Source organism: Rhipicephalus sanguineus, chromosome 9 (genome assembly GCF_013339695.2).
Source record: "Rhipicephalus sanguineus isolate Rsan-2018 chromosome 9, BIME_Rsan_1.4, whole genome shotgun sequence".
Classification (NCBI taxonomy): Eukaryota; Metazoa; Arthropoda; class Arachnida; order Ixodida; family Ixodidae; genus Rhipicephalus; species Rhipicephalus sanguineus.
The window spans coordinates 66,421,686-66,493,774 of record NC_051184.2 but is presented as its reverse complement, the minus strand read 5'-3'; the positions used below and the strand labels follow the sequence as shown (position 1 = coordinate 66,493,774).

Below are 72,089 nucleotides of genomic sequence, written 5' to 3'. Positions count from 1 at the left end.
TTGGACATGTACAGAAGTTTCTGACGGTGCCTTTACGGCTAACTTCACGGCGGTTCACCGCTCGAACCGAGCAAGAAGACTGCTCGAGATATAACTGAAAATACCGGACCAGTTGTTTCTGCTACCAACACCGCTAGTGTACTTCTCACAATATACATGGATCTGCTTTACTTGGCAGTTCTAACTAGCAGCGCCATTAACTCCGGCAGTGCGCGGTTGCCCTGCAACGGTGCAGTACCGGAGCTAATCGCCGATGCCATGGCCCGAAAGTTCAAGTTCATTCAAAAACAATGTAAGTTTACAGAAAACCGTGTAGAAGATTGGTAATACACAAGGAGCCCCAAAGTTAGAAACTGTCAGAGGGGCTCAACTCTAGCTAAAACGTTATTTACGCTAGGTTTAGGGGAAACATTCTGCCAAACGAACGAAGAGCGCCGTCATAAAAGCACTGACACACATTCTGTGAAAACTCACCCCGTCAGTGGCTGTGAACAACGATTCTCCGACCTTCGTAGGCGGCGTCTTCACCATGCCGGGGGACGCGGGTGGCTCAAATCCACGCTTCTGAGACGGGTACAGGACTGGCACGGCCATGTCGTAGTCCTTCTTGTTCTTATTCTTGCAGCCCGTGGCTCGTGCTCAGTCCATGCGCTGCGTGTTGGTGTTGATGGTGATGATACCTTACTCATGGCGAGCACCACTTATCGGGATGGGTCATTAAGAATCGGACTTATTAACGTGAAAGCTTTAGAGGAACACTTCTTACTTTGATATGCCCAGGAAATGATTGTTAAAATTAACGCAAACATATTACACCTGAGTTGCAGCTGCGATTCTAACTGTGCGATAGTGTTGAAGTGTGCCTTGTTCTCTCGATTTGAACCAAATTATCAAAATGTTCCATATCTAGTGACGTCATAGCCGCTGGCTTTCGAGTATGCGGCAACAAAACACGGTGGCCTAAGCGTCTTTCCAGCTCCCGAAATGGAATTGGGCCCTTGACTTACACAAAAGGAATTGTTTTTGAATAAGTGGGTAAGACTCGAGAACTGTTGCTTGGGACCTCACTTTTCAGAACAGTTATTGCGGAATGGAACTTTAAATCGTAATTGACAGTGAACAGGACAACCGAAAGCGCTCTGCGGCCAGGGCACTCTGCACTCATCGGCATTAGAAGTCGCATATCCCACTAAATGGTTTTGTCATTTCTTAGAGTGAAACTCGGACTGTGACTAAGGGATATTAACTGCTCGGACTTCATCATCACGCAAGAAATGATTGCGAAATTGACTGCAATCTAGTGCTTCAATCAAAGCAAATGTCATTTTGAGCCCATTCAGGCATACTCGTTTTTACTGTCCCCGCAAGGCCGTTTCTTCTAGCCCTTTTAAGTAGGAGCGTGTGAATATTCTGACATGTCGAGTAGCGAATCGAATAGTGTTCTATTCGATTCGGTATTTGAATCGAATAGGGTCTATTCGAAATATTAATTCTTTTTTGAACGATTATCATGGGCGGGAAAACCCCGAAGTAAGGAAACGTTGGAAAAGGCGAGGAGTCATTTTAACTTGCTTTAACAAATAAATTATCGAGGTGCATGCAGCCCCAAATATAAAGGACTGTCGACGCTATATAGATCACCGGATAAAGGCGTTTTTGCTTAAAACTGCAGTGTTGCCAATCTACTATCATCACCATGAGGTTGGTTATGGGACTGATGGGATTACGGCTGCATTCGGATACAGAAGCGCAATTTTCGTACACGTTTACATGACTAACAAGGTATGCAAGTGTTATGTTGACGTAAATTTCTTGAAGTCGAAGTTGAAGTATTCAACAATGATATTTATCCTCCTTTAGTACTAGGATCCATGATGTGATAACAAGTTTATCGGCTTCATTAAATGTTTAGCTGCATGTGAGGTGTTTGGTTCAACATTGCTTAATTGTTATATCTCAGTTTTATTTTAATGCTGGTGACAAAGAGCCACCTTGCACACTGTTGTCACAGCGGTATTTAAGTGTATAAGTTCGAAATATCTCGAATTCTCGAGTCGCTGCTGCATACGAGCTCATCTCAGTTTACATGATTGTAGTACTTTTTGTCTGTTTGATGTAATCGTAATGTTGCTTTGTCAAAGTTTGGTGAATATTTGTTGCAAATAAAATGTTCTGAAATTCTAGAGCTGCTTCGAAGATGTTTGCCTTAATATTCGAAAATTATTCGAATAGTATTCGATTTGTATTCGTATTCGTATTGGATTCATATTCGATTCGGTTATCAAATTCACTATTCGCACACCCGTACTTTAAAGAAAAGTTGCGCAAGACACCTTAAGAGAGTTTCATTTTACGGATAGTGCAAGAAACTTTGTTATCCTGCACGAAATGTTTGCAAAAGTCAACAATTTATCCTTGAATATCCGTACTTTCTGAGCTCAGTGTTTCCGTGTTATATTTATTAACGTTTTCGCCAAAAGGCTTTTGCATTTATTCATGTAAACAGGAATGTCTCAGTTCTTCTCAAGCGCGCGTGGGTACTTTTGCCTACTTTTATTGCCACTGTAATAGAGTGGCTACTTTATGCTACTCTTTCCGATTTTTTCGGATATTTCTTCTCTTTTTGACCTGGTGACCCCGAAGGCAACACAAGTGCTCCTAAATTCTTCCCTTTCTTAGTAGCCAAATGCTTTAGAAACACAACTGGACCGGGATACAAGGCCACAACGATGACTAAGGGAAACTTCCTTCTTCAACTGAAGGACAAAGCCCGATTTGAGAACATGAATTACTTGCAAAGCTTTGGAGACGTGCCCCTCCCCGTTTCCGCGCACCGAACAATGAACAAGATTTGCCTCATGATCACGGAAGACGGCTTCCTGGGCTTCAGTTAGGAACAACTTCTACACGGTTTACAGAATCAAAATGCTATAAACGTTGAAGGAATCCTAACTCGCAGAAACAATAAAAAATCCGCACAAAGCGCATTATAATAACCTTCGATACCAGCGTGCTGTCTATCATCACACTAAATGCAGTATACACCAATTTTCGTGTGAGGCCGTACGCCGCAAATCCTCCGTGCAGCTGTAACTGTCACAGGTACGGGCACGAATACCCGACATGCCGTGGAAAGCAACCCTGTGCTAACTGCAGCGGCAATGAACACACATCAGACGTTTGAAACTCATCTCCACATTGTGTGAACTGTGCTTGTCAGCCATCCAGCCTTGTCCAGGACATATCCTCAATGGAAGAAAGAGAAACATATGATTACCCAAAAGGTCGAAGAAAACGCAACACTCCATGAAACAAGCAAGCGTCTTTCACAACTTGATCACGCCAGCTTTGCTGGGGTGGCGCAATGAGGAGTGCAGTCTACCGTGGTAACTAGCATGGTTCTGCAGTCGCTACGCCCACCGTTTAGATGGCAGCGGCTACTGCCGTGCCGTCAACAACATCAAAGATGGGTCTGCAGACTATGGTTGCGCATGTCCCAAAGTTAAACGGAACTACATCCAGAGACGCAAGTCTCACGGCCTAGTCGTCGACCTTCCACCGCCTCAGAGATGGCTATGGTGGTCGATGGACGGACATCAGCGTCGTCAACATAAAAAGGGAATCGTGAGGAAATGCGACCGCATTTCTTGCGCCGAGAGTACATGGCGTAGTAATTTTAATGGCGTAAAGCTGGACACATCGACGCGCTCAAGTGTCTCCCTTTAGGGCGCCTCTTTCAACGAACGCTTCCTACGTGCGTTCGTAATCACCTAAGGGATGTTGCCACCGCCTTCAATGCAGCACAAACGCGTTTAGAACGCGCTGTTTTCAAGCTGTGCCAAGGCAGCACAAATGCTACAAACGCGTTTCAGACGCACTGCATTGAGACGGTGGCGCAGGGAGGAGAGAGAGCGAACGGCGAGAGAAGGAGCGGCGAAGCACTGCACCTACCCTCCCTACACTCTCTCGCACCACATGCTCCGGTTGCTAGGGGCGAGGATAAGCGCGCGCGCCCGCAGCTGTTGCTATGGGAGAGGCAGTGAGAGCGGAGAGATAACACCTGCCGGCGCGCGGACAACGCCGGATGCCTCACATAGCCCGACTAAGAAATGCATTCGCATTTAAAAAAGCCGCGCTCTTTGGGGCGCACATAGAAAGAAAAAGAACCTACAACTGCTCCCCAAAAGGCAATCTGAAGGACTCCCTCCCTTGTAGACCCGCTAAGTTTTTTAACCTGAACTCGCAAGCATCGACTACCGAGTCGATTCGTGTCGTACGACGGAGCTCAGCGGCGAAATGAGTGAGAATACGCACATTCGCGCAGTCCTGAGCAGCTTTCGTCTGCCAGGCTGTTATGCGAAACGGGCTCACCCCACCTGTTTTAAATGCGAAGCACTTCTTAGCGAACCTCAGGCACTTTGGCAGTTTCTATCTACGTATCTTTCTATCTAGCCGCCTACGTCTGGGCGCTGTCCTGGTCGTCTCCATAACTTGTAGTATACCAAAATTGGCACTGCAGGGGATCAGTGTATTGCGAACACGATTCATTGGTCATGACATGAGTCACGCAAAATACCTGTCGCGTACGTCATGAAACCCTTTCTCTGAGTCACGTGTGGCACGTACCCGCATGCCAGACTTCATGTTATGCGGGTATGTTCCACAGGTGATACAGAGTCTCAACCAACACAGTAACCGCGAACACACGTACATTGACACGCATGGAAAGTGGTAATAATAATAATTGTTGGGGTCTTAGGCCCCAAAACCACCAGAGGATTATGAGAGACTCCGTAGCGAAGGGCCACGGGAATTTTGATCATCTGGTATTTTTTAACGTGTACCGAGATCGCACAGTACACGGGCATCTATAGCATTTTGCCTACATCAAAATTCGACCGCCGTGGCCGGGATCGAACCCGCGACCTTCGGGTCAGCATCCGAGAACCGTAACCGATACACCACAGCGGCGGACGCAAGGAAGGTGAGCAAGCTGAAGACAGAACACCACTGGAAGACGCTCAACTACCATCCACTCGTCCGCGTGGTTCGCAACGTGGACCACGTGGATTACGCAAAAACAGGGGTAAATGCTTCCTACAATAAATCTGCCGAGGGAACAAGGCCTCTCATCACTACCAGTGACTTCAACATTGATTTATCAATACCCAACAACGCCTGGTCCTTATACTGCGTCAAAGACAGCTTGGATCTGGACAGAGCATCAAAAGACCTCGCTGCCACGTCCAGGACAAGAGACATCATAGACCATTTCATCGTAAGAGACATCCAGGATTTCCACCAGCTGTACTATACCTCGCACTTCACTATACTTAGACCCCTCGTAGCCGCGATCACGCACGGATCCGATTGACAAGTCCGGTCCAGCTGCTGGTGCTCACTGATCAAGGAGATGATGACCTTGTTTAAGAACTGTCAAGAACCCCTTCGGCACATGCACTCGGGTTCGTGAAACGTGCGTGCGTTCTCCGTCATAACAGACAAGTGTAAGCATAACAACTGTAACAACTGCAACTGTAACTGTAACGACTGTAACGTACGTGCAGTACGCCTCCGCGTGCCACTCGGCTGTGTATGTATCTAGGGAAACTTTCCTGAATGAAGTTTTTTTTTATTGAAATAGAAAACAAATGAAGGAGTTGTTGTCACCATTGTTTGGTGACGGCTACCCCTTTCCACATAGTTGTTAAGATAACAGAATAAATAAAAAAATATATCTATATATATATACATATCTACAGTCGTGCAAGTTCAAGAACTCAGTAGCTATCGCAAATATTAGTGTTTTCAAAAAAACGCTGGAGCACTTTAATTGCTTTACGGTTTATCCTAGTCGGCCATGGGCCTAGTATTTTCGCTAAGGAAAACGTTCGCTCAGAGTCCAGCGTGTGAAGTTCTTGTTCGAGTCGCTGTCTATGCGTGTCGTACTTCGGACAGTCGAGCAACAGATGATGCACATCCTCGTCGTCGTGGCCGCATGAGCATGTTGACGATGATGCACGATGAATCCGAAATAAGAAGTGCTTTGTGTAAGCGGTTCCGAGTCTTAGGCGATGAATGAGTGTGTCGATACGTCTTGGGAGCTGGGGGTCTAATTGGCACTCAAAGTTAGGGTCAACAGCGTACAGAATCGATTCCTTTGTGCTGTCTGGGAACCAGGTGGATAAACATAATTCACGTTTCGTTCTTCGTAAAATTCGGTTTATATCACATTGGGATGCAGGAATGAGGTGGGTTTGTGTGTAATTATGAGCGGCTTTTGCCAACTCATCTGCCAATTCATTTCCCTTGATTCCTCAGTGACTGGGAACCCACTGAAATGCCACGTGATGACCTGACTCCGTAGCTTCTGAAAGCTCTTTCAAGATCGCGTATACTATACGTATATCTATTTTTCCTGAAGTGGCATTTTCCACACACGCAAGAGCCGCCAGGGAATCCGTGATTACGACCCACCTTCTGGGCCTCGTTGACAATTTAATAAAGCTGACCGCTAGCAAAATAGCTACAAGCTCCGATGTTGTTGAAGAGGAAAGATGACTCAGTCGACATGCATGTTCCTCATGTAACTCCGGAATGATGAATGCTGATGTCGCAGTCTCTTTGTTGACGGAGCCATCAGTGTACACGTGAGTGTAGCCTTGGTATCTGTCAAACAAGTGATGTGAGGCCAACTGCAGAGCGGCAATGGCTGGTACGTCATGTTTACTACGCAGTCCTTCTATTGACGTTTCAATAGTTGGTAGCTCTAGCAACCAAGGCGGATAGGTCAAGTCCGGCGGCCAATGTGTCGACGCAGGAAGCCGTGAAATGTACTGTTGGTACACACGGTGTATTTGCGTGCCGGGACGGTTCTCAATTTGTGTTATGAGTGGATGTGAAGGGTGTTGCGTGACTAGGCGAAAGAGGTGCCGACAGGTCTCCACATTTCGAATCACTATAAAGTTGGGTTCCCGTGCCTCTGCTACTGTCAAAGAACTTGATGTTGCCTGTGGAACCCCCAGACATACGCGCAGGCTTCGTGCTTGTAGCAGTTGAAGTCGCTGTAGAGACGTCGGGGATATGTTGTGGAGAACTGGTGCGGAGTAGGCAATCTTCTGTCGGATAAGAGCGCAATGGACGTGTAGTAGTGACGCCGATGTTCCTCCCCATTTTGTCCCCGCAATGCGACGAAGAACATTTATGGTGCCGTTCACTTGGTTTTCGAGATCGGCTATATGTTGACTCCATCTGAGTTGGCTGTCTAAAGTAACACCAAGGAATTGATGCTTTCGTGCGATTTCGATTCTTTGGCCGTCCACAAAAAGTTTCAAGTTCTTCACTTTCTTTCTCGTGAACGGTAGAACTACTGATTTGGCGTGAGAAATCTGCATGCCTCGCTCCTTGAGGTAATCGCTTGTTAGATTTAGTGCTTGTTGAAGTCGATGCTGGATGATTTCCAGAGATTTGTGAGACGTCCATATGCATATGTCGTCTGCGTACATGGATATGTTCAAGGCTTCTGGCAGCACTTTTGGAAGACCTGCCATTGCAGCGTTGAAAAGAAGCGGACTGAGAACGCTTCCTTGGGGTACACCTCTGTTCACGTTGAACAGATCGCTTTCGCCATCATTGGTAGAAATGTATATCTGCCTGTCATGCAGGAAGTTGGCGATCCATTTAAGAATACGGCCATGTACCCCAAGTGAAGTAAGCCCGTACAGCACAGATAGGTGGCTGACAGAGTCAAATGCTTTTCTTATATCTATGAACACCGCAACAGCGACGTTCCCACAGTTCATTTCGTGTTCCACAAATGTGACTGTGGCGAGTACCGCCGGTCCTGTGCATCTGTGTTTCTTCTTTGTCCTGTTCGGATTTACGCTAGCATGTGTTGAAGAATGTAAGCTCTAAATATCAGCTTACCACGTCTGGTGCTGGTAACACCCATGTTACTGTTGGCATCGTTTTGCAACTGTCAACTGTTATATAATGCATATGCGACTCTTCAACATATTAGTGTGCGTATACCACTTTCATATTTCTCTAGCGTCATTCCGTAATGTTTCGCTCAATGTGAAAAAAGGTGGGGGACGCTCAAGCTTCGCCTTTAAAAGTTGAACGCGATAGCGATATCCTGCCCCTAGTGCGTACTGCGTGCCTTATGGAACGGGTAGCATGCTTTAAACCAGGAGCCATTATGCGCGAGAAACTTTTTCGAAGTTGCGATGCATCCACTACGTGGCCTTAAGGGAATACGCGCAGTAATGTGTGCGCCTTTTGTAATGGGGGGCTGGCTTTAAACCACCAAGTCGTATGATATTTACATGGTGTGACGCCCGATGGCAACGTGCGCTCGTACCACGCAGTATTACTGCGATATTACATCTCGTACTGCGACGCCTGTATACAGGACGCGTATGTTTGTGAAGCATGAAAGTTACTTTCAGTGCAGTTCCAAGCGGAGGCGTGGCTGTGTGGTAGAACACTTGTTTGCCACGCAAGACGGCCTGGGTTCGATTCTCACTCGGACCCAACATTTTCATTATTTATTTTATTTGCAGTTTTCTCCATTTATCGGTCACGGACAAGATGATGATTTTTCGCTCACAACCAACGACGCCGACGCCGACAGCGGAATTTCTGCGAAACGAGCTCTTTAACGCTATCGCGTTAAAATTACGCCACAGTCACCATCCCGCACATGCTTCGCATAACATCGATTCGCACGTTACGTGAGATCTGCCGGATATTTTTTTTGCCCTTACTTTTTTTGTCCCGTTTTTGGCTTGCAGTGCCAGACATCATTTTTGCCTCAGGAACGTGCAGTGTCAAGCACAGGTAATAAAAAAATGCTGATACGCCCATAGTGTAATCAGGAGGTGTATATCACATTCCATCCATTGTAAGCGCGACCACTTTTCTTTTTAACTTGATGGCAGCGTCCAGAAAAGAAAACATTGGCCGCGTATCTGCGTGCTTCGCTTCAAATGTCGTCTAAAGACGATAGAAGAGGCGCTGCGTGAGATATGGATGCCATCTGGCAATACGTTGGGAAACATGAGTGCTGTGTTGCGGGCTGGTAGTCACGGCGCAGCAGCAGGCGAAGACCGGCGGTGACCAACGCGACCGGCGGGGACACCAGCCAGCCCGAACATGCGGTTTGGCGCGAAGCGCTGTAGCAGAAGAAAAGTCCGCACTCAACGAGTACTCTCCACACGCTCTTTTATTTACACGTCGCCTGGGTAAAACAGGAATGCCAGAGCGGCGCCCCATGGCATTCGTACAGTGCAATACAGAAGCGAAACAGAAACACAACAATGAGCTCGTGCAGAGGGCACGGAGGAAGGCAAGTTTCAGCGCAGTCGCATTTTCTGCGCAGCTTAAGAAACTAGGGTCTTTAGAATTACGTATGTATATGCATTTTCTATTAAAAGAACACACCACCTAATACTTACCTAGTGATGTTGCGCCTCAGATATTCGTAAAGTTTGCTTTTTGATCGACAATGTACGCAAGTATGAACCTAGTCAGCCGTTCAAGATGCCTGGCCCTTGGGCAAGTGGTTCAACTTTGGCCGAGTGGCTGAATCGAGTGACGTGCCGACAAACAGAAAGACAGACAGACCAAAATTTCTCCGTTTAAGTATCCCAAGAAAGACTATCGTCTTTAAAAAAGGATGACCATAACGGTGCTCAAAAGAAGCGAGGTTGATATCCGGTTCCTGGAACAGCCTGGCAGAAGACAGCTGCGCACGACTGCTGATCGGACGATCGCGCGTATTCTCCTTCATTTCGCCGCTGCGCTCCTTCATGAGTGAGTATGATCTTTGCTCCATCATACGGCGCTTATCGACTCGGCGGTCGACGCTGGCGCGTTTAGGTTAAAATATTGGGCGGCTGTACACATATTAGGCTATGGAAAGATATAATTGGAGATAATGTCGGCTTTGTTCATGGATTGAAGTCGGAACAGGGGCCTCATGAGTTTTCCTGTTAGCTTTATGCTTTCATCCGGATCACAACAATATTTTCTTGAGTATGAATATGTATGCCTACAAGCAGTGACAAGTGTGCGTATGTTCAGCGTAAGTGGGGTTTGCGAAGCGTTTTGCTCTCCTCTTCGAGAAATAAATATTTCTGTTTTCTGTAACGTCAATGGTTCTTCTCCGAACTATTACATTTTTTTTAATAAAATTCTTTTAGCAGTCAGTATGAATAGTTCTTACAAAGTGGTGGCTTTACGTGCGGAGTGTGTGTTGTCATAGCACGAGCAGCAACACTTCATAATTTCTATACAACGTAAAGAGCTTGGTTAACACCACGATAATTACAAGTGTAGTCACCCCAAAAGTCATAATTTTGGATGCCACTTTACTTGGTAGAAATGAACAGCATGATACTGCTTTTATCGTGAGGATCAGTAAACGATCTATAAATGTTCCTTTCGATACGTTTCTTCCAAGAACTGAATGTTCCAGAATATAACTGATGCGGTATTAACCATTTCAACCGACATTAGAACAGGCGTCACTCGTTCACCTAATACAATGCCTACGCGTTCTACGCGTACGCAGTGCGTGAGCGCACTCGCTAAGGGCAGCATGATGAATGTCTCCGTAGTTGAAAACGTGAACCTCGGCTAACATCAAGTGTAACGCGTGTTACATGTTTTTGTTAAATATCTGCATCTTTTGTTGTTTCCTTCCGGCGCGAGATACCACGCGTTAAGAATCGATAACCGCCCCAAAAATGTAAACAAAAAAACGCCAGGCCTGCGCTGAAACCGCAGCACAGTCACAGCGAAAGCTGGAAGAGCGGCGTTTCTAGTGCCCGTTAAGCTCTCTTGGGGGTATACAATACAAGTACATTAGAAACGTACCCACTACGCCATAAATCACAATTTATGTGAAGTTGGGAAGCACCTACTAAGCCATTATTCGTCATTCTGCGGAGAAGCGAGGCACCAGCTACAGATCTGTAAGGCATTATGTTCACTTTGTTGACGCGACGACTGATGACGATGAAGAATTATGGCTCAGCCCTTTGTAATGGTTGGAATCTTTAAACGGCCCACCAGTTATGTAATTTCCATTGGGTGACGCCCGGGCACTATTTCCCTCTCCCGTCATGCTGTATAACATACGTTGACGGGGGAGAGAGACGGGCGGGGGGGCGAAGAACTTTACTGAGACCCCGAGGAAATGGATCATGCGCTTATGGGCTTCCTTGGCAACCAATACAAGTGCACTTGCGAGGAACCCACTACGCTATAAATCAGTGTAATTTTAGTGAGACCCCGAGGAAGTAGATCATGCGCTTATGGGCTTCCTTGGCAACCAATACAAGTGCACTTGCGAGGAACCCACTACGCTATAAATCAGTGTAATTTTAGTGAGACCCCGAGGAAGTAGATCATGCGCTTATGGGCTTCCTTGGCAACCAATACAAGTGCACTTGCGAGGAACCCACTACGCTATAAATCAGTGTAATTTTAGTGAGACCCCGAGGAAGTAGATCATGCGCTTATGGGCTTCCTTGGCAACCAATACAAGTGCACTTGCGAGGAACCCACTACGCTATAAATCAGTGTAATTTTAGTGAGACCCCGAGGAAGTAGATCATGCGCTTATGGGCTTCCTTGGCAACCAATACAAGTGCACTTGTGAGGAACCCACTACGCTATAAATCATTGTAATTTTTGAGAAGTAGGGCAGCAGGCACTGTGCCATTTTTCGTCATTCTACGGAGAGCGTTGGTATCTGCTAAACGCATGTAAGGCATTATGCGCACTTTGTTGATGCTGTGACTGATGACGATGAAGAATTACGGCAGAGTCCTTTGTAATGGGTTGGAAGCATTCAACAACCTACTCGTTGCGCAATTCGCATTGTGTGACGCCTGGTTACAGAGTTCGCGTTGTGCGACGCTTGGTGCTTATTTTACTCTTCTACCACGCTATATTGCTTATGCTAATGTGGTTCCTTCCCGACATGAAGCCTGTATAGGACCTATTTGCAAAGCAGTTTCAAGCACCGGCATGGCTCAGAGGTTGAATACTGGGCTCCCACGCAGAGGGCCCAGGTTCGAACCTCGTTCCATCCTGCAATTGTTTTCTTATTTCGTTTTATTTCTTATTTCGAGCGATACTGGTTACGGACACCGGCGGCGGCGGCGGCGGACAACTACGGCGCCAAAACGGCCGGTGAAATGATCTCATAACAGCTTTCGCTGTAAAAGGCTGTCAGACATGGTCCAGCGATCTCTTAGCTTGGTGCTATTCTTAGCTCGAAGCATTGTGAATGATGTATCTTAATTTTATAAAATCCTGCAGGTGTGCTTGGAGTTCGGTCCTCCAGCCATCTGCGGTGCTGACACTGGCCCCATCGCAAGCCCTCCCACGAAGTCCATCCAGGTAGATGTCATCCTTCTTCAACAGCAAAGTTGTAAAAGCTTTCGTTGCGCCAGGTAGTGCGAACAGAAATGTATATATAGCTCCTAACATCTCGGCTCACGCCCACCCCGTGTGATTGGCCAAGAATCAGGTAGCTTAGAAAAAAGATTTAAAAGCTAGAAGAGAGAATAATTTCTCATTTAGAAAAAGTTTTTTTTTTCAGATTTATTATTTTTAATGTAAAAAAAGGGGGTCGAATCTATTCATGAACGAGCATTTCTGAAATTGGCGCTGCGTCTGCAGGCGACCCTAGGCGGTTCGGGGAAGATTTCTTCAAGTTTCTGGTTGGTTGTTAGAATTGGATAATATTTTGTGAGCATGTTGTTGATGTTCGGAAGTGCGCTTGAAAATTTTGTAGTGAGAGGAAGCGTTTTTGCTGTTGTGGTTTTAGGGCGTGGTTTGAGTGTCTCAGTGCGTTCCATTTTCAGCGCGTCCGTATAAGCTTTTTGAATGAGCACGTGAATGAGCACGTTCTGTTTGCTAATGCTCCTTTGAGAGTGGTAAGTCTGTTTGCGTACTGCTCGTTTTCTACGCATATGCGACGTTAATATCCGTGCCTCGCTCTTTCAAATATATTGTTTACAATGTTTCGGGTGGTGGCTCGTTGACGGCTCTGCTTCAACGCTATAACTATCGGTGCTCTCCAAATCGGAACATTCGCTTCCGCTAGTCAGCTCGAACATTATGGCATGTATGTCTTTAATCCAGATCCCGAATAAAGCAAATAAATTCTAAATGACTTCTAAAAGGCGCATTTAGCTATATTACAGCTAGTGTTTTGCGCAGAGCCACACGGCAACGAAGCGGGTCCTACTACCACGCGGCGTTTTCTGAGATTCTTACGCGAACTCGGTACTCCTGGCGTCCACAAACTTGGACGCCGCAGCGACAACTCAACCTACAAATATTTTGTCACTCACAGTACAACAGAAGTCACACAAACACAAAATAAACTCCTCATTTTCTCGAGTAAAGCCGAATAACTTAAAAGTTCTTGCGAATTTAAAGTAAGCCTATAAAAAACATGTAGTTATACATCTCTACAGGCGACTTGAGAAGGACGGCATTGCTCTGTGCGCACTTACCGCTGTTTGTTCACAGAAGTTGACACATAGAGATGTGTTTCTGAAATGCTAAAATGGTGCCAACATTACCAATCGATTCTTAAGGCAAGTCAATGGCTATCCTGATCCTACTTCACTGATATCTTTTGCTCACATATGAAGGCGCGGGGGTAGAAAGGGTTAAATGATGTCGAGTGGGAACGCTGCACTGTGTATTTTTTTTACGTTTTGATACCTTGCTATTTCAAATAGTACAGCACAGGGTTAGACACCCACGAAGAAATTTCATTCGGGCAGAAAGTTTAGCAGCAAACGATGAAGTTGCTCATAGATCCGACAATCTAGGCCGTGTGGTCGGCCAGGCCTGAGGCCTGTTTCACATATGAGGTGAAGACGGCTTAAATTCAGACATTGATGAGGCCACATCAACTTTGTCACTCTGAAAACCGAGAACTGTGGCGTCGCAAAATGGGCACGATGTACTGTGTGCCATGTACCATGTGCCATGTACCATGTACCATGAGCACCGCAGCGGTTTGTGACGAGTGCTTGGAAATCTTACTGTTTCACTTCATTCCCAATTTCATCTAATATTAAAGCAATTAATAATTGGCGAGCTTATGCTGATCTCAAGGAATGTCTGGCACTCTACCCGTGAAAGGTAGCGCATGCGCAGAGTATCAAGCATTGCGAGGTGGGTCACGTGTTTGGGAAAGGTATACCTTTACACGCTTGGTGTTCTCAAATGCAGAACATATTCCTTATAATTAGATTTCTGATGTCTGCTTTTATCTCGCATCTATCTATCTATCTATCTATCTATCTATCTATCTATCTATCTATCTATCTATCTATCTATCTATCTATCTATCTATCTATCTATCTATCTATCTATCTATCTATCTATCTATCTATCTATCTATCTATCTATCTATCTATCTATCTAGCTGTGTGCTTGGTTAGTGCTGTCATTATATAGTTATTTAATTCTTTTATTATGAAATTAATAATTTATTCATGAATTCAAAGACTGTCACTGATTTCAGCACTGACTGACCCTGTAAGTTAATCGACGAAGCTGTTCATGTGGTGTCCGGAGTTGGCAGCGTTCTCTGAGGTGTCGATTTACATTGGGAACTTCACATCTGCGCATGGTTTAACTTGAGCGCAGATTTTGATATGATTTTCTGTGGTTTATCATGTGTGAGATTAAAAGTGTGAGACATTTCGTGTTTCTTCACAATTTTTCGTATTGACCGGTTCCACCCGCTATATAGCTTGGATGAAAAATGGAAGTAAGCTTGAGGTGGTTCTATATCATGTTTGGTGGTCGGTTGCCGTGGCATTTACGTACTTCCCCAATTGTCAGTATTTCCATCAGCATTCCTGTCACAAAGAATTGGTGTGCACGTTTCAATTCTAATCTTCGGTGATTAAATCAATTTTTCTAAGCACATGCATCCGTCAAAGTTGTAGCTGACCGCTCTCCGTGGTATTCCATGTGGTCCATCATTTTTAGGGGCGAAGCTCCTTAAGGCGGCACCCGTTCGTCCCTCGTAGTTGTCGTAGTCGTAGTGCGTAACCAGTCGTAACTCTAGTGCCAGATCTTGACCTCCAAGGTGGTGCCGGTGGGAGATTTTTCCTGTGCGTTGTTGAGCAATAAAAAATTCGCAGCGTGCGCGTTAACTAAAAGCCGAATTCTTCTGTCTCTCATTCCCCATTAGCAGCCATTGTTTACCTCCAAGGTAGTGCCTGGTGAGATTTCTCCTGTGCGTGATTAAACAATAAAAATTTTGTTCAAAACGCTGTTGATTGATGAAATAAACCGACGAAAGACGCCAGATGTTTTGTAAAAGCAAAACGAAAGAACGCCAGATGTTTCTAAAGCAAAACGAAAAGACGCCAGCTGCTTAACGAAAGACGCCAGATGTTTTCTAAAGCAATGGTTTTCTAAACAGTGAAAATTCACAGCGTACATGTAAAATTAAAGTGAGCTGCAAGTCGTCCTAACTCATCGAACCTTTAGTATAAACGCGCCCGATCTCACGTCGGTGATGATGTACTGGACAGAATTCACGGAAGATTCACGGTTTATCGATGAACCTCCGCAGCTTCGCCCACTCATCATCATTCACTCCGTGGATATGCTGTGATTTTTATAAACACATCTGATGGATGGCTGCATGTAGATGTCCCGTAAATGATCCCCATTTTCAGTGACACTCTTTGCTAGCTTCCCGACCACCTTGGTAAGAGCTCGTGCGAATTATCCGAAAATCTTGATAAAATTTTAAAAATATATGACAGGAACCGATTGGGTTAAGCTAAGGGTTGTATATGATAGAGTAGATATTATTGTATGTAATATATTAAGATTGAGTCAAAAGTAGTGGAAATTAGTATACGCAGCAATTAGCATAAATGTCGAACTGTTACAGTTGTTAGTTGCGTTCGCCCTGTGTGTGTCGCGCTGCAAGTTTCGAACGGCTTGCTGTTCTTCGAGTGACGTTCCTATTAGTTTCCATCGCTTTTGCAGCGAAAATGTGACTTTCTTTTTGTGAGTTTTCAACCCGAGATTACAGGTAGGGCTCCGTGTTTTCGGATAAATCCAACAAAATCCGATAAACACTCGGTGGTAAAATTTTTGAGAATGCGGATTTATCAGATAAACTCCGATTTTAACGAACGGCCAATTTGGTTTCATTCTTTATCGAAGGGGCACGTACTATGTGGTTATTGATAAATCGGCCTGTTTAGCCTATATAAACTTTACCTCACGTCGGTATCTCGTAGACCGCACACGTCGCATATTTAACAAAGAGCTTGTAACGCACGGAACGAGAGAGTCAACGTATGTAAGGCCCCCGGGAGCACGAGACGACGTCTTGATATACGGTCCCCTGGCGGCGGTGCTGCGCGCCAGACATCGATTATATGGTGCTTGTAAAATATGGTTCCGTCTAATACAGCGAGCTTTACGGTTGTAATACATACAAACGTAGGCGTTTCGTGTTCAAGTATTTGTTTTTATGTGTATATGTGTTTGTGTGTTTAAATCTCCCAGAAAACTAAAATACCCTTCGTGCGCTTTGTTGTTTTTGCGTTGAAATTGTTTTTCATTTCATTTAGGATATTGGGGTATTGAGAATAATGCAAAATAAACTCAGAATTTCTGAGAATTGGGGACTTCTGAAAAGTATACTCCAATACAAGCCGAATTCCCGGCAAAAATAAACTCCGAAAAACGCCGTCCGAATTTCAAGAAAAATAAATTCCGAAAAAACGGAGCCCTAATTATATGTCATAGAACCAACTCGATCGATCAGCCTGCCATGTTGACACGCATAGGCTTTAATCCCAAAATCGGCGCAGGAGAACAACCGTGCAATCAATGGAACGAAGAATAGGATGCCAGGTCCTGAGTGTGGCATTGACGATGCACTGACGATGCACTAACTTACGATGCATTAACTGCAAGCTAAACGAATTTTGAAGGCGATAGATAGCCTTAGATTCCTCATCGAACGCGAAAATTGGCGCCCGGCGTCGGCGGCATCGGCGCTAACTCGAGTGACGCAAATAACCATCATGGGATGACGTCACAGATAGCCAAAGTTTCTGACGTCATAATGGCGTCACTGTGACGTCTCTGATTATACATCACATGACAGCGTGGCTTCGTCAAAGGTGGGCCGATCACGGAGGCAGTGCAAAAGCAGGTGAGGTACTGAAAATTTAAAAGCATTCGATCCTGCAGGCAGTTCAAAACCGCGTTAGGTGTGCAAAGCTTTCGGTGTGTGGCGGGGCAGGATCAGTACTTCGATTGAGAAGAAAAAGAAGATGGCCTTCGCCTTCGAGTCGTCTTAAATGTGCGCATAAGGGGCACGGTGATCTTTTAACTGTCAGCCGATCAACAATGCCACGCAGAGGGCCTGGGTTCAAATCCTGCTCGATCTGGATATCTTTCTTATCATTTCGTGTGATAGCCGTTACGGAAACCGCCGGCAGCGGCGGCGGACAAATTTATCAGCAAACCCGGCTGTTGTTTTCGCTGTAAAAAACAGCTCGTGACACACGGCTCTGTCAGCATGTGTGCCCTCCAGGTGAGCGTGAATTGCGTCAGTGGCGCCAAATTTCCCCCTGGCGCTTCTTAGGCCAAACTTTCAAGCCAAAAAAACAAAAAAAAATGATATCGGTGATGCTGGCATGGAAACGCTTTTGAGGATGTGCGAGGCTCAACGCCATCCTGCTTGTCGTCTGCTATGTGCGCTCGACGATCGCACGACTGTCTTGGCAGGCGCGAGCGGAAAGCAACACCGCTTGCATTTTTACGCGATAGCATTAAACAGCTCGCTTCGCAGAAATTCCGGCGTACGTCGTTGGTTGCGATCGAAAAATCGAGAGCGACGCCAGTAAAAGAAATAATAAAAATCTTAGGTTCGAATGAGAATCGCACAGAGGCCGTCTGCGTGGCAAGCAGCCGTGGTACCACAGAGCCACGCGATTGCTTGAAGCTGCTTTGGAAAAAAAAGCACTATACGAATGTTACGTACTGGAAGCAGTCTCCTTAACGCATGTAGTATTGCGTCCAGAAGCGTAGAATCGCGCCAGGCGTCAAAACATGTGAATTGCGCAACGAGTGGGTGTTTTAAAGGCCCATCCATTACAAAGCGCTCAGACATATTTAATCATCATCAGCTGCAAAAGTATAAACAAAGTGGGCAGCTGCGTAGGTTCGCGTCTTGCCTTAAGGACGCGTAGTGGGCCCTTCGCTTATTCACAAAAGGAAGAAGTATGGCTTAGTGTGCACTTGACAACTGTACTTGCAGTAGGCATTCTAGGATAGTTTGATACGACCAACATTACGCGCACAGTCGTTCGTTTCTCTATGGCAATGTTCAGGCATGCAACGAAAACCAAAGCCAGGCTAGCAAGTGCGAAGGCGATGCACACGGGGCCCAATTACGCTATCGCATTCTACTCTTTAAGGCGAAACTCAAGCGTCTGCGAAGTTTTTTTTTTTAGGATTATATTGCTCTTGCACGCGTTGTTCTCATCAGCTTTGAAGTGTGTGCATCACTCACAACAGATGCACAAATGATTTGCTTGGAAACAGTTTGCGTTTTCAATACACACGATCCGGCACTGCATGGGCTGCGGCAATTTTGTTTCGGCAGAAATATCAGAATGGGGAAACCATGCGTTATTTATTACTTTTATTGGCAAGGCATCGCAAAAGCAACATTTATTACACGACACAATAACATTCAGTCGATTACTTGGACCATTGAGTACAAATGGAGACATTGTGTATTGCGGCTGCACAAACATAATACAGCGTTCTACAATTTGTTATATATACCGCCAATCGAAAACAGAGGTCATGTTCATCTGCTGTGTACGATACAAATTAACAGAAGCAATGTGTTAATACATCGCTTATTATGTGGTAAATGAAAAGATTGTCCGGAGCAGAAGATCAACATATTTTACATGAGGACAACTGCTTCTTTATCTTATGGAAATGGTAAGCTTGATAATCCAAACACCATGCTATATCTGTTACATTTTCTGCACAGCTCCCATTATGCCAATGTGCCGGTACGTATATAGCAAGATATATGAAAAATGACTTCATTATATTCTTGATTTTGTTTCGCGATACACGTAAGGCTGGTACAGCTTCCTTCAGGGCTATAATATTGTTAATAGAGTATCACTAAGGAATTTCACCGGAGCATATTCGAGGCGTTTGTTAAAAACTGTAATGTAGATATTCTGTTCCGTCAGACAGCACATCATGCGGTTTTATTTCCTTTTTTTAGAAACATTAAATGTTGGATAAGGAAGTGGCAGTTGATTGGTCGTCATTTGAGGTTGACTTAGGAGAGAGTGATGCGCAGAGCTAAAAATGAGCGCGTCGTTTGAAGACATGGGGAAGAATATTTGAATGAAACTCAAATGAACTGCGCTCGATGCATCAGTGCACCGATGATCGAAACGGTGCTCTTTTGTTTTGAGTAGTTTTAAAGAGCCATGTAATATGCTGACCGTATGTTACGTATTTTCTATATCCTACTCTCCGCTTAGTGCGCTCTGTGTGAGGCAAAGGGCAAATGTCGGCCTTTCTTGGACGAGGTAATCGTGAACTGCGGAAGCAGTGGCTTCTGTCCGAAAGAATAATTAAAATAGGGAAGACAAATCGCGTTTAGGAATGTATAAAATGTAAGCGTTTGCATGTTAAGACGGTGGCCCAATATCCAACGTCAATGACATCATTTGAATTCCGGCTTAAATACCGCACGTGAAAGAGCATGAACTAAGGCAGCATCATAAATAATTTGTCCCTCTTATGGTACATTCGACTGGTCGTTGTCGAGCGCTCCAGAGCGCTCTCGCGACGCGCGTCACGGTCGGCTGGTCGAAATCGAGCGCTCTGAATACGTTCGGCTGGTTCTTTCAGAGCACCACGCTCCATCTCAGAGCGCTCTGAGGCGCCCTCACTTTGAAGTCGGAGCGCGACCGAGATCTGTCACATTTCTGGTCACGTGAGTTTGACGATTTCCGTCAGTGCGTCATCCGCTGCGACGTTTGTACAGAAGTTCTGTGCGAGCGCCGTCCGTGTTCTGCAGTACGCTGCTTTGCAACCTCAAGGAAGCACGCTACACGAAGCATGCCGAAGAAACGGTACGCGAAGGCTTTAGCCATGCCATCGGTGCTTCTTTCTGTCATGGAAGCCGACGACGACGGTAGCAGCAGCAGCGGCTCCGACGACATCCGTAGAGTTTGCGAAGACAAGTTTGATGAACTGTTCGGCTTCCCGAAAAGGATACCTAAAGTGATTAATTATGTTGGAAAGCAGTCCGGACATATACCGAGAAGGAGGTAAGCAATGAAATGAAATAAATGCCACAAAATAAACTACAATAAAGAAAACAAAAGTACAATACTTCCTTTTTTCTTATTATCAGCACGTTAGCAGTTTCGCAAGGTTTTTACGTCTCGAATTACGTACTTCCGCTTTCGGTTTCTGGTCGCTCCAGCGGGACACTGTACGTTCGGCTCGGACAAGATTTCTCCGTTTCCGATCTCGAGCATCCCAGGTGTCGGAGCAATCTGAGTCAGAGCGTGGCGGCGCCCAGTCGAATGTACCATAATATTCATTGATCAGGGACGACTCTTCGAATTCCAGCGGTCGGCACAACCGGACACAACAGTCCTCTCTTGGTTGGTTCGGCGCAAGCCTTTTGTGTGAAGCGATCCGAACAGAGGCGGTGGCCACACTACACTTGTTCCGATGTAAGCGACGGGAAGTACATACCTACGTCGTTCTGAGTCTTGTGGCCATCCATTGTTCAGTGCTGCGCGTCGGCACACTGCAACATTATTTCGCAAAGTCAGAGTTGTCATGAAAATTGGAGTTTATTCATCACTTATTGTTCCAGGACATCGCGTTTAAAAGTATATGGACGGCGAGTGTGAAAGCTTGATTGCAAGTTTCAACAGCGAAGCTATTTAAGGCAGCCATAATTTGTGCGGCCTATCCTGTGTGGCCTAACACGTACAAGTACGTGCCAGAGAAATTGGGTGAATCCCACTACCCTCCACTGGTCCACTAAAAAGGAAGAAGGCAACAATTAGCCCAACACTAGGGAACGGGAACGGCAACGGCGGCTGCGAGCAGACCCCGTAGCGAAGGCCTACGCCAGGGGTCTCAAACTCACATCAGCTACCGGGTCGCAGTCACATAATTTAGTCCAAGAATGGGCCGGCACAGTGGCGAATTGGGAAGCGAGGGGGAATAAACAAAACGTCAGCTTCCGTTGCCACTTAAAAGAAGGCCTTTCCCATGTCTCACATGCGGGTCATTTCTGAAGTAGATTTGGCGTCAGTATTTCCAGAAATATATCGGTAGCGATCTTTACAATGACTAAAATCTGGACACCGATCCTGAAGCATCGAAATCTTGTTCCGCAGTTATGTTTCAAATCAACGTGACCGCATGCGGTGCCTTACGAAAAAAAGGGGGCGAAGACCTGTCCCGTCTGTGTAGCTCACACGAACAAGGCGCTATTATTTACGATAGGCGATAAAATTATGCCAGGACCATTTAGCAATGTTACAAACAGTAGCAAAGTGATAAAAAAATATGAGAATAGGAATATCGTGTGCAGAAGGCGGGCCGCATTTCGCACACGTGCTTGAGACCCCTGGCCCACGCCAACGACGACGTGCCAGTAGATCTATCAGAGGTACGAACTCTTGGTTTCAGCGCGAGTGTGTCTCTGGTGTTTGGACATCCGTGTCGTGTCCGACTGTGTGTGGCTTAACTCGAACCTTTCTGCGCTGAAAATCAACATAGACATAGCCTAGCATCACCTAGCTAAAGCCTAGCATCAACCAAGAAGCGACCTAGAAATAACCCCCATTACCTAGCTAAGAGCGAGGAACAACCTAGGAGCATCCAGATTAGACTTCAAAATCGTCCAGTTTCGCTGTTTGAAGGTTTGCGCGGCTTAGTGCAAGCTTGGCCAATGTATCATAGCACGCAAAACGCTTTTATTTTATAGATTTCGTCTTAATTTTCATAGTTTGCACCGTACCAATTAAAAGTTATTAAGCGAAGAGCAACATAAGGCCGTTTTGAAAGCACTATAGCCTAGCGTTTCGGGATTTCCGCATATATATCGGACGTTTTGTAACATTTTGCTTAACCATAGGATTTACATCCTCATACCCAGACGCTTTGCAAAAAAGGCCACACCTGACGCTTTAATACAGCGTGCAATTCCAATATTCGTATATTGGCGGATTTTTCCCTTTTGAACGTGTCTGTTCCTGGTATGGAAAAGGTACAACCCTAGCATTGTTGTATATGTCCAGGATATTTTTTCCTCACCATTCGAAAAACCTAGCCAGCGATTAGTTAGTAAGGGCTATAATATGTGTAGTTGCAGCCCTTTGGCGAATAAAGCCACTACTACGGGTGAAAGCAGTGTAAACAGCGAAGCACTCTCGTGCCATCTCCCGCTGCCGCTCGCGAAGACCGGCTTCTTCCTCTGGCGTAAGAGAAGTCTTGCCCACCTGCGGAAAGGCCGTGGCACACATGAACCGCCGCTACACTCTGTAGCTTCCTTTTCCAAACTCTTTCTTTATCTAAACGATTTCATAAGCTGCGGGACTCCTCGTCTCCACCGCGTCTCTCCTCCTCGTGCCCAGCAAGGCCTCTCACTTGTCGCCTCCTCTCGCCTTCTCCGCATCGGCAGGTTCCTTCCGCCGAGCTGCGTAACGAGAACAGCGAAGCGTCAAACAAGATCAGCTTCACTGTTAAGGCTAACCAGTGTCGTCCCCACAAGGTATAAATTTACTGCCAGAAGCGCCTATCATTCGCCAATAGAAACAGAACAAGTGAACAGTCTATCGCATCACAGTTACGGAATAAAATGTTCTCTATCCGGAAGCTGTAACTTAGAGCCACGGAGCCGATGTGGCCGGTTTAGTCCAACCCATCGTCTGCGTTTCACCCTTGAAAACGCCGAGATCCGCGCATGAAGTGCTCAGCAGAGCCGCGTCGTCGGCGAGACGTGCGAGGACAGAGGACACACGCCGGTCGGTCTACCTTCGCACGTCGCCCGTCGTCACCGAATGAGTCACCCGGGACTCTTTCAGTGACATCACCGAAAGGTTCAACCGGGACCGGTGGCCACGGCTCGTGTAAGCGGGGAAATCCCTTTCCCGCATTTTCCGGTAAAGTCGTCCAGGTCGATGTCGTACACAGCCACAGGTGCCATGGCCATGTTGTCCGAGTACGTGAGGTTCATGCGCTCCATGAGTGCCCCCTCGTCTGCGAACGTTGCCACCTGGACAAACGTAATTAAAGCAATGTCATCCTAGCGCTAAGCATTTACCTCAACATGACAATAAGGAATATGACATGGATGTCTGCGACCATGAGCTACAAGAACTGTAAGCCATACATTGCAGCAATGAGAGGCCGCATTATTACCTTACATTGCCCAAGTACACACATACACAGATTCCTTGAGTGTCAATAAACAGCCGATGCGGCTCCGCAGAACAATATCCCTTTTCCAGAACATAACCTTCGCATTAACACACTTTTCGATGTTCGGCTTCACTGAGTACAACGACACAGCGTTAACTCTACCCGCAGTGGTAACATAGCAGGTGAAATGTCGCGCTAGTAAACTCGAGGACTCGGGTTTGATTTCCGGCCACGGTAGTGGCATTTCGATGAAGGCGAAATACAAAAACACGCATGTGCTTTTGAGCCCAAAGTGGTTGAAATTATTCTGCAGCCTTCCGCCAGAGCGTGCTTCACACTCACATTGCGCTTTTTAAATGTAAAGCCCCCACCACCTTTTAACAGCGGGGCGGTTTCAGCTCGGAGAAGCCCCGTTATGCGTGAACGCAAAGTTACCATCATCATGAACCGGCAAGCGCTCTCTTCGTCCTCTTCTTCCTTTTCGCGCGCTTATTCATCTTCTGCTTCGCTCGCAGAACACGTGCGCCGATTTGCCCGCCGTGGAATGCAAGAACTCTGATGGGCGAGAGAGCGAGTACACAAAGAGAGAGAGGGAGAAAGAAAGCGATAAAAACAAAGAAAAAGAGATACATTGCTGGCGAAAAAATTCTCTGGCGAGGCGGCATTCGAACACGCGTCCCCACGATCCGAAGCCGAGCATCGTAACCACTCGGCTGTCCAGACACACTTGCAGAGCATAGCGTAGCCTTGCAGAGCATAGCATAGCGTACAGTAGAGCAAGGGGCTGGCAAAAGAAAGTGAGGGTGAGGGAAAGGAGGACGGGAGAGAGTAAACCATAGCATAGAAAGAAAGAAAGCGAGATAGACAGAGAGGGAAGAAAGACAAAGAGAACGAAATAGGGACAAAGAAAGAGGGAGAGAGAAATAGATAGGAAGAAAGACGAAGTGAGAAACAGAGAGAGAGAGAGAGAGAGAGAAGGGCAAGAAAGGGAAATAAAGAAAGAGCGAGTGAGAGAAATAAAGAGACAGAGCTAGAAATAAATTAATATAATTAAACGGAAACAAAAAAATACACCAAATGCAGAGAGAGAAAGAAAGAGAGCAAGAAAGATAAAAATAACGAGAAACAAAGAAGGCCGCCCAGCTCTGCACTTCCCTCAGGCTCGGCGCCACCAGTGCCAAGCTGTCCTAATTTCAATATTTTCTATATATTCTCAATTTCAAAGTTCTCAATAACTTGTTAAGGCGACAGCCTTATATGCCTCATCAAACACGAGACGTGATAGTCGACAGCGCCGGTGTCAGCCCAAAGTGAAGCAAGAAATGACGTGATGACGTCAATATGTGATGTTGTCACCATAAGCACGCAGGTCAGTCAAATATGTGACGCCATCATGACGTCATATACATCTTCGCTAGGTAAAAAGTAATAAGGTAGGTAAAATCCCGGAGGCACTGAAAAACAACGTGAAGCGCAGAAAGGTTGCGACGGCACCGATCCCGGAGGCAACGCGAAACCACGTTAGTTGAGGAAAGCTTTCGAGACAATGGTGGTATCGATACAATCGCATGAGAAGAAAAAGAAGGAGGGGGTGGTTTTCGCCTTCGAGTCGTTTCAGGCGAATGTATAATGGACCGCGTAATTTTCTTTTCATGGCAGAAACTAAAACACGGAACACGAGGAACACTCAACTACCAACGACTCACTTTCCTGAATCATGTTCTTCTTCACCCACCGCCATTGCCTCCCCATGTTACAGGATTGTGTCAAATGAAATATCTCAATGCATTATGCTGGAAGGAGAGGCACTGGTTGGTTGCCCACCGTTTTTGTGCATAGCCTCTTGGTTAACGGGCGGCAAAAGATACGCCATTGAGGCGTCCTTGGTTGCCATTTTTTTTGGCCTGCCCTGTGCAGTAATTACTTTTATAGAAAACTGTGTTGCTATCTGCATCACAAAATCACAATCACGATGCGGCACACTGCGCACTACCTATTCCAGTGGAATTACACTGAGCAACCAGCTAATAAAGAAACGAAGAACGTGTGCACCAGTATTGTTTTCTTGCTTTATTTCTTCGGCGTTCGTGGTGTTTTAATTGTGTTTCATAATTACCCATTCATATTTGTGCAAGTCCACCGTCGCTTTAGTGTACATATCCCGCTAGCTTTCGTAATTCGTTCTTAATAAACAGCTCGCAGTGCTGTTGATTAGTTTTATGCTCACCTTGTGTGCACACGTACGTTGGTTGTTTGTTGCTGTTAAGCAAATATTGACACCCTTGGCGCTTGCTTTCTCCCAGTCTTCGCGTCGTAGATATTCGCTTACGACGAGACGTACACTGTGGTGTAAATATAGCGCTAAGGGTACAGAACAGGAAAAACAACTTTCTATGGGGCAACTGTGTAACCGCCCAGGTTTTGCACAAACGAGTTTGCACAATTTGTATAGCACACATGTGTTCAGTGCGCTAGAATTGCTTCTGCGGGTTCTCGTAGATATGTCACCAATGAAGGAGATCTACATTGCGATACGTTGCGATAGCATTCACATATGGACACTCCAAGCGCATCTTAGCCGTTCGCGTCGTCGTCATATTCGTGTAGAAATTCCCACTCGATAACACAGATTCGCACATGGTACGTTTTATGTGTGATTGAACGCGCGCGAGCGCTGCTGAAGGTGGCTCAGGCGCACATGAAACGAGCTGGCCGTCTCCGTGGCGTGAAACGTGTGTGGTGGGGTGGAGGAGGAGGGGTTTCTGGAAGCACAGGTAGAATATGAGTACTTCGGCAAGCCGGGCACGTTTGCCCGATGTAGCGGGAGCCGTGTCTGTACAGAGGATCAGCCGATGGCAGGTAGCTTCGTACGCGTCGTGTTCGCGTCGCAAAGTCTGCGTTGAAGCACTATGCCGCTTCGCTCGCTGAAGCACCGGCGTTCCTTCGTGCCAGCGTCTAGTTTGACCTACGCCAGGTAGCAGGCTGAAGTATAGATCTGCCAACATTACTTCGTGACACATTTCAATTTGATGCTATTGCATTCACTGCTTCGCGCTTGCGCAGAACTGGACTTTTTTTCATATAAGTAAATGTGGACCACCACATGTGCCGTCCGTTTATTCTGGCACACTGTTAAAGGGAACCGTCAGCCACTATCAAAACGAAGACTGGTAAGAAATTTTTAGCCATGTTAAAATACTCTGATCAAATCAATTAGCCATACCTTTACACATAAAGAAAATCTCTTCTTGTACACGTGCCACGTCTTAGGGATAATTGACGTCAAAAGTCAAACTATGTTTCCGTCAATAGCGCATCAGAAAATAAATATGTATGTATGTATGTATGTAATGTATGTATGTATGTATGTATGTATGTATGTATGTATGTATGTATGTATGTATGTATGTATGTATGTATGTATGTATGTATGTATGTATGTACTGTCGGCCGCAAAAGTTTGCGGGATGTGCAGCGCGTGGCCGAGCGACGGAAAACTGCACTGCTGCGTCACCTACCGTGATGCGGCTGGTGTTGAGGCTATCGGCTTCGGCGATTAGCGACGGCGCGTTTAGACAACGTGCCGTTGCCGGATCTAATCGCGGAGGCTGCGGCCGATAGTCTCAACACCCGCTGCATCACGGTAGGTGACGCAGCAATGCAGTTTTCTGTCGCTCGGCCACGCGCTGCACATCCCGCAAACTTTTGCGGCCGACAGTACATTCATGAAGGTCGAAGCAGCGCATTCATAAAGGTCGCTTACGTGCACAGTCTGGCTGTCTATTTGGCGGGCAACCATGAGACACCGTGGGTGCGAGGGCGTTCTGATCACAGGTGCCTCGTGGCACACGGACGCATAGCTTGTCCGACCTGGTTGACGCGTGTGGTTGTCCCACTGCATAGTGCCAAGGATAGGAGCTCCCAGCTGAGCGGCCGGGGCTAAGAACGTCTCCGGAGCCACCTGCAAAGGTTAGCCTGCATGGTTACACTGGCCCGTTGTCCTCTGCGTTAATGCATGTGTTTGTGTGTGCGTGTGCGTGCGTGCGTGCGTCTATTTTCTAGCCTGAGCAAAAAAAGCGGGGCGTAGCTTGCATTCGGGGCGCAAGGCTAAAGACACAGCGGTGCTGACTGACACATAGGTGCTCCTGGCGTTTCGAGATTATGCAAAATTTTTGCATCGCCAATCTGCGTGCGACTGTTCCACGTCATAATAAAGTATACCAGCATGGCCTTCAGGAGAAGTTCTTCGTGGTTATCGCCCGCTGCGTGGCTCTGCAGCAACCTCACGTTAAGAAAGCAAACGTAAACACCGTCTTCCACGACTCCGTCAATGGTGGCCTGGCAAATCGGCTAAATGTCTCGTCACGACTGGAGGAGCAGAGTGGTTGCGTACAGTGTCGAGGCGGGTGGGTGGAGCAAAAGCAGGTGCGCCGCGTTGACGTCACGGCGCATGAGCAGTAGCGCGCAGCCTGCAGGGGGCCTGCGGAGCCATGTGCCACCGGCTGCTAGGCAACGCACGGTTACATCATCGCTGCTAGGCAGTTTTTTGTTCGTGACGGCTGGACCAACGCTCGGCTCGAACGGCTCCGCTGCTAAAAAAAGTTCCGCAAATCCCGCATATTGTGGGAACCGATTTCATGCGAAGCACTCGGCGAGTAGTAGCCTATGCGGCATTTCTAAGTATGGAGCACATTAGGAGCTCAGGCTGTCGTATGCTGTCATGCCACGTAGCTTGGCGCCACGCAGGCAAAACCAGATATAAGCATTGCCATGTATGGTATTTCCATATTGCCATATTGCCATGCAAAGTATTGCCATGAGAGTATAGCTAGAGAGCGGGAAAGGAAAGTGAGCGTGAGGAGAAGTAAATTTAGGGTGAGGAGGAGGGAAGAGGAAAGGGGAGAAGGCAGCGCATAACATAGCCATGTACGGTGCCACGCAGGCAAAACCATGTATGGCAGAGCCATGTATAGTCAGTTATGGCCAGGGTGCAGAAATAACAGCTGAGGCTGAGGAGGTGGGAAAGAGGGAGGGGAGAAACACAGCATAGCGACGTATGGCGTCACGCAGGGAAAACCATGTATAGCATAGCTGTACCGTATTACCTCACCATCACCTCCCTTTCTCACCCTCTTGATATACTATCCTAAGCATGGCTATGCTATGCTTTGCAGTCTCAGCCTCACATCACTCCTCTTCACCCTCACTTCACTTTCTCAGTCTCTTCCTACACTATGCTATACAAGGCTATGCTCAGCTTTGCCCTCTCCCCTCCTCCTTTCCCTCATCCCTACCCTCACATTGCTTCTCACTCTCACTTCCTCACCTCACCGCTTCCTGTACTCTACTATACATAGCTACGTTGTTTCCGCTTCACTTTGCACAGCTGCGTCCAGTTTTGAGCGGTCTGACAGAACTCAAGCCTAGACAGCTCAGCAGTTAAAAGGGTGCTTGAGTAGTGATAAGTGATGTAATGTCGATCATGCTCTGCCTGCCGACTTGAAGTGTCATATCATTGGGGCGCAGCCTACCTCGTTCAGCAATCAAACATGCGCCGCTTCGGCCGGGCATCACGTACCGAAATGCTGTATCCTAAGCGCAGCTGGTCGTCCATGTTGGTTAGGTTGCTGAGCGCCTCGTTGAAGACGTCGGCCGCAACGCTTTGGACGCCGCTGCACCTGACGACATTGAACAGAGATGGGGGCGCCATGTGCGTGTGCGTCTTGATGATGATGTAGTCGACCATTCTGGCGACCTTGTCCAGTCTGTAGGCACTCAGTCGATTCTTCACTGGTGGAACGCTAACCATTACCACAATTTTGGAGTACATTAACGCTGTCACCAGCTGCAAGAAGAGGTCGCTGGTGCTGGTGGCGCGGTTGCATTGGTCTCCCGGATGGTTACAGTCCACATTTACTCCCTGCGTGAAATACATACGGATCAGCTGGTCATTTACAACCTCTTGGACAATACTGAAGTTGGCAAAATGCTGTACTGATCGCTCATGAAACATGCTAAAAACTCCAACAAAATGTAACCAAATGCATCGAGGGGAACGATACTCCGTAATGCAACATTTTATCATCATCATCATCATCCTGACTGCGCCCACTGCAGGGCGATGACCTCCCCATGTTCCACCAATCAACCGGGCACGTTATACCCGAAAACCTGTTAATCTCATCTGTCCACCTAACATTGTCTTCCCCTGGCGCGTTTGCTTTCTCTTGGAATCCAGTGAGTTACTCCTAATGACCAGCGGTTATCTTGCTTACGCGCTACATGCCGTGCCCATGATCACTTTTCATTCCCGATTTCGACTAATATATCTTTAACACCCCGTTTGTTCCCTGACCCAATTTGCTCTTTTCTTGTTCCGTAAGGTTGCAGCTATCGTTTTGCTTTCCATGGCTCGCTGCATCGTCCTCAGTTTAAGATGAACCCTCTTCGTAAGCTTCCAGGTTCATGCTCCGTAGGTAAGTGCCGGTAAAATGCAGCCGTTACATGCATCCGTCTTCAGGGATAGTGCTAAAAAACCATACGTGATTTGAGAATGGCTGCAGAATGTGCTTCACCCTATTCTTATTCTTCTACTTGCTTCATTCTTGTTATTTCACTCCTCAGATCTGTCCTAAGCAGACGCATTCCTTTACCACTTCCAGTGTCTCGTTGCCTATCGCGAAGCCCGGTTCCTCTCCGAGACTGTCACACATTACTTTAGTCTCCTGCATATTATTTTCAGATATACCGTTCTGATTTCCTGGTCTAATTCAGTAATCATGAGTAGCAAATCGTCGCCTGACATTTCAGCGAAAACAATTGCTACATTTGAGCGCAGCTGATTGGGTGTTTCAAATTTGCTTCATACGAGGGAAACGATTTCAGTGAGACAAGCATGTGCATCTTGCCAGTGGCAAAGGCTCGTTTATGTGCCTCCTTGCTCTAGCAAGGTACTTTGTGCTACGAGTATATTCGACGCATAGCCCATTATTTTTTCTTCGGCGACGAACTCCACTCTTAAATATAACCCAATTATACTAATTGCTGAAATATCCTATGTGAAAAGAGATGAACAAGTAATGCGATTTCCTGATCCGCAGCGTCGCACTTAGCTTTACCGTAATCACTAATAGTGTTGAACCGTTCATATGTTTTCGACTTGTACTTAAATCGAAGTTCTAGATACCCATGGGGATGCTTACCCTCCACGGCATGCTGGTGTTCATAAGCTCGTTGTACACTGACACCCCCAGTTGTTGCAGTATTGAGGAGCTTCCAACTGCGATCGACAAGTTGGCGCTGTCATCGCGGTCCCCTCCGATGGTGAAGTACACGGTGATGTAGTTCTTGCGGTGCAAGAGTTGGTCTCGATGCTTCATGTCTCCCAGAGCGTACAGGTAGCGAACTGCTGTCGGGTATTTCCACACAGTCGCGCCGTTTGCCGCGTATACGGCGTAGCCGTACACGACAATCGCCGAGCAGTAGTACAGCGGCAGATGGGTAGGCAGGTACGGCTCCTGTAGCCGCCAATACCTGCGAACGGCCGAGTGGGGGGCGGGTTACAGAAACCACCTTCATCGCCCCACTACAAAACGGTCCGAGAGCAGACTATCTAGGTAAGTGCAACATGTACACTTAACGCTCATACAACGCGGTTGGGAAACTGCATTCATGTTACGGCTCTGCGAGGAATTCTTCATTAAGCATACAGTTAGTAACCCGTGCACTTGTAGTCAAATAGTAAAACGCATTTTTACTCGATACATCACCGTGAATTCAGCCGCTCCGACTGGCCCTCGGTTTTCTTTACAATGGATCACGTTACTCGCCCATGCAGACTTTTTTTTTCGTAGACTATCGGGAACGGAGAGAAATGGGTTGTGTGTTCCGCCAGTCATAGGCGTCATAGTAGGCCTGCCATTGGTCGCCGGCTTTCCGGGGTGAACATAGGAAGCAAGCAGATCTTTCAATGCAACATATCAAGGGATCTTGCTCACCATTATCGTAAACGCAACAGGCGTAGCCGTAACCCGGCGTATTGACAAATGCCGTGAAAGGTGCGACTGAGTCAAGGTATGAAACATAACTGGCGCCCTTGTTAGATGGCCAGGGAATTAGGCCCCTTCCCCTTCGCCGCCTAGCCGGCAGTGGTCAATAATCCGCCTGCTGTTAGGGGCTCACTTGGCGTCGAAGACACAGATGACTGGCCGCAGTTGTATGTCCTTCCTGCTCGCATTGAAAGTGGGTGTGCTCGTATTGAAAGCAGGGGGTGACGGGGGACTTCGGTCCGGTTCCATCTCTCTGTTGCAGAAATCTTGCACGGTCTCGCCCGGCTGGAGAAGGAAGCCCTCGTAGTAGTCAAATGTCACCCGTGGCAAGTCTGTCGTCGTCTAAGCGAGGACACAAAATCGCAATTAATGTCGGAAGATCATAGTGCAAGAATTGCACGCGCAAGCAACGAAGGCTCTTTTTTTTGTAAGTTGATAAAGCATATTGCCCGTACACGCGAAATAGTGCAATTGGAAAGCCTGAACTGGCAGCTGACCAATATTGGTCAGCTGCCAGCTCCTAATAAGTTCACGTGGCACGTGACGCCAACAGGCAGAAAAAGTGTTCCACACTCGCCATCATGGCTACTGGCGGCGCTGACTGACGCTCCCACGTTTAAATACACATATATACCCCATAAAGTGGACGGGGGGATGGCCGCCGCGGTAGCTCAGTTGGTAGAGCATCGGACGCGTTATTCGAAGGTCGCAGGTTCGGTCCCTGCCCGCGGCAAGCTATCTTTTCGTCCACTTTTCTTTCTTCACATTTACATTACATTTACTACTAATAAAGTCCCCTATACTTTCCTTGGCATTATTGTCTCTTAGTTCTCATTAATATTCTATATAACAAAGAAAAACGAGCCCTTAATATTTCCACTTCTTTCCTTCATACCTTAGTACTTTCTCATGAGTTAACGGCATTGTGAGCGGGAGGCTTGACCACCTTGCGTACAAGGCAACGAGCTGTGTGGGAAAGCCTACTTAATCGTCGAATTGTCAGCACCGTAAGTACCACCGTAAGTACCACCACTGCGTTTCCCGCTCGCCCTGTGAGAATTAACGGCCAGGCTAAGGGAAGACAAGACGCGCGTAGCGTCCCTCTTCGCGTTCCACGACGCGATGTCGGTAGCATGACCAACGAACGCCAACGGAACGCGATCGTGCAAGTGCTCCGGCTTCGCATCGCCTCATATGGTCCCCTTTAGCGGGAAATGGTGTAATTTTTTTCCTTTCTACATGTCCACAATAAACAGGAGAACGGGTGAAAAAAACAGATGAATGTGGTTGAACGACTACGTGTGCATGCCCCATACGCGCGTCTCGTAGCGCCACCACGCCGAGTGAGCAGCACGCGACAGTGTCTTACCTGCGGGACTGTCGACGGTGAGTGCGTGGCGTTCACACTGGTGGTCACACCGGGGACGGCAGTGAAGGTGGGCGGTGCGTGACCCATGCGCATATTGGACATTAGGAACACGACCGTCGGGATGATCAGCGTGATGAACAATATTGAGCACAGCGCCCACAGGAGCTGCCACCATGAACGGCTTTCGTGAACTGCGTAGGGCTCCGACTGGCGCGCGAGCGACGTCTCGTAAAACAGCGCCCTCATGCGAACAAGTGCACTCGGAAGCGACAGGACGGTAACGCAAAAGAAAACAAAGCTCCCCGTTCCTCAGGTAACGCTAAGTAAAATAAAGGCGAAAGCATGCGCTTGAACGAGACAATGATAAAACTACGTTGATATCAGTCTATTGCAGCACAAAGGCATGAGCCGTCAGCAGATCCTCGTCAACGTAGGGAACACGCGACCGCGCTCGCTCGCTCAATGTACGTAGTTGCTGTCGGAGCCACGCAGCATCCACTCCTGGACCTTCCATGGGCCTTTCGCGCGAAGGAGCAAGCCAGCGTATCTCCACTCCTCTTGAGCCGCGATCGTCGGCTGCCCTCGCACGCTTTCACTCGCACAAAGAACACAGGACGCGCAGGGCGATGTTTCCACACTTGGACTTTACACAGAACCTCATCACTGCGCCGATGGCGACGGCATAAATGCGCCTGGAATGTCTCTATAAACGCTATCGCAATAGGTGCATCCATAGATGCCGCGCAACAGCTGACGTATTCTACCGTGCCGCTTTCGTTGCCTACCGGCACCTGCGCAATGCAGCTGCTTCGGGAGGGTTAACGTGTGTACAAGAGGAGCAAGCAACACGTGGCAAGCCATCTCAACGTTTCTTCTGCTGCCCATAAAGACTAATAAAATTTTCGATAGCAACATTCAGGCAGCAGGTATTTTCCTCAGAAATGAAATTGACTTTTCGTTTCTTTTTTTTTTTTAACTAGGCATCTTAGCGTGCCGAGTGTTACATAGGCATTTGAGACAACTTTTATTTTGAGGAGCAGAAATGCACCCGTAAACGCCTATCTTTATTTTCTGTAATATTAAGTAATTATGCACTGCTACTCGTATTGGAGTCGTCGAAGTGGCATCGTGAAGCTGTGTTTTGTTTGTCCTTTGAGGATTTATTACAAGTGTTACGTTAGCACTGATTATTCTACTATAAAATAAAATCACCGCCCAAGCACTAAAAACAGATCGTTAACCAGCAAAGCTGAAACGTTCGGCCCCAGTGTTTATTACCAGCTGCGATCTATATAGCGTCTTGTGTTTAAGCTTTTGATTTCTCTGTCGCCACATTTAAAGGGCGTGCGCTTCACACTTTGTTTGGTGACGTTATCTTATAGGATATTAGAATCACCCAAAGAATTTCATCGATAGCGATTCATGCTGCGGTGGGTATCAACCCAAGAAAAAGTAGTGCAAGCGCGCAGATCCTTTGAGGTAGCTCTGCCAGCATTACTACTTCAATATGTTTTCTGCGCATTCAGGGACCGCCACATATTTACGCCTGCTGGCCATATACATATTTGCTGTAGTAGTATAACTGTAAGTTATTTGTAATGTTAGTCAAGTTTCCCCTTAATGTTTGTTTAGAGGCACAGCCATAGTCTAACCTCGTCGCTGTCGAAGCTGTAACCCACTCGGGGTCCCTGGGGCGACACTACTTCCACCGGTGACTCCATGCTCGATTGCGGCTGCGTCTTCATGTGGCGAGGTGACGTCATGGGACTTCCTGCCCGGGCATGCTTGGACGGCTCATGACCGGGGGCCAGCAGTGGACTTCTTACCTACGCGCGTAAGGGACGATCATGTCTTGAATTCAAGAAAGTCGCCATCTTGGTCTGTTAAGCGAATGTTCCGATTTTTTACTTCGTGACGGGAAATTAACGACGTCACAAAACGTCGAATGCATCATCCTGGCCGCTTCTCGTGCGCATTAGTCTACCGTAGCACTGTTCGTTTGGCTGTTTCAGGTACAACACGGAACTTAAGAGCATCTGTAATAGAGCATATCAACCAGAATGTTCATCACTTCTAGTGGGCAGCCATCTTAGATACGTGGATATAATGACCACAATAGTGTCGGACCCGTACTTATCGCAAGCTTGCCAACATGTTCGGAGGGCATCGTTTGTGACTTAGCCAAGTATACAGTTCCTGCGGTCACCGCACCTACCGGTGAAACCCGTGGTTCAAATTACGAATGCTTGCTGTAAACGCAGTTTCGAGATTGTAACCATAAACCGTCACCGAACACGTCACCTGTCTTTCTTTTTTCTTTACGCAGGCGAAAGAAGAAGGTCTATAGGTGGTCCTGGGGCAAATGCGATTGACCTCTCTTTGTTTCTTGTATCTGAATTCTATTTTTCTTTCATGCCGACCCAGACCACTGCACGTGACAATGGCGATTACGCAAACAATAAAATGTGTAGCGGTCGCGTTCCACAGAGGAAAGCTAACATTTTTTTATGCAGCGCCAATTACCACTGCACTCAAACATGCTCGGTCTACTCACCTTTATGTTGGTCTTGGCATGTGTGCGGGAAGAAGCTCTTCGCTGAAAGCAGAGAGATAAAAAAAAGGCCGGGGTGTAAGGATATAATGGATACCTATCGGCTATAACATCACACTAAAATATCGCTGAACAAGAACATAAGCGTACTTCAATATCCGTATAATGGCTGCGTATTTCACGAACCGCACAGCCCTTATTGCCAATTCTGCAATAGTCACCACGTTTTATATGTAATATATCATCATCACCGTCATCATCATCAGCCTGTCTATACATGTAATATATAAAAATAAACAAATTCCTGTAAACAGTGAAACAACGCGCACATGTCTCATATTCGTAAACATGCGTCATCCGGCACTATCGTCACGTTAACAAAAATGATTTAAGGACGTTAAGAACTGTGGTTAGCAGTAAAAGAGCATATGAAACATGGCATTCGAAGAAAAAGACGTTACGTTAAGCAAAGCCCGACTACAAGAAAACTGCGTACATAAAGATAAATCCCCACTAAACCATTCGAATTGGGTCCTAGGTTTCGCCATAATATTTGTGACATAAAGGAATATGCCTTTTATTCGGTTCCGTTATATTGCAAGCGGTGTGTTCAGTGAAGTAGTTGGACATGTGCAGAAGTTTCTTTATGTGCCTTTACGGCTAACTTCCCGGCGGTTCACCGCTCGAACCGAACAAGCAGACTGTTCGAGATAATATAATTGAAAATATCGGACGAGTTGTTTCTGCTACCAACACCGCTAATATACTGCTCACAACATACATGGATCTGCTTTGCTTGGGCGCCATTAGCTCCGGCAGTGCGCCGTTGCCCAGCAACGGCGCACTACCGGAGCTAATCGCTGAGGTCATGGCCCAAAAGTTCAAGTTGATTCAACAACGATGTTAGTTTACACAAAACTGTGTAGAAGATTGGTATTACACAAGGAGTCCCAACGTTAGAAACTGTCAATCACAGCATATCCACGTGGTGAATGATGATGAGTGGGGCGAAGCTCCGGAGGATATCATCGGTAAACCGTGAATCTTCTGTGTAACGCCCCATCAATCGTCATATGGAGAGTGAGAAACACAGTGTGTATATTACAAACATCAAACTTTTATTTTTCTTAATTAGATTATGCTTGGCTTGCGTTGTCCCTTCATTGTCACGGCTTTATGGTCCGTGAATGAAGGGCGGTTCCTGTACGGGTTGCAATTGGAAATTTGAAAACACGAGGTCTATACGCGTCTCTCGTATGGTCGTTGGTTTCATATGATCAAAGGACGTGCACGTGAGAGCATATTTGGCCGCCATATGTTGTATTAACCACTCATTGTTCTTTTCGGTAATATCGACATTCAGGTCATCAACAAACACAAATGGTCTATTCTTGTACTTGTCATAATTACACAATGCCGTGTCAATGAATGTCTTGATATTCCCACTCGACAAATTGGGTGCAAGGTACATGGTCATGATGATGCATCCATCAAAATCGATGGCAGCATATTCACCGTTGTGGCTCTGTGTCGTTGGTAGTAGTTTCAGATCTTGCGCCTTTTCTGTTTGACGTATACGGCCACACCGCCTGCAGGACGCTCTGCATCATCGATGCACACGACTGGAACGTATCCTTTGATATACGGTCTTTTGGCGTTCCACGTCTCGGTAAGACAGAGAACGTCCACCGCAGTAAGTGTGGGGTCCCGTTTTACATCGTCTACAAGCTTGACATAAAACCAGCAAGGTTTACATGGTAGGCGGGAAACTACAGAAGGCAACAAGTAAATAAAACATAAGAGAACGGCAATCTTTTGCCAAGACGTTCGACCACTGCAAAGTTAACGGCCATCTCGTGGGTGGGTCTCTTGTTGTGTCGGGGTTGAAGTGGCCAAGACGCCGATGAAGAAGAAGAGCGAAGCGCCGCAGCAGACCGACGCTACCGGCGGCAGCCACCTGCGACTTGGGCGCGGAGCGTCAAGTGAAAGAACGTCCGCTTCCAACGAGTGCTCGTCACCAACTGATTTATTTACAACTATGTACACATACGCCTCATATGCACCCTAGCGGTGCATGTGGATACACATCGCTGCCGTTGCGAGGCGTCACCTCGCAACTAGACCGAAAACTAAACTGAACACAGCAGCACCACACAACATCTCTGTAGCCTTGTCTTCCAGCGAAAGAAAAAGCGCGCCAAGAGGGAGCCTCATGGCGCGTTACTTCTGAAATGTTGTATTCGGGCGTCGTTGAAAACACGAGACATAGTGAAGAAGAAAGAACGCCACACAGGCGAACACGCACGAGAGTCTCGCTCGTCAACGTCGTCGTCGTCTTTTAGGGGCGAAGCTCCTTAAGGCGGCACCCGTTCTTCCCTCGTAGTCGTCGTCGTCGTAGTAGTAGTCGTAGTCCGTAACAAGTCTTACGCTTTCACCTCCAAGGTGGCGCCGGTGGGAGATTTTTCCTGTGCGTTGTTGAACAATAAAAAATTCGCAGCGTGCGCGTTAACTAAAAGTCGAATTCTTCTGTCTCTCATTCCCCATTAGCAGCCATTGGCATGTTCCAGTAGGAAACGTTAGTAGAAGTAGAAGTGTAAGTGTTAGCTAAAAGCCGACTTCTTCTGTCTCTCATTCCCATTAGCAGCCATTGTTTACCTCCAAGGTAGTGCCTGGTGAGATTTCTCCTGTGTGTGATTAAGCAATAAAAATTTTGTTCAAAACGCCGTTAATTGATGAAATAAACCAACGAAAGACGCCAGGTGTTTTGTAAAAGCAGAACGAAAGACGCCAGATGTTTTCTAAAGCAATGGTTTTCTAAACAATGAAAATTCACAGCGTACATGTAAAATTAAAGTGAGCTGCAAGTCATCATAACTCATCGAACCTTTAGTATAAACGCGCCCGATCTCACGTCGGTGATGATGTACTGGGCAGAATTCACGGAAGATTCACGGTTTACCGATGAACCTCCGCAGCTTCGCCCACTCATCATCATTCACTCCGTGGATATGCTGTGATTTTTTTTCTACTGCATACCAGAATGCGCGCTTCTCACGAACTAGAGGTGACTACTACAAACAAACGAACGAACAAACGGAGGATGGACAGACCCACGGCATAAGGAGCTTCGCTCCTAAAAGCTATTTACGCTAGGGATAGGGAACACATTCTGCCAAACGAAGAGCGCCACCATAAAGCACTGTCACACGTTTTGTGAAACTCACCAAGTCAGTAGCTGTGAACAACGCTTCTCCGACCTTCGTAGGCGGCGTCGTCACCATGCCGGGAGACACGGGTGGCTCGATTTCGTACTGGCGAGACGGGTACAGGACTGGCACGGCCATGGCGTAGTCCTTCTCGTTCTTATTCTTGCAGCCCGTGCCTCGTGCTGAGTGCATGCGCCGCGTGTTGGTGATGATGGTGATGATACCTTACTCATGGCGAGTACCACTTATCGGGATGGGTCAATTAAGAATCGGGCTTATTAATGTGAAAGCTTTAGATGAACACTTCTTACTTTGATATGCCCGGGAAATGATTGCCAAAATTATCGCAAGCATATTGCGCCTGAACTGCAGCTGCGATTCGAACTGTGTGTTAGTGTTGAAGTGTGCCTTGTTCTCTCGATTTGAACCAAATTATCAAACTTTGCCATAGCTGGTGACGTCGTAGCCGCTGGCTTTCGAGTATGTAGCAACAAAACACGGCGTCCTAGGCGTCTTTTCAGCTCCCAAAATGGAATTTGGCGCTTGACTTACACAAAAGGAAATGTTTTTGAATAAGTGGGTAAGACTCGAGAACTGTTGCTTGGAACCTCATTTTGCAGAACACTTATTGCGGAATGGGACTTTAAACCGTAATTGACAGTGAACAGGACAACCGAAAGCGCTCTGCGTCCAGGGCACTCTACACTCATCGGCATTAAAAGTCGGATATCCCACGAACTGGTTTTGTCATATCTTAGAGTGAAGCTCGGACTGTGACTCAGTGATATTAACCGCTCGGACTTCATCATCACGCAAGAAATGATTGCGAAATTGACTGCAATCTGTGCTTCAATCGAAGCAAATGTGATTTTGAGCACATTCATGCATACTCTTTTTTACTGTCGCCGCAAGGCCGTTTCTTTTACCTCTTTTAAGTAGGGGCGTGTGAATATTCTGCCATGTCAAGCAACGAATCGAATAGTGTTCTATTCGATTCGGTATTTGACTCGATTAGGGTATATTCGAAATATTAATTATTTTTTGAACAATTAGCATGGGCGGGAAAACCCCGAAGTAACGTAACGTTGGAAAAGGCGAGGGGTCATTTTAACTTGCTTTAACTATTGAATTACCGAGATGCATGCAGCCCCAAGTTTTAAAGGACTATCGACGCTATGTTGATCACCGGATAAAGGCTTTTTTGGTTAAAACTGCAGTGTTGGTAATCTACTATCATCACCATAAGATTGGTCATGGGACGGTGGGGATTACTGCTGTATTCAGATTCTGAAATGCAACTTTTGTACCCGCTTACATGGCTAAAAAGGGACGCAAGTATTATGTTGATGTAATTTTTTTTTCCAGGTGAAGTATTCAACAATGATATTTACATTCCTTTGGTACTAGGACCCATGACGTGACAACTAGTTTATCTGTTCTATTAAATGTTTAGTGGCACGTGCTGCGTTCGGTAAAACGTCGCTTAATTGTTATGCCCCAGTTTTATTTAAATGCTGGCGACAAAGAACCACCTCCCATACTGTAGTCACAGCTGTATTTCAGTGTATAATTTCGAAACATGCCGAATGCTCTTGTCGCTGCTGCATACAAGCTTATCCCCGACAGCCCTGTGCCAACTGCAGCTCCATTGATCACACATCAGACGTTTGTGACTCATCTCCACATTGTGTGAATTGTGATGGAAGCCATGAAGCCAAGTCCAGGACATATCCGATATGGAAGAGACAGAAAGAAATCATTACTCGAAAGGTCGAAGAAAACGCAACATTCCATAATGGAAGGAAGCGTCTTTCACAACTTGACCTCCCCAGCTTTGCTGAGGTGCCGCAGTGGGGGTGGGAGGGGGGGGGTAACGTCGTGTTGGCACTCTACCGCGGTGACTAGCAGGTGTCCGATAGTCACTACACCCACCGTTCACATGGCAGCGGCTGCTGATGTGCTGTCATCAGCATCGACGATGGGTGTGCAGACTTTGGTTGCGCATGTCCCAAAGTTAAACTGAACTACAAGGCCAGAGACGCGAGTCTCAGGGCGTACTCGTCGACCTTCATGTGCCTCAGAGAAGGCTGTGGTGGTCAATGGAAGAACACCAGCGTTGTCAACGTCAAAAGAGCCGCGCTCTTTGGGGCGCACTAAGAAAGAAAAAGAACCTATAACTGCTCCACAAAGGGTAACCTGAAGGATTCCCTCCCTTGTAGAGGCGCTCAGTGTTTTAACCTGAACTCGCAAGCATCGACCGCCGAGCCGATTCGTGTCGTATGACAGAGCTCATTGGCAAAATTATTGAGAATACGCACATGCGCGCAGTACTGTGCAGCTTTCGTATCCCAGGCTGTTATGCGAAACGGGCTCAAATCCACCTGTTTTTTGCCCTTACTTTATTGTCCTGTTTTTGGCTTGCAGTGACAGATATCTTTTTTTGCCTCAGGAATATGCTATGTGGACCACATGAAATAAAAAAAATGTTGGTATGCACATAGTGTAACCAGCGGGTGTATGTCACATTCGATCCATTGTAAGCGCGACCACTTTTCTTTATAACTTGATGGCAGCGTCCAGAAAAGAAAAAAAAGTCACAGTTTCGCCGCAAGGGCGAAGCATTGAATGCGATAGCAAGAAAATTACACCATTTCCCGCTAAAGGGGAGCATGAGGCGATGCGAAACCGGAGCACTTGCACGATCGCGTTCCGTTGGCGTTCTTTGGGCATGCTACCGACCTGGCGTCGTGGAAACCGAAGAGGAACGCTACGCGCGTCTTGTCTTCCCTCTAGCCTGGCCGTTAATTCTCACAGGGCGAGCCGGGAACGCAGTCGGCAGGCATGCGAGAGGGGGGCAGCGTAGGAGAGGAGAGAGAGGGGGAGGGGACGGGCATGCGCTGGTGTTCATCGCACGCGTTGCGCAGGAGAGAATTTCGGTATGTCTAGCCCGCGTTTCAGAGGAATAGTGGACAGGGGGGAGAGGGAAGTGGAGAGGGGGAAAGGTGAGAGGGAAAGTGGAGAGGGAAAGTGGAGAGGGGAGGGGAGAGGGAAAGTGGAGATGGGGAGGGGAGAGGGGGTGGGGAGATATGCATACTTATGCATATACGATGCATGACGGCGGCGACGGCAAAAATCAGCCGAGACTGTCTATATAATTGCAATAAAAAATCACCCCCATATCGACGAAATTGAATCATGTTAGAGGAGCTTGCTCGGAGGTGATCGGGTAACCCGCGAATCCTCCGTACACATTCATCTACCATCATATATAGACGTGACAACGTTGTTATATATACATTAGGCCTCTTCGCTTCGGCCTCCCGGGCTCTCACCGCAGGGTCTTGGTGTCGAGCCCGCCGCGCAGCAGCATGAACACCCCGCTGGGGTGTTCATGCTGCGGAGCGGCAATGAAGAGTGTTCACTGAGTGAGCTCCTGGCGAAGAGAAAGGAAGCGCGCCAAATGCGAGCGCCAAACGAGAGGCACGGCCCTCTGTTCACTGAGTGAGCTCCCGGCAAAGACAAAGGAAGCGCGCCAGACGCGAGCTCCAAACGAGAGGCACGGCCCTCTGTTCACTGAGTGAGCTCCCGGCAAAGACAAAGGAAGCGCGCCAGATGCGAGCTCCAAACGAGAGGCACGGCCCTCTGTTCACTGAGTGAGCTCCGGCAAAGAGAAAGGAAGCGCGCCAGACGCGAGCGCCAAACGAGAGGCACGGCCTGGCACGGCCCTCTGTTCACTGAGTGAGCTCCCGGCAAAGAGAAAGGAAGCGCGCCAGACGCGCGCGCGCCAAACGAGAGGCACGGCCCTCTGTTCACTGAGTGAGCTCCCGGCAAAGAGAAAGGAAGCGCGCCAGACGCGAGCGCCAAACGAGAGGCGTGGCCCTGTAGCGGTCATCTAACTAGTGCATGCGCGTGCATGGTGTGCGCCATCTAGTGAGCATTCTTGGAATCACCGGAGAGTGTACACGCCTAATAGTATACGTTGCTGGGCTAGTTGGTTCATAATCTTCAAAATTGGCTAGCGCGAAATTGACAAGGACAACAAGGAACTATATATATTTTCGTTAAAAGCGGCAATGCACATAAATGTGATATAATTTGGCGTAAGGAGGTTTCTCAGTCTTCGCGTATGTGGACAAAAATTCAATTCCTCAATGATGTACGCGGAGAGGTCCAGCTAATATATTGCCATTGGAATGATCCGGACGTCCATCACAAGGAAAGACTGTGTGAAAGCAGTAGACGCCTTCCTGTGCGCCCTGAGTTGCCCCAGTGATGAGGACTACTCAACATTCGCACTCACCTCGCGTCGTAACCCCGCATGGTTTCGTCGATGCCTGCGCGGCTTGTACTGGGGACTGAATGACAGGCGCAGCTTCTAGATGCCGAAACTGGGAGGCCGCTACTTCCGGTTATGGTCGGGCATGAAGGCCCTGAAAAAAAGTGTTGGTTATGTGTTGGCAAATGTAGAAGCGCCACTAACAATGTGTTTCTTTTCATAACTCTCCATACAGTTTCAGTTGAAGGTTTCACGGAAGCGCTGAGATGCTACATACATTGAAGGTATATTTGCTTACAGCACAAGGTGCGTGTATATCGTTCAGGCCAGAGGTGACAGCTGCACTTATTAGCAATTTCTTTGGTAGAGTCGATAGGGTCTGTCACAAACGAGCGCGTCAATAAAGCGCCGCCGCTTTCAGGCGACAGCGGGAAACCACGACGCCAGCTGTTCGCCCAACAAGCGCGCGCTACGAAAAAAACAAGCATCAAAAGAGGCCGACGCGCCGCATCCTTCTCCTCCCCCTCCCCCCTCGGAACGGTCACCACCGGTAACCAGCAGCCTCGGAGCAAACGCCTGGTAAAGTCTAGAAACATCTAGAAGGAAAGCATCACGGAACGCCGAGTGACACCACCGCGAGCGGAACCGACGAGAAAAATCTCACTCTTTCCCTAGCTTTGGCAGTGCTGCACGCCGAAGAACACACTAGACGGTCCTGGAAGCCGTGAGCGAGGAAATATAAGCGTGCACCGACTACCAGCGAGGAGGTAGTCGGTCCGGAGATGGTGAAGTTATGTTGAGTGTGGTTCTGTCGGCCAAAGAAGACGTGTTTATGGTGTTGTGCGGTCAGTCAATCGTCGATCTGGAAGAATCGGATGATGACGCCGTGTGAGCAGTGACAAGTTACAGGAGTGTTTCCTGGAAGAGAAACATTCGGGACCGATGACGGAAGAAGGGAACGTCAACGATCAGCGCTGGAGTTTGCGTGAGTGTTTCCTGGACGAAAAGCATTCAAGTTCCGTCCAAGAATTGTGGACGGGATATGCTGTTGAATATTCAGGACTTTAATTGTTCTTGAATAGGTTGTAATGCATGAGATTGCATTTGTAGCGCGTGACCTGTTTATTTAGTTCCCCTTGTGTTATCACCATCTGAGTTACGTTGTGAAGTTGTAACTGGTACCGGCTGATAGTGCATATTTGTGTGTTGCTTGTACTGCCTTAACTGAAAATATATTTTGTTTGTGTTATCAACCCTTGGCAGACAGACAGACAGATTAGATTAGATTAGATTAGATTAGATTAGATTAGATTAGATAGATAGATAGATAGATAGATAGATAGATAGATAGATAGATAGATAGATAGATAGATAGATAGATAGATAGATAGATAGATAGATAGATAGATAGATAGATAGATAGATAGATAGATAGATAGATAGATAGATAGATAGATAGATAGATAGATAGATAGATAGATAGATAGATAGATAGATAGATAGATAGATAGATAGATAGATAGATAGATAGATAGATAGATAGATAGATAACGTTCAATGTCGCAAAAGTTTGCTAAGAAATGCTTCGCATTTAAAATCAACAAAATTCCATTGATTACAAATAATCGATTTCTTGTAATGCGTAACGTACACCTCTGCTACTAGCACAGGCTAGATCTACTAGGGCAGCTTCGCTGAAATAACAATTCGAATGTTGCCCATACCTCACGTTGTTTCTCGCCAATGCAGTTGTGTTCTTGTCCACACGGCTTGTGCTGGGAACCGTGTCAACGAGGGCGCCGCTACTGGACACTGGAAGCGGAAGACCGGTTTCCTTTTTGGCCCTATGCATCTTCTTTGAAGTCAAAGGTAGTGGTTCGTCATTGTGCGACAATGATTCGTGAGGACTGACTGGAAAGAAATCGCAAAAGTCGGAATGTTCTAAGAACTAGTTCAGGAAAGGCAAAACGATCACAATGCAGCCAGGCTGAAGTTCACATATTTTGAAACATGTAATCAATAGGCTATAAAACGCAAACTGTGGTGTACGAAAAAATTGAACGGGTGTTAAAGGAGCTCGTGCATTATTGCATTCTTAGTATCGTATACATATTCTCGCGACTTGTTCCAAGTTGCAGTGCTGTCTCATTTCCATCCTTTTGTTCCTCACGTTTCATATTGCAAATATTTCCAACCAAGGCGCCGTAGGCTTTCTAATTACTCTATTAGAATCTGTCCCATCACTATGAAAATCTACGACAAGAATAGGAAAATTGTGCGGAATCTAATTTTTCTGTAATGATTATACTCACAACATATGGAATTATTGGAATTCCATGCGGAGTGGTACAGTAAATTCGGGCAGAATGAGTCGCTGTTGTCCCATCATATCGTGTCACAACCACACGAAGCGTGAACGCATGGATGTACATCCCGTATATACATGCGTGTTCCCACCAATAAAATACCCACGCTGTCAAATTAGCTTCTCCGGTGCACAGAAAGGTGACATATGTTTTTATGCTATAATATCAACGGAAGACCTTCCATCACTTACTGTAGTGGACAGCTGTGTCGCCGTCCTGGTAGTTCGTAGTGTTCTGTTCTCCATTGCACTTTCCATCAGAAATCCTACAGACAGAGATCATTTTCATCTTGGGTGATGAAGCGCCAACGGCAATACGGCCACCAAACTATGGCTGTAAAGACGACAAGGTGCTGACACCATAAAAAAAACTTCACTGCAGTCAAGCGTATCCAAATCTTCTAAAATGCAGTGGCAGCTGAGACTTATTTATGCCAAAACATCGCCGCACTGCCGAACGTGCTTTGACACAAAAGAATGAAGAAGCTATTTGCTGTGTGAACGAGTTAAGCTTTTTTGCGAGTAATGACCAGTATTGCACACTGAACAAGATATCTATCGACGTAACCAAAAACGCACATGACAGTTCGCTTACGATTGGAAACCGGAGTCTCAAAATAGGGGTCGTGGAAACACTGGAATGAAAGGGGTCGCCAGTTTCTCCGAATACGGAACTTTCGTGGTGTGGCTCCCTTACCCATTTTCATTGTATCGTGTCAGCCTTGCGTAATTCTGGCCAACTACACTACTCAGGGAGCACGAAGGCATCGCGCACTAAGGCATTCAACTTTTTGGATCACCGTCACAAGCACACTCTTCCAATCGTAAAAGCTCACATTCCCGTGAGTTCAAAGGTTGTGGTGACTGTCAATACACTCTCATTCCCGTAGTATATGCCTAAAGTACGTCACAATAAAACAATACCCTTGCGTAAGGCTCTACTGCAACTCACCATTACCGACCTGATCTTTTCTCTTAAATGTATGTTAAAGCATCTCCTACGAATGCAGGAATACTGCGAGGAGTACGCCGCTATCGAGGGAAGGAATATCTGAACACGATTTTCATTCCGACAGCAATTGTATAGTCACTAGAAGCCCATTATTGCCGTCGTCGTCATGTTCTATATAAAGTCCAAATTGCTAACGTGAGCGCCGCGTCGTGTGCTCAATATGCAAGCGAAATCTTGCGAAGGCTGCAGAGGGGTGCGGCTCAAACATAGACAAAGCACGTCGGCCGGCTCCGTCAGGCGAAGGAGCATGAAGGGTTGCCGGTGAGGGGCTGCGTCGCTCGAGCAGAAAATGCGAACTTTGAACAAAAAAAGATGAGTTAGCGCACGGGAGCACGACATCAATTTCGACTGATATCAAAAACGGCTGGTACGCACTTCTACGCGTTGTGCTTTCACTGCTTGCTTCGCGTTGATGGGACAAACAGCACGAAAACCGCTTCCTTATATCGAGCCGCTGTATTCTCTTACGCCAGTGTTTTGTATCTTTACGCGAGGTCGGATCCTAGAGTAGTTAGCTGCTAGCATTTGTTCGTGTAAAATTCCAATTTGTTGTTATCGCATTCATGGCTTCGCCCATGCGGTGAAACGGTGACTTTTTTGTTCCTGCATATTTCGTAATTAGTTACATATTACGACAGCGCAACACGGTCGGAGAAGCAGGCGATGTCGCGCCATGTTGGGACTCTGGCCACGTCAAGCACAGTTAGCGACAGCAAGCGTTCTGTTCAGCTTTTGTGAAGACCCTAATGAATAGAACTATTTTAAAATGATCCTTACTTCTTATCGGTTACCAGCAATACCACCATGTCCTCGCCGATTGTACTCGGGAATGCCTCTTCGACGTTGTTGGACTTCGGAAGCTGTACTCCGGTGCTCCCATTTTCAGTGTTGTCTATATTTCGTGAAGGAGAAGGTATTTGGCAGTTAGTGACAATAATTCGCGAGGCACGGTACAGATTGATGTCTACGAAAAATGAGCACCTGTTATCTTCCGTGACTTTCTAGTATTGTTCATTTTTGAACATAGTGAAGCGTTTTGTTGACGATGCTAAACTTAATGCTAGCTTTTCGTAGGTCTCGCCACGCTTTTAGGTGCCGTTGCTGTGCAAGTGGTTATTCGGTGTGAGCAGTATGTTACTTAGCGGCAGCGATGTTCGCATTTCGATGGCGGTGAAACGCTTGAGGCCCGTGTACTCTGCAGTGTACATGCAGTCTTCCGGTGGCGGGTTAATAAATTTCCCTCGCATTTAACGCAATACTGACACGGACTTCTTTGATGTGTTCCCAGAATGAGAGATATCGCTGTTTCGAATCATTCTCGAGGCCTTTTATGTATGAGTGAGCAACAACGGTGGTTGAACGGTCAGCTACGACTGAAAACATTCGCATAAAGAAACGCTTTCAGAGCGAGTTGCACTGCAGTTTTGACTATGGCAGCCCACATATAATGCTACACATACCGTCAGAGGCAAGTGTGACGAGGCAGGGCAGCTCGATATATGCTTCATCCAAGGTGCCATCCGCAGTCTCACTGGAAGAAAACTTATTGTTATCAGGATATGCACCCCCAGCGATGCGAAGGCTACGAGAACATTTTTACATTCAGATGTGACGATATTAGCACGGATGCGCACCTTTGAGATGGATCGCAAGTACGAGAATCATGACGGAAGTAACGGTCGTCGTAATTCGGGTAGTACTATACACTGAAGCAGCCATTCGTTTAGTTCCTAAACACGAGTTGTGTCCCATGAACGACAGTCGACATGAGTCATTATATGACTATAAAAACTAGCGAGCGACAGCATTGGCGTGATGGAGCACTCGCAAGCTAGAGCGACAGTTCTCTTACTAGAGCAAACGTGTCCTCAGAGACTGGTCCCTTAAGCCTGTCATTCTGTCACGCGTCCTAAACAGTGACCACGACACCTACAGCGGTGGCTAGCGAGAACACCGCCAGCTAAGGTAGCAGACCTCGTTTCGAACAGTTTCCTTGTGTTAAGAAAAAACTTGACATTGAGCTAGTTGGTTAAACACGCTCAACTTTTCTTGCGCAAACTTACAAAAGGACCTGACGACAGCGAAGAGAGACGTTCAAGGCACATCAGCGCAAGCAACCAACTGTTTAATACGGAGAAGAACATGCTTATGTGCAGTGACCACGCGCACTCGCAACGATGCCCAGCTACCAACGCCATCTAGCCTCGTTCATTACCTCAATTTTCTTTTGGCTGAGCGCAGTCAGCGGAGCGCTTACACAGACACCCCCCTACTGTTGTTTCTATAACGTAGGCTTCGGCGACCCCAATTTTCGTCTGCTTTCTTAACCTGTGCACAAATACAACCTGTGCACAATTTCGTTTGCCTTAACGAAACTGACAGCATTAGCGGTAGCAACAAATGACGTGGGTACGAGGTTTTGAAGGCCCTCGTACCCACGCTGAAATAAATAAAAAACTGCATTTACCGAAAGAAATAGAAAAGTCTGTTATAATGGTAAGCCCTTCTGTAAAGCTCTAAAAAGAAAGGAAAGGAGGCTAATGCCTGACTCTAACAAACATTTTTGCCAATTCAGAGAGAATGAATCTTTAACATTAAATGCTATACCTAATAGAAAGAAATTCCTAATGCTTTCAAAAAGCCTTCAAAGGCATGCGCATTTGCACGGACGTGAGGCTAAGCATGCAGACGAATAACACCTGAGCACGTGGGCGCGCTCAGTGAACCTCCATTGCAGAAAGTGTTTACGCAAGGAATCAACAATGCATGCGCAATGACGTTCGCAATGACGGTTGCTTCGCGTCGACTATTTCATTATTTGGGCAAGCGAGCCACCAAGTTGCGATTTCCGTCACACTTTTTCGTTACCAGGAATCCATTTATAAAGGGCACGTGGTGGGGAAATTTGTCCAATGATCTGTATCAATCTGGGAAAACTTGCCACCTGAGATGAAGGAAAATGTCTTTCGTTTTATGAAAAGCAGAGGGTCAATTGGTTTTTTTAAATGCGAAGCATTTCTTAGCGAACTTCTGCGACTTTGAGCGTATCTATCTATCTATCTATCTATCTATCTATCTATCTATCTATCTATCTATCTATCTATCTATCTATCTATCTATCTATCTATCTATCTATCTATCTATCTATCTATCTAGCCACCTACGACTTTGTGCTCTCCTGGTCGCTTGGTTCATCGAATGTGCACCAAAATTGGTATGACGTAACATGACTGTATGACGAACATAAATGACAAGTCATAACATGAAAATCATGACACGCATGTTACGTACAGCATGATTTATATGCTACGCTCATGGTGCGCTGGCGGCCGTTTCGCTAGTTTGATATACACCAAAATTGGTATCGTGCGGCGTGACTGTGTGACGAACATAAATAACACGAGTTAACATGAAAATCATGACACGCATGTCATGCACAGCATGATTTACGTGCCACGCTCATGGTGCGCTGGCGGCCGTTTCGCTAGCTTTCTATACACCAAAATTGGCATCTTGCGACGTGACCGTGTAACGAACAAACGAACATAAATAACACGAGATAACATGAAAATCATGACACGCATGTCATGTACAGCATGACTTACGTGCCACGCTCATGGGGCGCTGGCGGCAGTTTCGCTAGCTTGATCTACCCCGAAAGTGGTATTGCGCGACGTGACTGTGTGACGAACACAAATAACACGAGTTAACACGAAAATCATGACACCCATGTCATGTACAGCATGACTTACGTGCCACGCTCATGGGGCGCTGGCGGCGGTTTCGCTAGATTTATATACACCAAAATTGGTATCTTGCGACGTGACTGTGTAACGAACATAAATAACACGAGATAACATGAAAATCATGACACGCATGTCATGCACAGCATGACTTACGTGCCACGCTCATGGGGCGCTGGCGGCGGCTTCGCTAGCTTGATCTACCCCGAAATTGGTATTGCGCGACGTGACTGTGTAACGAACATAAATAACACGAGTTAACATGAAAATCATGACACGCATGTCATGTACAGCATGACTTGCGTGCCACGCTCATGGGGCGCTGGCGGCCGTTTCTCTAGCTTGATCGACCCCGAAGTTGCTATTGCGCGACGTTACTGTGTGACGAATATAAATAATAGGAGTTAACATGAAAACCATGACACGCATTTTCCTCAGTGACATACAAGACGATGTATGCAGCTCTTTGTTGGCTGCTTCGCATTACATCGATTCCCATAATGCGTGGGATCTGCCGGCTTTTTTTCCTGAAAGACTCGTTCGAGTTGGGCTAAGCCATTGGGCCAGAAGACGAGTTGCACCTGCCTGCAGGGCCGTAGCCAGAAGTTCTTTTCGGGGGAAGGGTTCAGCGGCTCTTTATGTATGTTCGTGCGTGCATATTTACACATGCAAAATCTAACAATTGGGGGGAGGGGAGGTTGAACCCCCACCCTGGTATGCCAATTCCTGCCTATTACGTGCTGTACACTATATATAGCATGAAATTTGCTTCTCAGCAAAAGGGCAACACATTATGCATGTTCAAAATCTATAGAATATTGTGAATGTTTACAAATCGCAGAACATTTCTAGTGAGCAATTCGCTTCATTCAAGGAGTGATGAGCTTAAAGGAGTAGATGTTATTTTTTCAGTGGTAACATTAGCGTAATTAGTTTGTTTCGCATGGCGTCATTTGGCAGGAAACAGCGCCGTCAAATAAACAAAGCCCGTCTGTCGCGGTAGCATAGCTGGCAAGACACACAGCCCATTCCGTCATATGCCAGTCGTCTGAGGAGTTCGGCAGCTGCTGTTATCTGCCAAGCTGCTCTGCCAGGAACTTAAAGCTTCGTAAGGAAGGTCATCCAATAATACTACGCCAAGAAGCTATGCGTTCCACATTCCCGCCAGCAATGTTCAAGATACACAGCATTATACAACCAAGCAGAATTTATCATGCAATGACCACTACAAAACACTAAACGCCGTACACCAAGCCACACCATCATTGCTCAGGGCCATGTTCACTATGCAGGAGAAAGCTACCTATTACACGTAGATAAACACACACAAAAAAAGGAAACGTTTGCACTTTCATTAAAAAAAGAAATAATTATATGCTCTGTAACGTCGCTCGGTTAGCTGAGTTGAGTTATACGCACTTCATTAGTTTTTAGAGAAAGTCGGGCCAAGCAACAAGAAAAAAATAGGCGCAGAAACACAGAATACACAGGTTTGATGTCATAAAGAAACAAAGCGGGTAAGGTGAACAAATACCTCTCATTATTCTGTACAGCGAAACCTCGTTAATGGCTGCCCGCAGAGAACGCACATGAAGTGTGCTGCGAACGCTGTAGTATGCGCTCTGCAACCGTCCAAGTACAAATTCGCATACCTTGACGTACGCTGCCGCTACCAGCAAAGACATAAATGTGGTACAACAGCAGGCGTTCCCTCAAGCACCCACTTACAAGGCCTCATCAGTATTTCTACCAAAGCATGGAAGGAATTCCGGCTCTCGCACAACGTTGTGGTCGCGCGCGCTGCCGACGCAAAGCTAAATTAGAAACTACGCGAGAGCGAATTTCGAAAGCGGGCAGGCATATCAATGAGTTCTTGTTGTAAGGAAGTCTAGTGAGAAGCAAACCACCCACCTTTCAATGACAGACGCACAAAAAGCAGGAGCAGGAGGGTGCCGTAGCCGCGCTTTACACTGCAGTCATGCGTAGCCGCGCTTCGACGTGCGCGGTAGCCACAGTAGCCATCTTGTAAATGTAGGGGCCCGCGAGGCATGAACGTAGAACCGCAGAAAAGGCTCTGAATATTAATCAATCGAAATAGCATTGTGCGAGAAACCAGAAAAACATGAAATGTTATTTCATGGACATTTCTAATCTTTGAAGTATTTAAAACTGTTGAGCTCCAATTTTGAATCTTTCGTTTTGCTGAAGGTCACGAATAACAGGAAATTTCGGTTTCTCTTTTTAACAGATTTCCTTCATGGAACATTTACAGAAAGTTTCTTTCGCGGTACAGAAATTTCATGTATTTTATCTGTAAATTTACAACTATTTTTTACAGTGTACTCTCCGTTCGGACTTTCAGATTTTCGTTGGATGGCCGATATTCAACGGAATATTTAATATAAATTTGGGCGGTATTTATCTTCTGAGGTTAAAATGTTCTAGCTTTGGACGCTTTGCCATAATGTTCACCAATCCCCAGCCTGAACTCTCTGTAAATCTCAGCGAAAAGTCGTAAAGAGCTTCAGGTGAAGCAAGAGTACTTGAGGAGGTTGCTTAATATGCTATTGACGTGCTTTTCTATCGCAGACTGGCTCCGTCAGCGCTGCTGCTCTTCCGGTTGCTGTTTTTGTTTTGTCATTCTCGTAAACGTATGTCTAGCAAGCAAATGTTACGTTGAATTGTTATTGATGTTAACCGTCTGTGATAATAAATTTTTCTAAACATGTGTGCGACTTTTAGGCGCACAGTAGATCAAGATCAAAAACGGAGGGGAACGGGTTTGAAGAACTAGCGCCAGTAGATATAAGCTACTTGCTGATGGAAGGGACACTCGAAGACGAAGATCAAATAAAAATGAACCCAAGGCGATGGAAGACATCAGGGGCGTAGCCAGGGGGGGGGGGGGTTGGGGGGGTTCAAACCTCCCCCCGAAATTTTTCACTTTTGCTTGCATATGTACACACGCACACATACAAACGCACGCACGAACATAATAAAGTATGGTTGAACCCCCCCCCCCCCCCCCCGAAAAAAATTTCTGGCTACGCCCCTGGAAGACATGGAAGAAAAGCAAAGTTCTTGAAGTGGTTCGCGAGTTTGACTGGCTGAGGAGGTGGAGCGTGTTGCCGACGCGTCAACGCCTCGCCAGATTCCACGTGACACCAAATGATAGATGCGCGAATTGTGGGCAATCCGAGACCACTAAGCATGCGTTATTCGAATACGTTGCTACTAAAGGTGTATGGCACCTTGTTTGGCGCACGTTTGAAGTTAGAGCTACATCGCTGTCGCAAAGAAACATAACGGCTTGTTTGCTCGATTGATACTGTTGGTCACAATGTACATAATCTGGAGACGTCGGTGCCAGGCAGAAGCGTGCAACGTTCCCAGCCATGCACCGTATTTATCACATTGTTTTCGGATACTTGGTTGACGAGCTGGAAGCGAGTGGTGTTGATGCATTCTTAAGGCGCTGGCACACTCAGTTTTTCGCATTATGTGGGGAGAAACTGGAATTCAGCGCCTTACTGAGTTCGTAAAAAGAAGCAAGTTACCCGACTCCCCGTGCTACACTCCCCCATTTCTTTTTCTTTTTTTCCCCCTTTTCCCCATCTCCTTGAGAAGGAAAATGCTTTAGTTAACATGTTTGTTGTTGTACAGTTGCTTGGTGGCGTAGAGTATTACTGCACTCTGCATAAGATTGCGTCTAGCGTTCGTGTAAGTTACACTGGCGCAAGTTATAAGTATTTAGTTTATAAGCGTCTCTAGCGCTTCCATGTACCAGTTCAATAAACACTGATTTGTGGTCTTCTTTCGCGCTTTGTTGCCCTTTTCTTTTTATTTCGAAATCCTGCCCATGGCAGGGTAATTAGTGGTGTCACAACAAGTACACATGCTTTGCTGCAGTTAGTCCTTGGTGATAGAAGGTCCGTTGGCAGTGCCACAGCCAACAAACGTCGGGATGGCTTACTGCTGTCCCATAGTAGAGGATACGGATAGTACTTTAAATCGTTAACCATTTTTTTCTAAACATAATTCTCAGTCTGTTCTCTTTCGTATGGTTAAGCCCAAATGCTGCGTATAAGCTATAGTTAGGTAACTGCCCTCTAACACGTACAGACGGGTCCACTGTTAAAGGGAACACTTGCATTTCGGGTATGTCCGGATTTCGCTCTCCTACAAAAGCATAATGGCTTATATTTGCAGAAGACTGCTGATGGTTGACAGTTCCAAACCCTTATAGTAGGCTAGTGACGTGCACGATCAATATTTCCACATCCGCTAGCCGTTAGGGGGCCAACACAATGAAAGTTGCTCATTCGAGTGTTCCCTTTAACAGTGGACCGTACTGTACATCATTTTATGGCGCTAGCACGTAACAACATTATGTTTTCAAGCGAAGTTTGTATTACTTCAAAAGTGTCATTGGCGTTGTAGCTGTGCCCGAAAAAATAGAAAAAAAGTCAGTTTCGCCGCAAAGCCGAAGCAATGAATGCGATAGCAACAAATTACAAGGTCGCAAGAAGAATACCAAGCAGCTCGATACTTGCAGTGCGCTGCGCTGCTCAAACATAATATTATTATTATTATTATTATTATTATTATTATTATTATTATTATTATTATTATTAATAATAATAATAATAATAATAATATCTGGGGCTTAAAGGCCAACTCCGGCGATTTTTCGAAGTTTATGTATCTCAATAAAATTCGCTGGGTACGTTCCTTTTCACGTTCCCGTTATTTACGCCAAATTACAAGCTGGAGACATACGCAGATTCATTGCAAATTAATTTTATTGATTGCCCCGACTCTCCCCACCTCGCTACCCAGAAATATTTGCAACATTGTGTGCGTGACATCATTTTGTTAAAGCGGTAGTGACGGAACCGAGGGGCCCCCAGAGCGTCTGCTATCCGCAAGCCAACAATTGCGTGTGTTTGGCGAGCGCTTCGTTGGCTGGGCGTGTGAATTTCAGTTCCTTGTGGTAATGCGTGAGATGGGTGGCAAGTGGTGTCGCGTTGTGGGCTGCACGCGATTCCCCTTTGGCAGTCACAAAACACTCGCACCTAACGATTACCCTGCGTCTCTATATTAGAGTGTTTTAGCGAGCAATACCGGTTTACCGCACGGAAAGTACGGTAATACCGTACCGGCTAAAGAATGCACATGCGTGAACATGACCGAAACACTTTCCGTAACATATACCGGGTGCACAGTGACCGGGCCTCGAATCGTGCGAAACAACGTAACCTAATTTAGTAATGTTGGTGCGAAAGGAGGTTCATACTTGGCTTATAATAAATTCCTTCGGCCGTACCAACGCGATGTTGAACGCCGCTATTGCCAAACTTATGCACTCTTCCCAAAACTTATGCACTCTTCCCATAGCAATATTAAGAAGCTTTAGTTAGTCCGCGAACTTCTCATTGATAGCATTTTACCTGATCACGGCCCCATAAACTTGAGCTGCCTGGACAGGTGGTGCCATCTGGCGGTGGAATGCGCAACCAAGCAAGCAAAGTGCAAAACAGGCGTGTTCCACTTCATCGAAGAGGAATGGCCATTATAGTTGGCCTCCAAATGCGTCGGAATCGCAGCTGTCATTTTCCAACAGCTCAGCTTGTGCACGTGACACGGTCAGTCACACACAAGATTTCCGACGGAGTCACCTTTCAACTGAGCGTCTGCCCTTCGCCGCTTTCGCAGCTTTCATACACGCTCTGGCGGGACCGGCATGCCTTGCATGATTTACCGGTTTTTTCCCCACTTATACGTCACGCAAAGACAGTATTCTCGGTTGGGTTTCGGTTTCAGTGTTGCGCTTTTTTGCTTATTTAAAATTATTCTCTGATTTGCCCAGTACTTCAGCTATCGGGCCCGTGACAGGAGCGTCTCCGAGATGGCGGAAGCACCTCCGAGATCTGCATACCGCCAGCCTTAAATGGCGTATATAAATCACCGTTATTATTCCGCCAATCGGTGGCGCGTGGCCGAGTTGTTTAAAGCGGCGCGCTGAGGCGCGAGTGGTCGCAGGTTCGAATCCGGCTGCTGCACTTCTAACATTTTTCTCTTCTGATTTATTTTTCTTTGTTGGTTTTATTTATATATACATACATATACGTATCCGCGGCACGATTACGATGGCAACGGCGACGTCGAAAATCAGCCGAGAGTGTCCATATAACTGCTATCGCAATAAAAAATTGGCCGCGTATCTGCGTGCTTCGCTGCAAATGTCGTGTAAAGACGATAGAAGAGGCGCTGTGTGAGATATGGACGCCATCTGGCAATACGTCGGGAAACATGAGTGCTGTGTTGCGTGCTGGTAGTCCCGGCGCAGCAGCAGGCGAAGACCGGCGGTGACCAACGCGACCGGCGGGGACGCCAGCCAGCCCGAAAACGCGGTTTGGCGCGAAGCGCTGAAGCAGAGAAACGTCCGCACTCAACGAGTACTCTCCACACACTCCTTTATTTACACGTCGCCTGGGTAAAACAGGAACGCCAGAGCGGCGCCCACAACCGGCAGCCTGAAGGCCGCCCACAACGCTGCTTTTTCATTTTTTAAATATTTTTTTTCACCTTCTTGGCCTTCTCAAAACTAAAGTTTTTCAACACCAACCCATGGCATTCGTACAGTGCAATACAGAACCGAAACCGAAACACAACAATGAGCTCGTGCGAATGGCACGGAGGAAGGCAAATTTCAGCGCAGTCGCATTTTCAGCTTTGTTGAAACAGCGCTCACTAGACGACGACGAAGTAAAAGAAGGCACAGGACAGGCGCTGCCTGTCCTGTGCCTTCTTTTACTTCGTCGTCGTCTAGTGAGCGCTGTTTCAACAAAGATGAACGCATGCCAACTCGCTCAAGCTTCCATTCTTATGCATTTTCAGCGCAGCTTAAGAAACTAGGGTCCTTAAAATTACGTATGTATGCATTTTCTATTAAAGGAACACGCCACCTAATACTTACCTAGTGATGTTGCACCTCAGATATGCATGATATTTACTTTTTGATCGACAACGTTCACAAGTATGAACAGCCGTACCAGTTCAAGACGGCTGGCCCTTGGGCAAGTGGTTCAATGGCTGAATCGGTTCAGTGGCTGAATCGAGGGACGTGCCGACAAACAGAAAGACAGACAGACAGAAAGACAGACCAAAATTTCTGCGTTTAAGTTCCCCAAGAAAGACTATCGTCTTTAAAAGACGCCACAAATGACGATGGTAATGATGGTGTCGATGCTGTTTGCGCTCCTATGCAACCGCGATAGCAATACGCGTTTTGGGTGAGTAGGCGGGTGGAATGGGCCACGGCCGCGCTGGAACGCTACCATAGCTAGTTCCAGCGCAAACGTGAATGACCATATGGCTTAACTGACCAAATGCCCACGTGACCACATGGCGCAACCTTGAATGTCCACATGGCTTAACTTGAAGAACAAAGAAACAAGAACAAAAAAATCTTTTGTGCAAGCTTCACCGAACCTTAGGAGCAAAGTGTAATGATTGAGGAAAGAGACGACAGCTTTGCTATCTGACGGTTTTCGCAGCGGGGAACTAGCTAGATTTTTTTCTTTCGCGATTTCGCTAATAAATTGAAACACGTTGAGTCGGATAAAACATTTCGCATACACGTTTCTATTTCTATCAAATATACTTTTCCAAGCAACTCTCTGATGCGGGTAAAACCGGCACAGGTGCAATTACGCATGCATTCGGATTTCGTCTACACCGACTTTAAAGACGAATGCAAGGCGCTCACGTGGTGCCTTAAAAGTAAGCATAATACGGGCCAGCCCTCATGACCGAGGAAGCAGCTCTTGAAATTTGAGCGCGATATTCATGAGTTTGCGTTATTGACACACCTATCGTAAACACAAACTCATCGTCGCAATATTCAGGTAACTAAATTTGATATTCGTCACTTTTCGAAGAATTCAGTCGTGTAACACGAAAAAAGTGAACGCAAGCGAGGACCCCCAGTAGGTCTCGAAAATTTTAATAAATACTAATATCCGCTGTGAAGGAGCAATCTTTTTATTAGACATGAGGTAAAGGAGGAGTTCACACTAACGGTGTTCGTTTATCACAGACGTGAACGCATGCACACATGCGCATGGGATTTTTGTCCCCGTTGAGTACAGGCGTGTGGAATCGAACCCACGACCTCAATCTCAGCAGTGCAATGCCGTAACCACTAAGCCACAATTGCTAGTCGTACATTTGGGCAGCAGTTATAAAAATGCTAAGATCTGTGCTAGAATTCACATTATTCCCTGTTGACGATGAAAATTCTCGCTTGTAATGCACAGTTGCCCTGAAATGCACATAATTTGCTTACTACAAACAACGCTAAAAATGGAAGACGAAGTGTGCATGTCAATGAGATCGAACAAACAGCGTTAGCTTATTGCTGGAGATAACCACCCTACTGAAAGCGTTCCGTATGCCAGTACCATAATTCCATATGTTTCGTATGGAACCCATATGTATTCCGCATATTTTCCATATATTTTCCGTACATTTACGTAAGAATCATACGGAAACATACGGAATTATGCTACTGACTTACGGAACGTTTTCAGTAGGGCAGGGTAAATATCTTTTTCCAGCCGTACTTCAGCTGTAGTCTTAAACAGTAAAATTAGCCCATATGTGTTTGCCAAGATGTTAATAGTTACTTGGAAGCATTCAGCCAAGCTCACAATAACTGCGAGAAATTGTCAGATTCCCTTGTCGGGAAACTATTTCCCTGCAGTGGTGCCACGTCCCTCGTGGTTTTTCATCACGTGCATCCGCAAGGTTCCTCTATGATTGTACTTAGCCCCGCATTGCCGGCAACTAAACGGCCTTGCGTGCGTATGCGCTAACTTGTGATCGCGGAGGTAGTTCTGACGGGAAAATTTGCGTCCGCAAACGTCACACGAATAAGGCTTCCCGCCGGTGTGACAAATGTGATGCCTTTTGAAATCGCAAGGGAACTTGAACAGCTTGCCGCATGCACGGCACAGATGTTTTCCATCAATCGTATTCTTGTCGTTATGTTTCTTGAGGTCGGCCACACGTGCGAATTCCTTCATGCAGAACAAGCACACCCAGGGTTTGTCATTTGCCGCATTTCCTTGCGGCAAATGACATGATGTTCGGTGCTCCGGCGCTTTCTGCAGGCAGGCTGCGAGACGACAAATAGGAAACACTTAGGAAATTTTACTGGGAAGCTGTATCTGGCTAAGGCATGTCCGTCGTCCGCGGTAAAGACAGAAGATGATTTTAAAGAAAAATTCTTTACTGGAAGCTCTCGCAATTACCGGCAAAGGTGAAGCCACGGTCAACCCCTGGTTTGTATAGGAAATAGATTTTCGGGTGGTGCCCCCTTATAAAACGTTTTTGCCCGAGTTATGTTAACGCCGTTTGGCCGAGTTGGGCTCCAAGCCGGGAGAAAAAGACGCCGCGAGAAGGAAGAACGTCCTTTTAATGCCGCATGCTTGCCCAAAGGTGTACAAAAAGAAGCGCCCGCGGCGTGATCCGCAGTCCTTTATAAAGGAACGCCGCGATCAAAGGGCCAGGGAAAACATATCACCGAACATGCGCGATAACAGATTATCGTCCGGAACAGATGAGCCAGACTTGGGCACCGGCTGATAAGGGGTGAGCGGTGCGCAAACGCAACAACGCTAGGCTAATTATAAAATGCGCGATCATTGTTCCCGACGAAAGAAATGCATCGAGATTAGCATTGTTGAAGTGATCAACAAAGTTTGCCCAAGCTTTGAGGCTTCTTAAGGAAGCTTGTAACGCAAAAGCGCACGTCGAGCACTATCTCTCTAAAAAGATTACCCGTATTAACCCTTTGAGACGCCACCTATGAAAAACTGTCTGTAAATGCGTCGAATCGATACAATGTTATTTCAAGGCACTCGATATTATATTGCAACAAAAATAATGTCGGAATACGTCAATTTATATGCGTTATAGTAATCATTCCTAATCACTTTGTAATTAAATATCTATTGATTCTGAGGTCATTCATGCTGTGTTTTTGCATAAATGGAAAGAAATCTCAGGCTAGAAATATCATGCAAATTCTTTTTCGGTTACGTCCATGTTGAGCAAAGAAGAATTATACTTTTGACGTGGGTCGCGGGAAGCGGCACGTCGAACGACTCGTCGAATATGGTATGCCTTCAGTAAAGTGATCATATGCAACAGTACACTGCAAAATGTAGCTAAATGAAGAGAAATGTATTACGCAGGAGGTTCAATTCATCCAAAGCTGAATGTATCTTGCTCTTTCTTAGCCCCTTGTCGATGCAAATAGCAAAAACAAGTGGTGTACACAATTGCGCACATAGCGTCTCAAAGGGTTAAACTCGAAGGGTGCGTGAGGAAAACGCTGCTTTTAGGGGCGTAGCTCCTCTTAATCTAACCTTGTCACGTCTCCGTTGTCCGGCGTAAACGGATCTCCCGTACAGTACGCGATATGTATCCCCCTCTCCTCTCCTACGCCCCCCCCCCCCCCCCATCTTGCCTCGCGGCGCAGCGGAGCCGACGCAGGCAGCGTCGCGGCAGCGTCTTGATTGAAGAAACCGACCGCTCGCGCTGCACAACCGTTCACTGACCACTGGATTTTGATAGGCACTGGATTTTGACCTCCAAGGTAGTGCGTGTGTGCGATTTCTCCTGTGCGTGATTAAACAATGAAAATTCACAGCGTACATGTAAAATTAAAGTGAGCTGCAAGTCGTCATAACTCTCATCGAACCTTTAGTATAAACGCGCCCGATCTCACGTCAGTGATGATGTACTGGGCAGAATTCACGGAAGATTCACGGTTTACCGATGAACCTCCGCAGCTTCGCCCACTCATCATCATTCACTCCGTGGATATGCTGTGATGTTTTTTAAAGACGATAGTCTTTCTTGGGGAACTTAAACGCAGAAATTTTGGTCTGTCTTTCTGTCTGTCTGTCTTTCTGTTTGTCGGCACGTCCCTCGATTCAGCCACTCGGCCAAAGTTGAACCACTTGCCCAAGGGCCAGCCGTCTTGAACTGGTGCAGCTGTTCATACTTGTGAACGTTGTCGATCAAAAAGTAAATATCATGCATATCTGAGGTGCAACATCACTAGGTAAGTATTAGGTGGCGTGTTCCTTTAATAGAAAATGCATACATACGTAATTTTAAGGACCCTAGTTTCTTAAGCTGCGCTGAAAATGCATAAGAATGGAAGCTTGAGCGAGTTGGTATGCGTTCATCTTTGTTGAAACAGCGCTCACTAGACGACGACGAAGTAAACGAAGGCACAGGACAGGCAGCGCCTGTCCTGTGCCTTCTTTTACTTCGTCGTCGTCTAGTGAGCGCTGTTTCAACAAAGCTGAAAATGCGACTGCGCTAACATTTGCCTTCCTCCGTGCCCTTCGCATGAGCTCATTGTTGTGTTTCGGTTTCGGTTCTGTATTGCACTGTACGAATGCCATGGGTTGGTGTTGAAAAACTTTAGTTTGGAGAAGGCCAAGAAGGTGAAAAAAAATATTTAAAAAATGAAAAAGCAGCGTTGTGGGCGGCCTTCAGGCAGCCGGTTGTGGGCGCCGCTCTGGCGTTCCTGTTTTACCCAGACGACGTGTAAATAAAAGAGTGTGTGGAGAGTACTCGTTGAGTGCGGACGTTTCTCTGCTTCAGCGCTTCGCGCCAAACCGCGTTTTCGGGCTGGCTGGCGTTCCCGCCGGTCGCGTTGGTCACCGCCGGTCTTCGCCTGCTGCTGCGCCGGGACTACCAGCACGCAACACAGCACTCATGTTTCCCGACGTATTGCCAGATGGCGTCCATATCTCACACAGCGCATCTTCTATCGTCTTTACACGACATTTTTTCTCCGGTACACGCTAACGTTTTACCTGGCCGCTGGTGAGATGGCGGATTCTCGGTTTCACTTTCGAGGCATTACTTCCACTCAAATCGTATGTGCCACATATATTGGGTAAACGCCTCCATACTTACCACTGATCCACTAAAAATTAAGCAGGGAACACAGGAGCGGCAAACACCGCTTAAGATCGTGCACAAAATGCCGAGCGCATTCGGCAAGCCAGACGAGACGACGCATGTCGTGGCAGAAAGAGGCGTGCTGCTCGAAAGGAAAACTTTCAAGGAGCGTACGCTAATTTGAAGGACTGTTTGATGGACGTTTTGGATTTAGTTGCAGAGCGGGTGATCACCTATGGTTCGAAAATACGTGTCACCTTTGTGCAGTGCGCTAAGCAGCTTCGCTGGTCCTTCAGCTGTACAGAGTGGAATAGGCCTCCAACGCTCAAGGTTGCGCAGCGCCGTCCGCCGCCCCCGCGGAGAGAGGGGAAAGCTCCGGTAGCTCGAACGGGTCGCTCTTGCTTGGTTTTCCCCACGGAGAAAGAAGTATTTGAGGAGGAGAATCTCTCGGCCGCGGCAGCGCGCGAGGGCGGCGCGATAGCGTCACGGCGGAGTGCGGTTACGCCGAAGCACGACAGATGACGCTTTCGGCCTGTTGCCATCTTTTACATGCTCTTCTATGGGCGCGACGCATAAAAATCGTGATAGCGCCTCATACATTATAAAATTTCTAAGATTTCTGTCTGTAACATCAATAGGTAGATATGACAGATACTTTAGCTGCAGTTACTAATCGATATTGCCGGAATTATAGGCCGTACAGCGCTTGAAACGAACTGCTAGTAGCGGCCCATGAGCAGACGACGTCTGCCGCCGCATGCACACGCCCCTCGCTCCTCGCTCGCATGTTCTGCGCGCGCATGCGTAGGTGGCCTTGGGAGGGAAAGTTCCCTTGGCGATTTGCTGGTTTTTTTTTTTCTCTCTTTAGCGCTCTCAGTGGCTTCCGCGCGTTGCGCCGGCGGAGCCGACTCCTCGATGTTTGCGCGCGCTTTTCACGCCGCGAAAAAGGAGAGTGCTTTGCAGATTTCGACCAGTGCTACTTCAGGATGGGGCGGAAATGTGTCGTGCCGAACTGCAGCAGTGGGTACGCGTCCTGCAAGGAGAAGGTAATTACCTTCAAAGTTCCTAGAGACCCAGTGAGGTTGGAAGCGTGGGCTCGGGCCATACCAAGAAATGACCGACAGCTGACGCCTCGTGACTACGTTTGCGAGAAGCACTTCTCGGACAGTGACATAGACAGGCGGCGCTATTATGGAGAACTTGGTGGCGAAGTTGACAAACCTTGACAAACCGAAACGGCCAGTGTTGTTTCGAGACGCCGTGCCCTCAATCTTTCCGCGCGCTGTCCCAGATACTTGTCTGCTGTTCTCAAAAAAAAAAAAAAAAGACAATGTGAAATTTCAATCACCTGGAGTTTTGTAACGTGCACCTAAATGTAAGCACCCGGGCCTTTAGCATTTCGCCTCCATCTAAATGCGGCCGCCGCAACAACCTAAATCTGAATTGATGGCATATAGGGTAAGTCCCATCATTCGTTGAAATAAATTATACCTAACTCATTGAGTTGACGTTATCAAAAATTATAGATTTCACGTTGTACAAAATATATCACGCTGGTAATTTTCCTGTATGTGACGCCATTTTTCTCGTTAATTTACCGCAAAAACTTGGAGTGCGCTTGAACTTCGCCTTTGAGAGTAGAACGCGCTAGCGTAATCGGGCCCTGTGCGCATCGCCTTCTCAATTGCTAGCCTCACCGACGCCGACACCGGTATTTCTGTGAAACGGGCTCGTTAACGCTGTCGCGTTAAAACACATCCATTCGGGCGCGAACGGCGAATCGGTGACGAATGGCCTTGAACCGACGAGCTTCGTCGGAGAGCGCGGTGAGAGGGACGCGCGCATTTTTCCTTCTCCGCTGGCGGACTCTCACGACAGAGGGCGCGGGAGCGCTGTGCCCGATTTCGTGACTTTATTAGGGCGCCCGAGCGAGCGCAGTTTCGCCCCCTCAAGAATTCTTGCTCCGTGGTTTTCCCATTGCGCGCGCGCAGAACGTGCTCCCCGGGCATTTTATCTCGCATTTTTCACGCTATGGGTGCCGTTCCTTCGTCGTACTCGAAAGCAGGCATGCAGTCCTGCTGCATTGTGAACTGTCACAAAAGTTTAAAAATGACGAAGAGCCGAAAACTTCCTGTCATGTTCTACATTCCAATGCAAGCAGTGCGAGGAGCAGAGGCGTCAAGAGTGGATTATGGCAGTTCGCCGCGATGCTTTCGCGGTCTTGTCACCTTGAAGCAATTTTTGTCGTACACAGTATTACGAACTATTAACGGGGATAAACGCGATGATCGTGCTCATTTGAAAGGGAAGTGCGTTTGTGAACCGAAGCTACAACAAATAGACAGCCGCTGTACGTTTCGAGATTGCGCGCTGGCTTTCCGAGTCAACCATTTGTAATGTTACAGCAGCGGAGCATGTGGGCTTAATACACCACAGTTTAAATAATGTACCGTGAGTAATTCAGCTCATTGCTGTACATTTCCCGTCGCGGCTCCCTGTAAACAGATTTAAGCTGCATGTTTGCACTGAGCGTTTATATTGGCCTTGCATGCGACACGCCGTGATTGCTTAGCAGGCTGAAGTGTTGCGCTGCTAAGATCGTGGTCATGGGTTCGATTCACGCATACGGCAGCTGCATTTCGATGGGACCGAAATGCAGTAACACCGGTGTACTTAGATTTACGTACATGTTAAGGAACCCCAGGTGGCCGAAATTAATCCGAATTAATCCCCCACGGCGTGCCTCGTAATAATGTCATGCGTTCGGCACGCAATATAAAGCCTTGCATGCGCGTGAGCCGCGGGCAGTATACAGTTGCAGATTTGGAAACGAGCTGAAAAAAGAACCAAGGTGGCAATTAAATTTTCGATGGCTTCGCGAATTCAGATGCGCTTATCATTGGGCACTAATATCGGCCTAATCATAAACATGCGCGATCCCAGTGGGTATTGTATAGTATCAGGGGCGTAGCCAGAAATTTTTTCGGGGGGGGGGGGGGGGGGGTCCAACCACATTTCATGTATGTTCGTGCGTGCGTTTGTATGTGTGCGTGTATATACGGAAGCAAAATTGAAAATTTTCGGGGAGGACTTGAACACCCTGGCTACGCCCCTGTATAGTATGATGCTGACCAAGCGAGCTGTCGAAACAACCAAAGCGACATTCGAATAAGCGAACACGGTGCGTGATCAGGCGTCGATATTATTCGAAATAAAACACGCCGCTGCAAGAAACATGCATGGTCGAAGTGGGCATGAAATATTTTTTTTGCGCGTATCATTATGCTGTCAAAGGGAGCTCTAAAAAATCCAAGGTGACATTAAACTTGCGATCCGACGTTATTATCATTCGATGCAAACCTAGGCAAAAGCGAAAATCCCACGAAACTGAACATTGCGGATTGCAATGCAGCCAGTGATTCAACAGGGCAAATGTAAATTTCTGCTCTTCACACTGAGCTCTTAATAAATTTAAAGCCGCATGACAAACTTGGCATCCAAGCAATCGAAAAGTTATCAATTGGAAACGCACGCGAAAGCGTGCTGGATATTTGCTGACAGCTCCGAGTAGACACGACTGCCGCAACGAATGTGCGTTTTACCGGTAACATAATTACAGAACTCGCGCAGTCACCTCCCTATTCATGTCAAAGAAATCTGCCCGTTCAGCATCGGCCCGCACGTAGCGCCACGCACAAACAGCCTCGTCCTTGACGACCTGCTCGGTCCCGAAAAGGTGGTCGAGCAACCGTCCTCCTCTGGTGAGATTCCCACCGTGAAAACATTTTTTCCATCTCTGGGATCTTTCTAAACCTTCAGAGCAAGCGACACGTGAAGCTGCACGTGCACGGCGAGCAGACAACAGCGCGTGCAGGGTGCGCGAACGTGCGGAGACAGCGCTGTCAAAAGGCAGGTGCGGGGAGAGAAGCGACCGGTTTTTGCAAGACAGGCGGCGAAACGCGTGCGACGCAGCGCCCCCTGGCCGAGCTTGGGAGGCCTATGGCTTTTTTTAACACGAAAGTCTTTTCTGGCGGGGTCCACCAAGACTTTCATGACATATTTCCGTCACGGAAGTACGTCAGCTAAATTAACGCCATCAGATTGATTGATTGAAACAACTTTAATGAACTTTATCAGATGGCAAAGAAAAAAAACTAAGAAAAAGTTCCGTTGACGGGAGTTGAACCCATGACCTCTCGGTCCGCTACGATGGCTGGCGGGCGCTTAACCCACTGGGCTACCGCCACATTTTTTTTTCTTTATTACTTACTTTTGCACCTCATACAATAATATTACAGTGCATAAACAGTACTACAGAGGTAATTACCGGAATGGTTACATAGTGACTAGAATTTCTTTAGACGGATAAGTGGCTCAAGATGTTCGAGCCACTCTGGAATTGGGTCTTTAGTTTTACACTCTTCAATAAACTTCGTGATCATTTGGCGGAAATATTCACGAATGGGCAGTGTATTGATATCAGCATGGCGAACTGCCATGTACTTTTTCCAAATACTGTGAAAGCCGAGCAACATAACAGTATCATAAGGTGCTCCATCGTCTTCTTCATTAACTGGTAAAAACCTGATCCCGTAGGCATCAATCGGTAAATCTTTTTTTATAGTTCTCTGCAGAATGTCCCAGAAGAACACCCCTTCGCAACAATCCAGAAAGACATGTTCGATAGTTTCAGGTTTACAACAGAGAAAACAGTGCGTTCCCCACGGTACAAACAGTCAACTTTCATGCATCCACGTTTTAACTTCTAGAGTCCCTTGTATGGAGATCAAAGAAAAATGATTTTGAACTAGATGGGACAGCCATTTTTTTTACTCGGGCCAGTACATTTTCGCCACGTCCAGCAGGGTACAAACTCCTGTAAAGTGGTACCGGTAAAACAATGTCGAGAAGGTCTCTATACAACCTTTTTCGTTTTACTCCCGCTAGATATTCGCTAGAGAAACGTGCCAATAAAAAATTGCATGCACCAACTACTTCTTTTAGATAACCATAAAGCGCCCCATGCACATAGTCCGAGCTGACAACGAGTGAAGGTAAAACTCTTCCAAGCCTCAGCTGAATAACTGCACGTAGAAACGGGTCTCTTGTGTCTCGCAGAAACATAAAACGACTAACGACCTGTCTTAAAAACAAATGTGACAGACTAAGACCACCGAACCGAACACGACGAAAAAGATTAGTGCGACTAGACCGTTCCCACACTGATCCCCATATAAATACTGCAAACACACGGTGCAGCTTTTGCACGTTTATACGCGAGCAATGTAAAACCTGTAATGTGTACCAGAGTTTAGAGACAAAGAAAAGGTTACATATGGTGGCCCGCGTGAAAATAGAAAAGTCCCATCCTCTAACCTTATCCACTTTTTCACGCATTTCAGTGGCTTGCCGCCGCCAGTACGGCTCACTGTCACGATAAAATTCTAGTGGTACACCCAAATATTTCGCAGGCTGATTCACCCATGGCATGTTGGCAAAAACGACTGGAGTGGAAGGCCAATCCACTGGGCTACCGCCACACAAATTACGGAGGCTACATGAACGCGCCTTTTATCTTTCACACTTCCCTCTCGCAGTGGTCTTGGATGGATGGATGGATGGATGGATGGATGGATGGATGGATGGATGGATGGATGGATGGATGGGTGGATGGATGGATGGGTGGATGGATGGATGGATGGATGCTATAAGCGTTCCCTTTATAACGGGGCAGTGACATCTGTGTCACCAGGCTCGAAAGAAAAAACGCCGTTGCTACGACTGTCCCATTCGGCGCGTTTCCAATACAAGTTTATTTCGTCAACGCTTCAACACAACCTGAGGTGGCAGCTTGAACGCAGGCCTCGCTCATAGCATCCATCCATATCGAAAAATAGCTCTCCGACGATCGCCTAGCTGTCGCACCGCGTTCCCTGCTCGCCCTGTGAGAAGTAACGGCCAGGCTAGAGGGAAGACACGACGCGCGTAGCGTTTCTCTTCGCATTTCACGACGCTTTGAATGAATCCATATCGAGTATCAGTGTTTATTATGTGCTTCTTGATGGCATCTTAGCGCGGGATTCACCAGTGAGATGAGTCCACATCAAGCGGGACTATATTGCCAAACAACAGTAGACATTGTACGAGATCTCATATTCCACTGCACTATAAACAATAAACTACTACTGTGACGACACGTTCCACTTTCGTGCTATACCGATTCCTATGACGGAGGAATCAGCCATCATTTTTTGGCTGCCCAAGAACGCCTGATTTTGCAGGAACATCACCATTTGAGCTGTTCTATTTCCGCAACAAATGTGTTTCTTTATTATCTGAGTATACCGATTAAGGGGCAACGTCTTGGTCGAATCTATGCGATGTGACGTCACCTGGAGTTCGCTAGATAAGGGTACCAAGAGCGCGTCATCCGTATTCTATTGAAGTTATTTCTTGTTGGAGCCTGTGAAAACAGCACGAATATGTTATCTCGCGTGTGCGAAAGCGTGATTTCGTTTTTCTCTTATCAAGCGTCTTAGGCCGTCAAGAGCACAAATAATCTTCATGGAACTGCCAGCAGCATACAAGACCTAGTTGTCAGTCCGAACAACTAATAAATTTTCGTCTTCTACTCCCGAAAAGACGATATGATATTCAGAGAAGCTGTAGCGAAAGTGCCCCTAAATTTTGACCAACTAGGGTTATTTAATGTGCGCCTAAATCTCATATAGGGGCCGCTAGCATCTTACCTCCATGGAAGTGCGGCCGGGATTCGATCCCGCGACCAGTCCGAACAACGTCATGTGGTCACGGTAATTTCCTTGCCCTTGAGACGTCTCGGTCTTTTCTTCGGCACATGTAGCTTTAAAGATTGCTCAAATGAATACCCGTTAAGGTTTGCTGAACTACCTTTTAGATACATTGGTGTAAGTAAATTTACTCAGCGAAACCAACGTATTGTTTGCTTGTTTATTTGTTGCAATAGTGGCTGTTTTTCTGTTGAAAAACATTTTTGATAAAGTTCACCGTCCAGCATAATAATGATGGCTCGGGTTTCACGCACCAAAACCACGATATGAGTCATGCCATAGTTGTGGACTCGGGATTAATTTCGACCACAGATGGTTTTTTACCGTGCACCTAAACCAAAACACACCGGTGGTCTTTTCATTTCGCTCCCATCAAAATGCGGCCGCCGTGGCCCTGAACCGAACCTCACGTCTTCGAGCTAATCAGCACATGATGTGCTAAGCTAGAACGGCGGGTGTCACCACCCAGCAAACGTTCGTTTACTGCCGTGACAGCGTTAACTTAATTTTTACAGCTTCGAGGCTAACCTTTTCGCTGATTGCATTAATAAACATGCAAGGTTTATGAAATTCAGCTGCAGCTCTGCACGTATGAATGTGCGCGCTGGTTTTGCCAAGCCATGCTAGACAGCCGAAAAGCGCAAATGGATTCAAAGTTTTGTATGCTAAAACCGCAATATCATTTGTAGGCACGCCGTGCTAAAGGACTCTGGGTTCATTTTTACCACCTGGGGTTCTTTGTTCATTCCTAAATGAACGTATAGGCTCCATTCTGCAGTTCGCCTTGAATGAAATGCACCTGCCATAGGCGGCAATCGAACCCACGTCCACGAGGTTAACAGCCCTATAACTTAGCCATCAGGCAACCACGGCGAGTAAAGGACGGTGTTCAATGTACAAACTGGTTTTTGATATGTCAGCGTAGCTGTCCTAACAAACCTAAGATGTCGAAGTCTGCATTGCAAGTCCTTTTTATGCGTAACAATTTGAATGCAAAGAGGCTCACCGAGAAAGCTCCAGAGGAGCGGACGAAGCATCCTGGAAAAGTTCACGGCTTGTGCTTGGTGATGCGTCGATGTTGGAAAATGCAGGAGGCGCGTTTCCGTCGGTTCTTTCTTCGGCCATGTCTGGAGTTGCTACAGAGCAGTACTGATGTCTTTAACACCGGCAGCATGACGCCGAGCCCCAGCGCATGCGCGTGCTCTTTGCTAAAGGAGGAAGGGAACGAATTACGCATACGGAACTATAGGCTAACCGTGGTTTATATGGAAGAAAAGTACACGGTAGGAGGCGCCACTGTTTGACCACTAGACATGCGCTCAAAGCGTCAAGACCAGTGTCACCTCAAGCAGCGATTGATTTTTTGAGATACGTACAGTCGCGCTCAATATGAGTTGCAACGTGCTGCCAATGTTCAAAGCGGCGCGAATTTTGCACGGTGGCGACCACATAGAATAAAATCAGTGACGTAAGCACTGCTTCGAGTGCTGGTATGCCGGTGTCACGGTGCAGCCGTGAGGCCCGCTCAACCGTGGCTACTGTGTTGTAAATCATATTGAGCGCTGTACATAATCTGCACACGAAGCATGACAGTCTTGTCGCCATTGTGTCTAACCACGTTTTAACATCTAGATCGCGGTACAACTTTATATACTCTTAAAACCTACTTCAAATTATAAAGCACGTTACAATAAATGTTTCTGGAAACTAACCCTAAAAATGCGTTGCAACTTGTGGTAGTTGAAAGACACCATACATAATGGTTCAAGGCACATACACTAGACGAGGGACCTTCTTCCCTCGTCTTCCCTTTTCTTCACGCACACACACACACACACACACACACACGCACACACACACACACACACACACACACACACACACACACACACACACACACACACACACACAAACTGAAAGCGATTACCCCACGTATACGTCTGAAGTCAGCGATCCTCATCTTGGTAGTCCACAATAATGCAGTCTTTTTTTTTTTGTCAACAAGCTAGCATAGCGACGCTCGCTAGTTCGATGGTACAACAATAATTGTTGGGGTTTAACGTCCCAAAACCACGATATGATTATGAGGGACGCCGTATTGGAGGGCTACGGAAATTTCAACATACTGCGGTTCCTCAACGTGCACCAAGTACACGAGCCTCAACATTTCCGCCTGCATCTAAAAAGCGGCTGCCACGGCCCGGATTCAATCCCGCGACCTTTGGGTCAGCATTAAAACGCCATAATTACTAAACCTCCGAGGCAGGCTGTTCGATGGTAGTCTCAATCACACTTGTCTAGAGCGATCAAGCGCGTGGCTGTGGAAGGTGGTTCCATCCGCAGCTGCAGACTAACGTTGGCTACAAGCTTTCGTTTATGCTTGAAATACAACACAAGGACCTCGCATGCGGTATGACTGTTTTGTATCATTACAGCATCGGTCGCTGCATGTTTTTGCAAGAAAATATATCTGAAGTGGCCGACTGGCCGCTCTAGGCAAGTGTGGTTCAAACTCAACTTTTCGCGTGGTGTGCGCTGTCTTCGAAGTGATTGCGAATAGCTTTACGGTTAAAGAAAAACTTTGGCTGCAGTGATGGTGGGCAGCCGTAGGGTATTGCGGCGGATTTCGCAGTCGCAGCCGCGGGAAAAAAAATAGTTTCGCTCCCATGGACGGACCGCACTTCGTCAAAATCGTGAAAAGAGCGAGCCTTATGCCAGTCTATAGGACACATGTTATCGCAGTCTGGGGTTTTTGGTGCGAAAGCCATGGCATGATTAAGAAGCACGCGGTAGTCGACGGCGCAGGAAATTTCGACCATCCGGTGTTCTTTAACATGTACTGACATCGCACAGTACACGAGCATCTAACATTTCACCTTCATTGAAATGCGACTTCCGCCGCAGGGATCCAACCGGGGACCTTTGGGTCAACAGCCGAGAGCCATAACCACTGCTACACCGCGGTGGACATATCCGATAACACAAGATATACAGACATTTCGCGAATACCTCGAGCAATAGTGTTCTACACGCAAGCTTGCACACACACGTTTGCGGCACATCCGCCTTAACCGTCTAGACCCACGCCTACCACTCTATATTCCATCTGGGCTACCCGATCCCACATGACCGTTCTCAGCCGCATGTGGCGTGGGGTGTCCTTTACGAACGTGTTTGCTTGCCGGATCGGAATGAC

The 72,089-nt window shown here is 46.8% G+C and overlaps 1 long non-coding RNA gene across 1 annotated transcript; it reads right to left on the bottom strand.

Moving 5' to 3' along the window:
• Positions 1-44,703: 44,703 nt before the first annotated feature.
• Positions 44,704-47,953, bottom strand: LOC125759750 (uncharacterized). Its single transcript, XR_007417386.1, has 4 exons — positions 47,811-47,953; positions 47,128-47,242; positions 45,531-45,604; positions 44,704-44,884 (listed from the first exon to the last, which is right to left on the bottom strand). It is a non-coding gene; the product is annotated as an uncharacterized LOC125759750 (long non-coding RNA).
• Positions 47,954-72,089: the final 24,136 nt, after the last annotated feature.